This window comes from Cebus imitator, unplaced genomic scaffold, assembly GCF_001604975.1.
Source record: "Cebus imitator isolate Cc_AM_T3 unplaced genomic scaffold, Cebus_imitator-1.0 Scaffold31, whole genome shotgun sequence".
Lineage (NCBI taxonomy): Eukaryota > Metazoa > Chordata > Mammalia > Primates > Cebidae > Cebus > Cebus imitator.
This window is the reverse complement of record NW_016107346.1, coordinates 7810050-7867991: the sequence shown is the minus strand read 5'-3', so window position 1 is coordinate 7867991 and position 57942 is coordinate 7810050. Positions and strand designations below refer to the sequence as shown.

At 48.3% G+C, this 57942-nt stretch overlaps 1 protein-coding gene across 10 annotated transcripts; it reads right to left on the bottom strand.

The window, feature by feature from the left end:
• Window positions 1-920: 920 nt before the first annotated feature.
• On the bottom strand, window positions 921-43341 carry RASSF2 (Ras association domain family member 2). 10 transcript variants are annotated; one of them, XM_017524013.2, is made up of 13 exons: window positions 42293-42392; window positions 41041-41124; window positions 40377-40588; window positions 19461-19551; window positions 15715-15790; window positions 13580-13731; window positions 10207-10295; window positions 7976-8136; window positions 7108-7209; window positions 5744-5795; window positions 5180-5301; window positions 3479-3576; window positions 921-1639 (listed from the first exon to the last, which is right to left on the bottom strand). In XM_017524013.2, exons 4-13 carry the CDS (start codon window positions 19517-19519, stop codon window positions 1570-1572), a joined length of 981 nt encoding a protein of 326 aa, XP_017379502.1. In that variant the 5' UTR covers window positions 19520-19551; window positions 40377-40588; window positions 41041-41124; window positions 42293-42392; the 3' UTR covers window positions 921-1569. The 10 variants fall into 10 exon arrangements, with proteins under 10 accessions (XP_017379502.1, XP_037592846.1, XP_037592844.1 ...); XM_037736918.1 differs by having other exon boundaries at window positions 41052-41124; XM_037736916.1 differs by lacking the exons at window positions 40377-40588; window positions 42293-42392 and adding an exon at window positions 42575-42676.
• Between the last annotated feature and the right edge of the window lie 14601 nt (window positions 43342-57942).

The window sequence follows — 57942 nt, the reverse complement described above, 5'->3', positions numbered from 1 at the left end:
AAAAAGGTCCACCTTCCTTTGGAAGCGCCAACCAGGGTCTGTCCTTTCCTCAACTGCCCAGCCCTGCAAACCTTCCTTGGAGAGAAGGTGGAGAAGAGACAGACAGTATCTTACCCCAGCAGGGCTCAGAGATGTCAGAGACGCCCACTCTTAGAAGCTCCTGGTCTTGCTTGGTTGATCTCTACAGCCAGGCACCCAGGTCCAAGCATCTGTCTACCTCCTCAAACTGTATCAGCTGCACTGCTGCCCAGCTGCCTGGCAAGCGTCCTGATGGGAGTTGTTGCCCTTTCCCCGCACTGGGGTTGACTCTAAAGATCACCTAGGTGGCTGCTCAGAGAAGCTAAGAAAGAAGCCCCATCCTCCCCATGCACCTTCACCAGGTGGCCTAAAGAGCTTCTCTGAACCCCATGCTCAGTCAGTCATCACCAAGATGAGGCTTCATTCTTGGAATGCATTTCCACACGCAAGGTGAGGGCAACTGGCAAGAACCCAGAGGTTGGAAAGAATAAAGTCTTGACTGCAAACATGGCTTCAAATGCAGGAAGACCCTTGATGACGTGAAGATGGGCTGTGTTCAAGGCACCTGTCATTTCTGTGGGTAGGCTCGACAGTACCCTTCAGCCTGAAACTTCCTGGCCACCAGGCCCTGGCCACACTAGCTGGTCAGCCCCGTGTGCACACCAATGAGATCTTTGTTTCTTGAGATGTTTCCTTCCACTCAAAGAAGCACCAGAGAGATGGGTTGACAGCTGGGTACAGAGAAACACACAGGATCCTCTCTGTCTCCTACAGGTAGCCATGGAGGCGAGGACAGAGGCCGAATCCACTTTTTACAGGTTTCCACGTAGAACATCACATATGTCTTTGTCATTCAAAACGATCAAAGTTTCCAGTGTAAAAACATGGGGGCTTATTGCATCTACCCCACGGATGATTTATCTTTTTATTTCCATCAGACTTCCCTCAAGATAATGTGGCTATTATTTTGTTAATTTCCAAGGCTCTCACATTCACTGATCCAGCTAGGAACACAGGGAGAATTTCTACCAACATATAAACAACCCAAATGGTGAACCTGGAGAACCCTCTTCCCTTTCTAAACACAGGCAGACAGGTGGCTGCTCTGTGGCGCTTGAGAGGAGAAATCTTTCCTTCAACCTAAATACCCCTCAGATCATGGTTCCTCTGATTTTCTGGCCCATAAACAGCACATTTGCCAGGTTCACGGCTCTTGTGCTGGTTGCCTGGAATTTAATTACATGTGAAAGTATCAGGTAGGCACATGGACACGTACCATGTGTGCACACACATGCACACACACACATTTTGGGTCCTCCTTATAACCAAAATCAAAAGTCCTTGCGAGTGGAAGAAGGGAGAGCAGGTGTCCAGGGATGGGGAACTGTCTGCTGACTTCTACATCCAGCTCCTGGTAGCAAATGATGACTTGGCCGGAGCTGGGGAGGTTTGCGTCTAAATGTTTCCATGGAAAGAAAGTGCCCAGCTTCCTGGGGGGGTCTTATGGCAATGGCGGCTCCTGGGGTGCCCAGATCCCCTCGTTCTCGTGGCTCAGATTGTTGCTGGGGTCTCGGCTATCTCCTCTAGCCTCTGCCGAATCATCAGCCGGAGCACAGTGTACCTGGAGACAAGAAACAGGCTCAGGGGGAGAGCAGCCAGCAACACACACTTCCCTAGGACCTTCCCGGCCACCCAGGTAACACCAAGGTCACACCAGGTACCAGTGCAGTCAAGTGCCCTGCTCTTTTGCTTCCATTACTGACCCCTACCCCTCTTTAGCCACTTTGTTGCTTATGTTCATTCCTACAACACAGTGAGAGGAAATAAAGAGGCCAAATCCAAATTAGATTATTTACTATGGGTAGAACATCTGATCAAAAAAAAAAAAAGGTAAAAAAATAACAACAGAAATAATAAGCATTCTACGAATTCAGTGGGTTTGCTTACTATGTCCAAGACACTATGCATAGTACTTCATATGCACAGTAGCTCATGAATCCTCACCTAGGCTAGATGATATAAAATTGCTAACAGTTGACCCTCTTGGGGGGCCCCACAAAAATGGCAACTCCATGTGGTCCAACCCTATATTAGAACCTGCATTCTGCAGAGGAGGCCATAGCAGCTACCAGGCATGGAGGTCTGTGGCTTGGGGGCAGTTCAGTTTTCCCATGACTTCCCCGAGCTATGGCACTGCAGCTACAGGAGTGGGCACTGTCGTCCAGGGATAAATAGACATATTCTTTATGTTCAGGCCTTTTTGATGCACGGTAAAAGCTATTTTTAAAGTTTAGGACAGAGTTGGCCAGGCGCAGTGGCTCACGCCTGTAATCCCAGCACTTTGGGAGGCCGAGGCGAGTGGATCACTTGAGGTCAGGAGTTCAAGACCAGCCTGACCAACATGGCAAAACCCCATCTCTACTAAAAATACAAAAAAATTAGCTAGGTGTGGTGGCACATGCCTGTAATCACAGCTACTGGGGAGGCTGAGGTGGGAGAATCACTTGAGTCTGGGGGTGGGAATTGCAATGGGCAGAGATCGTGTTATTGCGCTCCAGCCTGGATGACAGAGCAAGACTCCATGTCAAAAAAAAAGTTTAGGACATAGTAAGTGTTCAGTAAATGTTACCAGACTAGTTCTGATCATTGATACAGCAAATCCAGCATTGGCTGTATTTTCCAGTGGCAAACATTAATCACTTATTCAACCACATCTATGAAAGGCAATCTCTTTTATGACTACACGTGGCAAATAAATCACAAAATCCTCCCCAGAAAGAAGCTTTGTTTTTCAATCAAAATGCAATTTCCAGAAGAGAAATGTTACAAAGGGAGGAAGCGGGAGAAGAAAGGATTTTTAGAGGTCAGTGGGGCAGGCTACTTCCACTGCTAAGACAGCCTTCCTAAAATCTCTGGAACCTCCGGGTCTTGGTTAGCACTCCTTGCCCTCACCCCTCAGGCAAGTGGCGATAACACTAGCCCCAGGGACTGCACTGCCCCTTGAAGTTACCCCAGACTCTGCCCAAGTCTTTGTAAATAGTCCCTCTATCAAACACCCCTCCAAGACCCTCATCGGAATGAGCATCTATCTCCTGCTGGGAGCCTGATCATATACTTAAGAAACCAGGGCACAGTCACCTCCCCTATTTCTGAATCTAGACCCCAAAGAAATTTTAAACCAACACCTTTGCAGAGTCTTTCCATAAGAGGGAGGACAAAAGACACCTTGATGTTCCACAACAAAATGAGAAGTTGACACAAGAAGTAGAGAGATGAACACATGACACTGTCATGTCCCCACTTGAAATCCAGATTTGTCAATGGGCAGCCCCCCCTCCGAAGAAAGCCCAGAGACCCAGGCCCATGCAGCAGCTCAGCACAGTCCCTGCGAGGACCTAACAGAGGCCCCTCTGTTGAGGCCCAGGAGAAGTGCACCCAGGGCCCCAGAGGCCACGCTTACTTGCGCATCAGCTTCTTTACTTCCCGATCTTCTTCCTCCTGGAGCTTCTGAATGAAGCTTTTAAGTACTGGCATCTCGAACTTTATATACTGGGCCACCTGGGGAGAAAGAAGCACGTCTGGGTGCATGCCCTTCCCAGCATCGCTCCAATTCCTTTCAGGGCCATCCTCATACAAGGCACAAAGCCTTGGGAAGTCTTTTTTTTTTTTTTTTTTTCCCAGAAACCCAGGATTTCCTTAAAGGCAGGAGCCAAGTATCATTCCTCTCCAGGTTGGGAAGGAGTCTGTGACAATCACTTCACTTATGTGACACCATCTCATAACTTCTCATTTTTCATGTAATGCATTCAGTTCATGATAAAGTGACACCAAACATAGAAAAGCACTTTCTCTTGATACAGTAATGCAGAGAAAGAACCAAGCCCATTATGTTTAATAAACCCGTTTGTTCTGCCCTAAGAGAATGGAAAGAACGAGGGTTCAGAATGACGAATTGGGTCTCAAGACTCAAATAAGCATCCAAATATGAACTTGCTTTTGGAGAGGCTGTGGGTGCCTCTGGGGTGAGTTAAAGTTTAAAAATGGCACCAGGCATGGCGGCTCACGCCTGTAATCCCAGCACTTTGGGAGGCTGAGGCCAGTGGATCACTTGAGGTCAAGAGTTTAAGACCAGCCTGGCCAACATGGTGAAACCCTGCCTCCACTAAAAATACAAAAATTAGCCAGGCATGGTAGCACACACCTGTAGTCCCAGCTACTTGGGAGTCTGAGGCAGGAAAAATCGCTTGAACCAGGGAGGTGCCACTGCACTCCAGCCTGGGCAACAGAGCAAGACTCCACCTTAAAAAAAATAAAAATAAAAAAATGGCTTTCCTTCCCCCACCAGAATCCCCACCCTGCTCTATCAACTCTCCTTCCTGGGAGAAGTATATTTCTCTACCCTATTAATGTTGAGCTCGTCCATGTGACTGGCTTTGGCCAATGGAATGTGTGTGGACATGACACACCAAATCTGAGTGGTGGCTTCAAATATGCTTACGTGATTTGGCCTGGTTTCTCGTGCTCCAAGATGGCTCACTTCTTGTATTTGTGTGTGTGTGTGTGTGTGTGTGTGTGTGTGTGTGTGTGACAGGGTCTTGCTGTATCTACCACCCAGACTGAAGTGCAGTGGTGTCATCACAGGTCACTCCAGCCTAGACCACTTGGGCTCAACTGATCCTCCCACTTCAGCCTCCCAAGTAGCTGGGACCACATGCACACACCACCATGCTCGATTACTTTAAAAAAGTTTTTTGTAGAGACAAGGTCTCGTTTTGTTGCCTGGACTAGTCTCAAATCCCTGGTCTCAAGCAGTCCTCCTGCAGTGACCTCCCAAACTGTTGGGATTACAGGAGTGAGCCACCACAACCAGCCAACTGCTAACATCCTAGCATTGCTAAAAGAGTGTTTGCAGACATTTCTCATCCCTCTCACAGTACCCTAGGAAGGTTCAAGCAATTTACTCCTTCTATGGAAATCACTTTCTGCCTGGGCATTCCTCCAGCAACTCCTACCTTCAGCCTGGCTTCAAGAGAACCTGGTACTGAAGAACGGCATAAAAGGGAGCATTGGTCAAAAAAGTCATTCCATACCCTAGTTGCAGGTGACCCAACCAAATCCCCAACCTCCTGAGGACAGAACACCTGACCCAAAGGGGACTCACATCATAGGTGACTTCCTCCACCTGGTCCTTCTCCATTAGAAACACTTTGGAGACCTGCTCACATGGGCCCTGGAGGATTCGGGCAATCAGCGGGTAATCGGTGGTCTTCAGCTTCTGTTTCTCTGTAATCACACACAACCAGCGGCAGCCCTGAGTTTGGCCTGAGGCCTTTCTCACATTAAGTAGTGGTCAACGCAGGGGTTCGAATGGACCAGGCACCTTAGGAGATGCCGCCATATAAGTCAGGAGACTGATTTATAAATGAACTATTCCATAGATGTAAAAAGCAACCTCCTCCCACTCCCCTCCCCCCTCAACAGCACCACCATGCCTCAAACCCCTTGGAGGATTTGGGTTTATGTGTCTCTTGAGAAAATCTAGTTCGTTTTTTAATAGGCAGTTAGGTTTAGGATTTGTTTACTGACAAGCCCATCAGCCTTGAAAGCAAACAACATTTGGAAGTCCAAAACCCAAACAACAAGAAAAGGAGGCAGAGGTATTTTTTTAACTTGCTATTTTGAGATAATTAGAAGTTTTAAAGTACACTGTAGCCTTCAGACTTACCACCACTCGTATGGACCACGTACAAGGCAAACTCCTCTGCTGAATTCTCAATCTGAAGCAGGAACAAAAGATACTTATTGAAAGTGTTTATTTAAACATCCCAGTTTCGAGCCTTTTTCTCTTCTTTAACAATGCAAAGCTAAGTATATTTTAGGCTGTTTTGAGGGGAGAGCTATTTATCTACAACTCTCAGAAATGATGAGAAGGCAGATGAGTTTATCAATAATACAGTCATGCGCTTAACCAAGAGGATGCATTCTGAGAAATGTGTCACTAGGCAATTTCATTGTGGAAACATCACAGAGAGTACCAACACAAACCTGGATGGCACAGCCTACGACACACCTAAGCCATATGGTACGGCTATTGCTCCTAGGCTACAAACTTGTACAGCATGTTACTATACTCAATGCTGTAGGCACTTGTAACACAATGGGAAGCATTTGTGTGTCTAAACATACATAAACACAGAAAAGGTACAGTAAAAAATGGATTATAATCTTACGGAACCGCCGTCGTATATGTGGTGCATCACTGACCAAATGGGTCGTTCCGTGGCACATGACTAGGATAGATAATAGCTGTTGTCTATTGCAATATGCCACGCATAGTTCTATAAGTGTTAAAGGTTTCAACCCATCTAATGCTCCCGACAATACCGCAGCGAGGTCCCATTATCCTCATTTCACGATGATGAAGCAGAGGCAGAGGTAGGTTAAGTCGCCCGCCCAATTCATCCAACTCACAGTTGCTCAATGGAGATCTGAACTCAGAGTGTTCTTAGGTTGCTAGGCTACACTGGCTTCCACTAAAAATAAGAATACCTGGTCTCCAAAAGATCACTGGTCTCCAAGAAATTGCGGAAAACACAGAGCAACAGGATTTTAAAAGCACTCCCACACTATAATTTACACATCTATTTAAGTATCATATTTTATATAAGTAGGTTTCCCAGCTGTGTCCCAGAAGTCAATCTTTGCACTGAGCCCAAAACTAGTCATCAGACCCCAGGGTCCTTCTAAAGTAGCCAGTAGCCCATAAAGGATTTGAGGGCTGATATTTCTCAAACTTTGGTAGGTATCCGAACCCCCTGTAGGCTTTTTAGACGGTGTCCCCGGCCTACCCCTCACAATTTCTGATTCAGCGGGTCTGGGGTGGGGACTGAGAATCTGAATTTCTAACAGGCACCCAGGTGATGCTGATGCTGTGGACCTTGTCTTGGATCATGAGGATCTAAAGCACCCAAGCCCTCTGCCCAGCATCCCGCAAACCATACAATTCCCATAGCTCCCCGCACAACCACTCTAGGGGTCCCAGGGCACACCTGCGACCCTATCCGTGGACAGCCAGCAAAGGGAACTTGCCTTAAATTTGTTGAGCAGAAGCTTCAGGACCTGTGGGGTGGTCATGGTGCTATTGATGCGGACGTTGGTGACAGAGCCATAGGCTGGCGTGAACACGGATGTCTGTCGACAGAAGGGGCCAGCTCAGGGTGGGAGTGGGAACAAGGACCCAGTGCTAAAATCCAGGTGCGGTACAGGGCACAGTGACGATACTCACAACGTACCCCCTGGGAGCCGTCGTCGGCAGCCTGGCAAGCAGCAGGCTTTACAGACAAAGCAGCCCTAGGGGTTTGCATAATTCAGTTCATGCTCCACACTCACAAAGACCCTTCCGCTGGGACTTCGGCACAAGGCTGTCTCTGACCATTCTCCCACCATGCACTTCCCTCCAGGGGCAGGATTTGAACAGAGCAGGAGGAAAGGCGGGGTCAGCTGGCTCAGGTGGGGTTGGTGGTGCACTGACACCCCCAGGACTGAGACCTGCAGCTCTGCTTCGGAAGCAGCGCTGAGCTCCAGGAAAAGCCAGACCATACACCAACTGGGGGCACAGTGCGCAGGAAGAGGGTGTAACATGGATTTTCTTGTGAGGGACTGAGGAGCTGTGTTTATGGGGTCTTCAAGGCTACAGCAGGGACTGCTTTGTATAGCCCCACTGAATTCACCCACCACCCTAGGGGGAACCCACAGGGGGGCTCTGAGCCTTCTGACCTGGGGTCCCTCCACCCTCAGGAGCCAGCAGGGCTTGCAGCCCACCCACAACCCAAAGACTAAACAGCAGCACACACTTGACTTCCCAGGGATCGCACCACCCACCACATGGCTGTAGCCCTGAGGTGACAGCTACCCAGGAAGGGGTCATCCCCCTCCCCTGTCCCCCCGTCCACTTTACCTTATGGTTGTAGAAATGGCCATTGATGGAGAAGCGATGGCGTCTGATTCGCCGCTGGTCACTAGGCGTCCTCACATTGCCACGGCGACGCACCCCAACATCACTGCGTGTGCGCATCAGCTGTGGGGTGTCCTCCTGCAGGGGCTTCAGGCCCCTGGAGTCTGAGAGAAGAGAGGCAAATGAGAATTCCTCTCCTTGTGGCCAGTGCTACAGCACCCACTGTCTCTAAAAACATGTATTTTATACAAATAGTATTTTCTGTTTATATATATATATATAATATATATATATATTCTGTTTATATATATATATAAAAATATATATAAAAACATATTTTATACAAATAGTATTTTCTGCTGGGGGAAGACATAATGCAGAATTTATAGAGAAGCTATACAGTGAAAAGTTCAGAAAACACTTCAGACCCGAGCTCCCTGGGTTCAAATCCCAGCTCCATGATTGCCATATATCACTAACCTCTCTGTGCCTCAGTATTTTAATATATAAAATGGGGATAATAATAATATCCATCTCAGAGGATTGCTAAGGGTTTAAATGAGTTGATACACATAAAACGCTTAGACTAGTGCCTGGCACAGGCAGGTAACAAGATACCGCAAACGAACCCTGACACATGCTACACACGGATGAACCTTGAGGACGTTATGCTCCATGCAACAAGTCAATTACAAAACAGCAAATACTGAATGATTCCAGCTATATGAGTTACTTAGGGTGTACCTCATATAAGTGTACATCATATAACTGAGGTACACTCTAAGTACGTTCTAGGTACATTCAAAATTACAGTGACAGAGAGTAGAATGGTGGTTGTCAGGGGCTAGAGGGAAAGGATCTGGGGAGCTATTGGGAGTTTAACGGGTGCAGAGTTTCAGTTTCACAAGATGGGAAGAGTTGTGGAGATGGATGGTGGTGATGGTTTACATTATGAGTGTATTTCACACCACCGAACTGTACACTCGAAATGGTTAAGATGGTAAATGTTATGTAGATCTTACCACAATAAAAAATTAGAAAAAATAATGCTTAATAGAGCATACATATAAAAATATATGGGGTTCCCATGGCATATTTCTATCTTGTATGTACATAAATATAAAATGTTGACATTAATCATAAGTAGATTAATCAGATCTTATTAAAATATACTTAATCCATGTTATCTAAAAAAGATTTTGCAAACTGACAATATCTATGAAAATTTAAACCCAGAAATTCCACTTGAGAATCGTACGTGCTGACAAATGTGTGATGTGACACATGTATAAGGCCACTGACTGCAAACTTGTCAGAGCAGAGACTGAAAATGACTTAACTGTCTATCAAAAAGGAGTGATGACATAAATTGTGCTTTTTCCATACAATGAAATAATGCAGAGCTGTAAAGAATGAGGAAGTTCTTTATAAATTTGTAAGGAAAAGTTCCCCAGATAAACTGATCAATGAAAACGAATGTGCAAAATGCTACCGCTTGCAGAAATAGGTAAAGAAAAGAGACTACATCTGACCAGGCGCAGTGGCTCATGCCTACAATCCCAGCACTTTGGGAGGCTGAGGTGGGCAGAGCACTTGAGGCCAGGAGTTCAAGACCAGCCTGGCCAACACAGCAAAACCCTGTCACCACTAAAAATATAAAACTTACCTGGGCTTGGTGCACATGCCTTTAATCCTAGCTACTCAGGAGGCTGGAGAGGGAAGATCACTTGAACCCGGGAGGCACTGAGCCAAGATTCACGAAGGAAGGAAGGAAGGAGGGAAGGAGGGAGGGAGGGAGGGAGGGAGGGAAGGAAGGAAGGAAGGAAGGAAGGAAGGAAGGAAGGAAGGAAGGAAGGAAGGAAGGAAGGTGGGAGGGAGGGATGGAGGGAGAGAAGGGAAGGACAGAAGGGGAGGGAGGGAGGGAGGGATGGAGGGAGGGAGGAAAGGAGAGGAGGGAGGAAATGGAAGGAGGGAGGGAGGGAGGGCGGAAAAACTACATCCACCCATAAAGGTATGTCGATGTGCTTTGCCTATATTTGGATAGACTATCTCAGGAAGGATGTTCTTGGGATGCTTCTAGGTGGGTGGATGAGGAGGGTGACTTCATTCTCTCCCTTTGAATCTTGAAGCATATACATTTCATATTCTCAAAAATAAATAAGTTTATACCATCTACCACAGCGGTCTTCACATGGTTGGTCCCTAGCTGGAAGCACCTTCCCCCACACATGTACCTGTGGGGTTTGGCATCTGGTCACCCTCCGGTGGTGCATCCACCTCTGAGATCTGAACGTTGGGCACAGTCAGGGGCTTCAGGGTGGTTCTGGGGGTGGACAAAGGGGAGAGGAGAGACGAGTTTAACCCCTGTGGAGAGATGCCCCACACCCGCCGGACCCCACTCCTGCAAGGGGAGAACTTTGCTAGTGCCAGGCTGGGTATTGGCACACATCAGGTGATGAAGGGTGCAGATGGGCTGCGCCGAGCATCCCATGAGGCTGGCCCAGCTCCCAGGCCAAGCAGTGGGTGGAGCAGGGGGAGTTCTGGAGGGAGAAGATGTTCTTTTCCAGCATCTGCAGCAACACACGCATCGGCTTCATCCAGCCTAGGATGGAGGACGCCAAAGAACAAAACCCATGTGCTGCCTGCACTGCTTCCAAGCATGTATGGGTTCTGTGGCTTATTTGGAAAACTCCAATAATAGCCATTTGTTTCGCAGGGTAAGATTCCAGTTCAGACTCATTGCTTCTGAAATAACTCATAACTGCTTCTGGCATTGAAAAGGAATGGGGAGTAACAGGTTGGCCACTACAAGGGCCGGGGCAGCTTTGGAAGGGCACTGACAGTGCTCTCAGGGTTGCACGGACGGAGTCCTCATCCAGGCTGAAGAAAGGGTTAGGAGGAGGCCGTCCAAGCTGAGACCCTGGTTTGCCATCATAACTGGCAAATAACTTCTCGAAGCCAAAAAGGACAAAGAGAGCAGCTCAGAAAAACATTCAAAATCAACAGAGGATTTGGCTGGAAAGGAGAATCATATTTGACCAATGAGGACCAACCCATGGTGAGAAGAGCATGGGCTCCCTGGGGCCCAGGAGAGATAAACTTCATGTTCTGGGTAGGATTGTTTTAAGGGAGGTCAATTAAAATGGAAAATCTAAGAGAACTTCCTATTGTAGTTTAACTCATACACTTCTGAGCCACAAAATGGACCTGGCCAGAGCCTCTGGGGAATGGTGAACCCTTGGCACCCAGGGCAGCCACTTCCCACTCCCTGATTTAAAGCCCTCTTTCTTGCTGAAGTAGCAACTGGTCTCAGTATCCTTCGCTTTTTTTTTTTTTTTTTTTTTTTGGGTCGGGGGGCAGAGTCTCTGTCACCCAAGCTGGAGTGCAGTGGTGTGATCTTGGCTCACGGCAATCTCCGCCTCCCAGTTCAAGTGATTCTCCTTGCCTCAGCCTCCTAAGTAGCTGAGATTACAGCCATGCACTGTGCCTGGCTTTCTTTCTTTCTTTCTTTCTTTCTTTCTTTATTTATAGAGTCAAGGGTTTCACCATGTTGCCCAGGTTGGTCTCAAAACCCCTGACCTCAAGTGATCAGCCCTCCTCGGCCTCTCAAAGTGCTAGGATTATAGGTGTGATCCACCAGGCCCAGCCTCAGGATCCTTCTACAGACAGTAGTCTAGGCATTCACTTTATTATAGCTGACATCTAAAGGACATCATCTACCATTCCTGAAAATTCTACCAAAGTATTTTTCAGGTTTCAAGAGTCAACCAAGACCAGCCTGATACCACAGAGAGGGGAGAAGAAGCAGGCGGAGTGAAGGAGCCCTTGGCAGCCCAAACCAAAGGCGACAGGGCCAAATGAAATCTTCAAAGTCATCTCACTTAGGGAATAGAATATAAATGTGGGGTCAGGGTCAGGCTGTGAAATGGCCTTGGTCATTGGAAATCAAACACAGCCATAACGCTGGGTGTGGTGGCTCACAGCTATAATCCCAGCACTTTGGGAGGTCACGATGGGAGGACTGTCCGAGGCCAGGAATTTGAGACCAACCTGGGCAACATAGTGAGACCCCATCTCCACAAAAAATACAAACATTAGCCAGGTAGGGCCAGGTGCAGTGGCTCATACCTGTGGTCCCAGAACTTTGGGAGGTTAAGGCGGGTGGACAGCTTGAGGTCAGGAGTTTGAGACCAACCTGGCCAACATGGCGAAACACCCTCTCTACCAAAAAATAGAAAAATTGGCTGGGTGTGGTGGTGGGCACCTGTAATCCCAGCTACTCAGAGAATCGCTTGAACCCGAGAGGCAGAGGTTGCAATGAGCCGAGATCGCACCATTGCAATCCAGCCTGAGCAACAGAAAAAAAAAAAGACGGGGGGTGTGCACCTGTAGTCCCAGTGGCTGGGGAGCCTGAAGTGGGGGAATCACTTGAGCCTGGGAGGTTGAGGCTGCAGTGAGCTGTGAATATGCCACCGCACTCCAGCCTGGGAAACAGAGTAAGACCTTGTCTCAAACAAAACAAAACAAAACAAAAACACAGTGATAGTGCTGAAAGCAAAGCAGAGCATGAAACCAGCAAAGTTAGATGAAACCAAAGAACCTGAACCAGACACCTAGCGCCTATGGGGTGGGCGACAATTTTCCTCCTTAAATCCCCTTGGAAAGAAACCAGACCAGCTTCAGAGTTTGGCCACATAGTAGCGTTCTCTCAGTTGTAGAGAAACGTAGATTTGGCTGTGGAGTTTAGCAAAGTGTTCAATGTGGTCAACAGACATGGTTTGGTTCTCATTTAAACCAGAAAAAAAAAAAAAGGTCACTGTGGTTTTGGCCGAGAGGGAAGCATACTCCACCCAGGCTGGGGCCGAAGGCAGTCAGCATCAGCAGGTTTCAGGATGGAGCCAGCCTAGTCACTTGATCCTAAAACTCAAGTCCCAGAAAGACAATAAAGAGGGCATTCAGTGGTGCATTCGGTGGCTTACTCAGCCATGGAGGATAACAACAGACAGCATAGGTCTTCCCAGCACTTCTGGTGGGGACTTGGACTACCCACCATCACACCACACCCTGGCTCCCCATGTGGTCTGCAGGGAGCACACCCCTGGCTGATCTCGCTTGGCTGACTCTGACAGAGCCTGACATTCCTTTTCCTCTTCCAGTTTCCCCAGGATTCAGAGAGCTTTGGTCAGAAGGTTCAAGTCGTAAACGCTTTGGAGCAGGGCCATTCTATGAGGAGTGGTCCCAGTGCGGAGGATGCTGGGGTATGGGGTGCCCTGTTAGAAATCTGCAAGCTGGGCCTCACTAGCCATCAGCAACTCCGCATAGAGCTCTCCCTGAGGGAGGACTCTGTGACTCAGCAGCTCCCTCCTGTGACTCAGCAGCTCCCCTCCTGTGACCTCATCAGTGATTGTGGTGACAGGAAGGGGGCCCAATCACAACCACATCTGCCCCTTGCTCCTCATTCCAAGCTCAAGGCAGGTGGAGAGTAAAGGTGGTGGGAGGAGGAGCCAGGATCAGGGCTGCAGGGAAGAGGGCAGCATTTACCTGCTTGAGACACATAGAACCCCCAGGCACCCTGGTCATCTCCCGGCCCCATCTCTCCTCACTCACCCCTGAGCCCCCAGGTTACAGCCAGAGTGCCAGGAGGAAGAGGACGGAGGGGGCCGAATGCGCTCGTTGTCATCCTGCATCTGCAGGCGGATGGGCCGGCGAAGGCCCCAGGAGATGTTCAGGAGCCCCTCCACGATGAACTCATCTTCTTCCTGCCCACAAAGCAATTGGAGTGGTAAGCCCAGAAAAGCCCCCATGGAAGCCAAGACAGTGCTGAAGGACAAATGACACATTCTTCATATGTCCTAGCTGGGTGCCCCCAGTTTGTATTCACAGGATGGGGGCAGCTGCCCAGTTCACACCCCAGCTCTGAGACACTTTCCCCCAGCCCTGAAGCTGACCTCACAGATCAGCACAAAAGTTGCCGTGAAATTCAAATACATATGTGCAAATTATAAAAGCATTTTTTTTCTTTTTATCCTAATGACTTTTAAAGAAAGCAGAATGCATGTCTTAAAAGAAGTGAGACTAGCCTTGCTAACAGAAGCAAGAACTGAATGCTTGAGTTAGCTACATCCCGTCCCCTACTACGGAAAAGGATGTCTCTTGAGCTAAAAGTGTTTAGCAATCCAACCCAGTGGTTTGAAGGAAACTTAAAGCAACACTTCCCAAAGTTTATTCTACAGAACACTGGCTCCTCTAGCAGATGAACTGTTGTCTTTAAAAGGGTGTCAAGTGATCGTGAGCTGGGAGAGGCTGTGCTAATCAGATTTCCTAACAGCAGACTGTCCCAGGTTCTGTAATAAACTAACGGGCTACATGACAACTCTCCAGCAGGTGAATAAATTTTGCAGGAGTCCCTAATTTATACCCAAAGGTTGCTGACTAATTAGATGTTAAATGTAAAACTATTGTAAGGCCATTTATATGTTCTATCCCAAAGAATTGGGACTCACTTACGAATATGAAATCCTTTAATCATGGAACACTTTTAATCCTTTATTCTACAGGACATACCCCAGGAAAGCTATTTGAGAACGAAAATCTTGCATAGCCATGCTACTGATTAGTAAAAGCTTGGAGGGAAATCCCTAAAAGAATCAGCTCTGCTCTCCCTAGTCTCACAAACACCTTTCTGAACCCATGTTTTATGGGCTGACCAAGTGTCAGATCTGGGTCATGGCCACATCTTCAGGACAAGCCCCATACATGAAAATGACATCAGCCCAATGAGCAACTCACTTGGGCCCCAAAATCATCCTCAAAGAGGGAGGAAGGAATAAAGAGGGCAGGAGAGACAGGAAACGATTTTAGGGCACTTCGGAGTCCTGGGGAGAAAGGCTGCATGTAAACATAGGCAATTTACACGGCCTTCCCCTGGTCAAGTTGGGCATCATTATTTTACACAATTGTAGGTCAGAGTTTAACCCCAAACAGGATTTTGTCTAAGTGGAGTGATTTGAAGGACACGGAATAGGCCACTACATCCTATGCACTGTCCCCACGCAACCTGCCCTAGCAGCTGAAATTCCACCATCTGTTACCTGTATCTATGGATTAAATCGACACAGCTTGATAACCTGAAAGTGTGTTTCAAAGGGCATTACACATATGGACGTTTTTATCAGTCCAGAGTGCTTGAGTATAAACTACTCTGTCAGACTCCTTTATAACTCATCATCTATCTGATAACAGCCTTTAGAGAAATGGATACAGGAAGAGCAAGCTCAGTTTCGGGATGGGGGCCAGATGAATAACAAAGGCAACCTAGGACGACCAGGTATGGGGACAGGGCGAGTGCCACCGTTCTGAGTGTTGTGTGCTTTGCCCAGGTCACTGCAGTGATAGGACTTGGGCCTAGATGTTTAAACACAGAGGACTGGGTGGGTTCCCGGATTGCCTGGAAAGGTCACTTCATGAAAGCTCTCTCTGGAGAATCTCCCCCATGAGACTGGGCTAGCCCAGCCACACATCTACAGGAATGTCTCTGGAACACATCTCTGAAATTTTATCCTTTTTAGAACAAAACTGGGCCTGGAGTCTTCTTCCAAAGAACCCCAAGGACTCTCACTAGCATCCTAAATGAGAAGCAGGAGAGGCAGGGATCTCTTGGGACCTCAGGGACCTTCAGACCCAGAACATATGGTGACAAGGCCTGGAATAGCCAGTCAGGGCCTTCCCTGAAGAATCCTTACCTCCCGGTGCCGGAGCTGTAAATTCTGGCCTTCATAGTATAAGTTGTAGGTCTTCAGATGCAAGAGAAGTTCATTTCTTAGGAGGAAAAATACAACAGATATAACATTATCAGCTGAAGCCACTTATTATGCAGTTGTTCCCTCTTTCTCTCACCTCTCACCTGGCCTTCGGTCACCCCACTTTGGGTGTTTGTCCACATGTACATACACACACATGTGCATGCACACAGGGTTCTGCCGCCACCGCCCCATAAGTGGAGTGGTTTGAAGGACACGGAATAGGCCACTACATCCTATGCATAACCATCTTCCCCCAGGATCAAAGTCAAGAGTGAGCACCACCCCAGAACAAGGCTGAATGTAAGGAGCAACTCCAGGGCACCGAGGCGGACATTGGTGGCAACACTCCCAAACCTAGCTGAATAAGCAGGTGTTAATAAGCCACCGATTAACTTAGACAAGCACTCCAGAGCCCACAGACAGCGAATCTCCTGCCTGGCTGTGGCCTCTTCTCCTTCAAGCACGCTGTGAATGAGGAAAGGACAATAAAGAAAAGCCTTCACAAGATTCAGAAGCTGGCCAGGCGTGGTGGCTCAACCCCGTAATCCCAACACTTTTGGAGGCCGGGGCCGGTGGACCACTTGGTTAGGAGTTCAAGAGCAGCCTGGCCAACATGGTGAAACCCCGTCTCTAATAAAAATACAAAAATTAGCCAGGCATGGTGGTGCACGCCTGTATTCCCAGCTACTCAGGAGGCTGAGGCAGGAGAATCACCTGAACCTGGGAGGCGGAGGTTGCAATCAGCTGAGATCACACCACTGTACTCCAGACTGGGTGACAGAGTGAGTCTCCGTCAAAAAAAAGAAAGAAAGAAAGAAAGAAAGGAAAAAAAAGATTCAGAAGCTTCCAGGCTGTTCAGAAGCTAAACAGGACAGGTTTGAGCTACACCAGCTTATGCTTCATAGAGATGACCTCATCATGTGTTTAAAAACTGGCAAACTCCCGTCAACAGCAGAATGGGTGAAAACACAGCAGAATACTACCAGCGAAGAGAATGTGAATGAACTACATGCCTGGGGGTGACTCTCATGGGAATTATAGGATATGTGCTTTTTCTTAAATCTAGCTTCTTTCACAGAAAAGCAAAAAAAAAAAAAAAAAAAAAAAAAAAAAAAAAAGACACAAGAAAAACATATCATATTCCATTGCTATATAGTTCAAAATAGGGCGTGAGAATTCAGGATAGTGGTTCACCTTGGGGAGTAGTAACAAGAAGTGGGCGTGAGGCGGCTTCCAGGCCCTGCAATACTTTTTCAGTTCATAAAATTAGGGCAGGGAGCGGTGGCTCATGCCTGTAATCCCAGGACTTCGGGAGGCTGAGGTGGGCGGATCATGAGGTCAGGAGATTGAGACCATCCTGGCTAACACAGTGAATCCCCATCTCCACTAAAAATACAAAAAATTAGCCAGGCATGGTGCCAGGCACCTGTAGTCCCAGCTACTCAGGAGGCTGAGGCAGGAGAATCGCTTGAACCCGGGAGGCAGAGGTTGCAGTGAACCGAGATCGAACCATTGCACTCCAGCCTGGGCGACAGAACCGGACTCCATCTCAAAGAAAAATAAAAAATAAAAATAAATAAACCCTTAGAAACTCCCCCTCTGAAGCCTAGTACTGGGCTTCCTTAGCCACCAGGTTTTCCAAGTGGCTGCCGTGGGAGTCCAGCTCTACTGCACATGGCCAGAGAGGAGGTTTCACCTGCTTTGTGATCAGGGAAATCCCTCATCAACCCTGAGAATGCACGAGTCAAGTTTCATCTAAAAGTGGGTGTTTTCTACTCCATGTGGGATGAGAGGGGAGAGAGGTGGAGGGGGTCAGGGTTGCTGTGTGCCTTGTTTAGTCTAAGGTAAGAGGTGACAGAGTTTAGCCCTTCTGAACCCAGCCATTCAGTGGAGAGATTTGGAACCATGCCAAGAGTCAAAACCCACTGGAAAGGCCAAGAAACTCCTGACAAGTTAAACCTAGATAGATCAGCGTGATTCTATGCAAGTTGAACTGAATTCGTGGAAAAGGCGATTCCAAATAACCTAAGACAAAAAGCCGTTTGGTACTTTTGAACACACAGATCTGAAACTGGGAGAGAAAATCACTGGTTGGTAGAAGTCCCTGGGGATATCTGCCCATAAAGAGATCAGAATGGTCAGATGTTAACATGCTCACGCCTGTAATCCCAGCACTTTGGGAGGCTGAGGCGAGTAGATGTTGAGGTCAGAAGATTAAGACCATCTGACTAACACGGTGAAACCTTGTCTCTATTAAAAATACAAAAAAATAGCTGGGTGTGGTGGCAGGTGCCTGTAGTCCCAGCTACTTGGGAGGCTGAGGCAGGAGAATCACTTGAACATGGGAGGCAGAGGTCGCAGTGAGCCGAGATTGTGCCACTGCACTCCAGCCTGGGCAACAGAGTGAGACTCCGTCTCAAAAAAAAAAAAGTGTCAAGTGTGTCTGAGGACTTAAAACAATTTAGTCTCAGATAAATTAAATATTTAATTAAGATAGAGAAATCCTGGCTGGGTGCAGTGGCTCACACCTGCAATCCTAACACTTTGGGAGGCCCAGGCAGGTGGATCACTTGAGGTCAGGAGTTCGAGACCGGCCGGGCCAACAAGGTGAAACCTTGTCTCTACTAGAAGTACAAAAATTAACTGGGTGTGGTGGCACATGCCTATACTCCCAGCTACTCAGGAGGCTGAAGCAGGAGAATCGCTTGAACCCAGAAGGCAGAGGTTACCATGAGCTGAGATGGCGCCACTGCACTCCAGCCTGGGTGACAGAGGGAGACTCCTTCTCAGAAAAAAAAAAAAGAAAGAAAAAGAAAAAGATGGGGAAATCCCTATGCTGGACATAAAAATATGTCCTTGAACTTCCAATTCAAGGGTCTATTGTGGCTCAAGCCCAGTCACATTAGCAAAAAGCCTGAGCTTAAGAGACTTTAGTGCATAGAAAGCAATTAAATTGTCCCCTTCTATTCGGAGGCACCTGTGCCAATTTTAGCCAGAACCAGAGCAGCCCAGGGACACACTACCCCAGCCAGGACTCCCCGGGAACACCACGGACAGGACAGAGAGCAATGTCTAAGTCCGTTCTGGCTACCGTACCACACCCTGGGTGGCTTCTAAACAACAGAAATTCACTTCTCACAGCTCTGTGGCCAGGAAGTCCAAGGTCAAGGTAGAGTCAGTGTCTGATGATAGCCCTCTCCGCACAGACAGTGCCTTCTCACTGCGTCCTCACACCATGGAAAGAAACACAAGCTCCCTTGGCCTATTCTATAAGGGTGCTTAGATCTAATCATAGCTCAGAGGTCCCAGCTCTTATACCATCACCTTGCAGTTAAATTTCCACATAGGAATTTGAGGGAGACACAAACATTCAGAAGACAGCGAACAGCCACCAGCCAACTCCTCCTTCTAGAAGCCTTCCAGGGCACCACACCTTTTGAGCCCCCAAAGGTCTTGACTTCCCGTTTACCACCCCCCTCCAGGCCAGGCTCCGGGGGCATGTTTTTATCTCTAGCAGCAGCCCTGATGTTCTCACAAGCCCGAGTTCAGCTTGACTCCTTCCCACACACACAAGCCCCGCCAGTCTGACACACAGGGGAGGCCCCTGCCAGCGGCTGCCATCTACCCCCAACACCCCAGCAGGGGACTGGCCACCGGGAACACAACACTCCAGCAAAATGTCTTACTTGGAAATGTATTTATCTTGTCCACATGGGACTAGGGACGTTTGGTGACTGTAATCCATTCTTCCTTTCTCTTTTCATCGGAAGGAGAGGCCTATATTTGGAAGGAGAAGACAGACGTTAAAGTCAGCTTGTGTCCTTGTGAACTGAGCAGATCTTGAGGTGGGGAAGGGGCACAACATTGGACACCACAGTTCTCCATTCCTCCCCACCCAGATCCCAGTTAACACTGACCCAAGGCTATGAGAGGCAACACTGCTGACTGCTTCCTCGGCTGGCCACAGCCTCTAAGAATAAACATCCAGAGGAAAGACAATCCTAGCCCAAATGCCCTAGCCACAGAGCACACTGACACCCTTGCCGGTTCCAAGGACGACTGATGAGTCCTCCTCTCTGAAGAGACTGACGCAACACAGAATAGACTTATCTCGGGGACAGCCTGATTGTACTGAAGTCTGCTGGGGACGGGTAAACCACCTAAAAACGCCCCAATGCAGCTGAGTGCGAGAAATCACAGCATGTGTCTACAGTTGCCACTAAAATATAACAATGTGAAAGACAATTTAATTATAACAATACATTATAAAAACACAGGTAACAAAACTACCAGTCCAATTGTTTAAAATCTATGTAAGTATAAAATATGCATATACATACACACATTTACATGTATAAATATTCAGATAGGTATAATATGTCAGGATTCTCAACCTTGGCACTATTACCATTTGTTTTGTTTTGTTTTTCTCAGATGGAGTCTCGCTCTCTTCGCCCAGGCTAGAGTGCAGTGACGCAATCTCAGATCACTGCAACCTCCATCTCCTGGGTTCAAGCGATTCTCCTGCCTCAGCCTCCTGAGTAGCTCAGATTACAGGTGCATGCCATCACGCCTGGCTAACTTGTTGTATTTTTAGTAGCGAGGGGGTTTCACCATGTTGGCCAGGCTAGTCTTGAACTCCTGACTTCAGGTGATCCGCCCGCCTCTGCCTCCCAAAGTGCTGGTGTGAGCCACCATGCCCAGCCACATTATTACCATTTGGAGCTGGCCCATTCTTTTTTTATTTCTATTTGTAGAGACAGGATATCATTTTGTCACCCAGGCTGGGCGTGCAGTGGCATGATCAGCTCACTGCAGCCTCAAACCCCTGGGCTCCATCGATTCCTCCCCCGCCCACCGTCTCAGCCTCCCGAGTAGCTAGGACTACAGGTGTGCCCCACCACCCCTGGCCTTGGACTGTTCTTGGTTGTGGGGCTGTCTTGTGCCTTGCAAATGTTTAGCAGTAAGCAGCACCACTCCAGTGATGACAACCAAAACTGTCGCCAGACACTACTAAGTGTCCCCAGGGCAAAATCACATTTTTCACAATAGCCAAAAGGTGGAAGCAACCCAAGTGCCCACTGGATGGATGAGCAGATAAGCAACACGGAGTATGCATCCAATGGAATATTATTCAGCCTTCAAAAGGAAGGAAATTCTGACACATGGCAGAATGTGGGTAAATCCTGAAGACATTATGACAGGCCACACCCAAAAAGAAAAATACTGTATGATTCCACTTTTATGAGACACCTAGAGTAGTCAGAATCAGAGACTGATTTTGTAGAATTGCGGTTCTTCAAAAAGTGGAATGGTGGTTGCCAGGGGCTGGGAGGAAGGGGGAATGGAGAGTAGCTTAACGGGTACAGAGTGTGCAAAGTGAAGAGAGTTCTGGAGGTAGAAGGCCGTGATGGTTACACAACACTGAAGGTACTTATTGCCACTAAACTGTACACTTAAAAATGGTTAAGGTGGTAAACTTGATGTGTATTTTACCATTATATAAGTGTGTGTGTGTGTGTGTGTGTGTATTTTCAAGACAGGGACTCACTCTGTCACCCAGGCTGGAGTGCAGTGGTGTAATTTCAGCTTACTGCAGACTCAACCTCCCCAGGCTCAGGTGATCCTCCCACCTCAGCCACCCAAGTAGCTAGAACTAAAGGCATGTGCCACTATGCCCAGCTAGTTTTTTCCATTTTTAGTAGAGATGGGGTTTCAATTAAAGGAAGACTCAAGCAATCTGCTTGCCTTGGCCTCCCAAAGTGCTGGTGTTACAGGTGTGAGCCACCGCACCCAGCCCACAACATTTTTTTTAAGTGGAAGAGGAAGACATAGATGCCAGTATTATAGTGACACAATGTGAGAAGGATTGGACCTCCTGGAAGAAGGGTCCATCACCCAATGGACATAAACAGCCTCTAGAAGCTGGAAAAGCAAGAAAACGGACTCGCCCTAGAGTCTCCAGAAAAGAACACATCCCTGTTGATACCGTGATGTTAGCCCAGTGAGATTCATGTCAGACCTTTGAACTACAAAACTGTGAGATAATCAATTAGTGTTGTCCAGGCATGTTGGCTCATGCCTCTAATTGCAATACTTTGTGAAGCTGAAGCAGGAGGATCACTCGAGGAGTTCAAGTGAGGAGTCAAGCCAGGAGTTCAAGACCAGCCTGGGCAACAGCAGGAGACTCCTGTCTCTACAAAAAAAATTTTTTTAAGTTAGCTGGATGTGATGGCAAGCATCTGTAGTCCTAGCTACTTGGCAGTCTAAGGTAGGAGCTCAGGGCTGCAGTGGGCTATGATCATACTGCTGCACTCCAGCCTGGGCAACAGAGTAAGACCTTGTCTTTAAAAAAATAATAATAAAATACCCAGGCGGGGTGGCTCACGCCTGTAATCCCAGCACTTTAGGAGGCTAACATGGGTGGATCACCTGAGGTCAGGAGTTTGAAACCACCCTGATCAACAAGGTGAAACCCCATCTCTTATTAAAAAAAAAAAAAAAGAAAGAAAGAAATAATAAAATAAGGCCAGGCAAGTGGCTCACACCTGTAATTTTAGTACTTTGGGAAGCTGAGGAGGAAGGATCACTTGAGCCCAGGAGTTCAAGACCAGCCTGTGCAACACAGGGAGATCTCATCGCTACAAAAAATAAAAGATTAGCCAGATGTGGTAGCATGTACCTCTGGTCCCAGCTACTAGGAAGGCTGAGGCAGGAGGATAAATTGGGCCCAGGAATTCAAGGCTGCAGTGAGCTACAATCATGCCACTGCACTCTATCCCGGTTGAAAGAGTGAGAGCATCTCTTAATTAATTAAATAAAGTAATAAAATAAAAATAAATTAGTGTTGTTTTCAGTCACTAAGTTTTGGTAACTTGTTACTGCAAGTGACCATGGGCTGACTCCATTCAGAAAGCTGAGACCCTACCAGTGTACCCAAAAGTGGTACCCTGAGAACACAATTGGTCTCTCTAAATTTTAAATTTTATTATTTTTTTTAACTTGTCCAAAAAGGAAGAATAATCTGATCATGAAGACTGGAGTACACATGTAATGCAGAAAAAGAAAAACAGGAAAGTCAGGCTAGTGAGAAAGCTTTTCTTTTTTAAGTGATAATTACCCATAACTAGGGAGTGCCCCTTTTTCTAAAAAGGTGCCCCTTCTACACGTGTGTAAATTGACACATTCAACAAGCATTTATTGTGTGTCTACAATGTATTAAGCATCGTGCCTCGTCATGGTGGCCCGGCAGCCAAGGAAACAAGGCATGTGGAGGAGGGGGGTGCGTGGGGGCAGAGGGCTCCGTCAAGGGAGGGTGAGTGCTATGGTGGCCAACAGGAAGGACGCCTATGGTTGAGGGCAGGGTCCTGGGGGACTTTCTGGAGGAGGAGACCTCTAAATGGAGACTTCAGTGTTGGCAAAGATGAAGGGTGAATGTGTCCAGGCAGAAAGCACAGGCATCTCGGAACTGTGCGAGATGGAGTGGCACCAGCAGAACCCAGGCCTGGTGAGGAGTCTGGACTTCAGCTGGTGGGCAATGCTGGGCCACGTGAATGTGGAGGATGAAGAATGGCCCCCAGAGATACCCAGGTGCGGACCCTGGAACCTGTGAATATCACCTTACATGGAAACAGGGAGTCTGTGGATGTGATTAAATGAAGGATCTTGACATGAAGAGACTATCCTGGATTATCTGGGGGCAGCCTAAATGGAACCACTGGTGTTCTTATAAGGGGGTGGCTCTGCCGCACACAGCAGAGAGGAGGCAACGGGACAGCTGCAGCAGAGGGAGAAACATGCAGATGTCACACTGTGGACGAAGGTGGAGGAGGGGGCCACAAACCCAGAAGGCAGCTCACAAGCTGGGAAAGGCAAGGACACAGATTTGCCCCAGAACCCCGGTGCAAGCAGAGCCCTACCAACACCTTAGTTCTGGCCCAGAGAAACTGGCCGTGAAACTTCTGGACTCCAGAATATGAGTATTAAATTTCTGTTGTTTTAAACCACCAAGACCAGCTGGGCAAGGTGGCTCACACCCGTAATCCCAGCACTTTGGGAGGCCCAGGCAGGTGAATCACAAGGTCAGGATATCAAGACCGTCCTGGCCAACTTGGTGAAACTCCATCTCTACTAAAAATACAAAAATCAGCTGGGCGTGGTGACGGGCGCCTGTAATCCCAGCTACTTGGGAGGCAGAGGCAGGAGAATTGCTTGAACCCAGGAAGTAAATGTTGCAGTGAGCCAAGATCGCGCCACTGCACTCCAGCCTGGGCAACAGAGTGAGACTCCATGTCAAAAAATAAATAAACCACCAAAACCATAGTCATTTTTTTCAGCAGCAAAAGGAAAACAAGGGGAATTCCAAGGGGAGGGATATGATCTGATACACATTTTTGAAAGGTCACCCACCCAACGCCTTGCTTTGTGGACAAATAATCTGGGAGAAGAGTGGCCAGGGAACCAGTTGAGAGGCCAGAGCCTGAGTTGGAGAGAGAGAGTCTAGAGAGTTCGAAGAGGTAGAGGAAAGTCGTGATGCGTTAATGAAATTTGGGGAAAGGGTGTGCTGCTGGATTAAACATGAGGCAACAGGCAGAGTCCTGGTGATGCACCGGCTGCTGGAAAGGACTGCAACATAGGCAGAGGTGCCACCTTCACAGTCACTGATGTGAGGACCAGGGCTGAGTTTCAGGCAGGCCTATGGAAACTTCCGGTGCCGATAACCAGAAGTACAGCAGGCCTGAGGCCTGGGAGAGCGATTCCTGGCACGAGAGGTCAAGGGAGGGGACGAGGGCATCGGGAAAGAAGAGAGGGGGCAGGGCCAAGGGCAGAGCTTTGATGAACCCAGTGGGTCAGCATGGGCAGAGGAAGGAGTCCCTGGAGAAGGAGGGAAAACAGGAGACACGGTACCAAGGAAGCCCAGGAAACAAGGGGCCTTGAGAAGGAAGCCAAGATGAGCAGAGCCGGGAGCTGGTGGCTGGAGCCCAAGGAAGGGGAATCTGAGCAGCTTCTGATTTAAGCCCCACAAAGGTCATGGGGGAACTCGGCCAGGGCTGATTGCGCAGCCTGGTTGGAGTGGGAGTCAGGGGAACGGTGCCTGCTGTCGGCAGCCCTTCTCACTCTCAACACTGGAGTCTTTCTTCAGCCAGAGGAAATGTTATTCTCTTTCTTTGATTACTTTCCTTTCTTCCTCCCATTCTTGGTTCCTTTCTATTTTTGAGACAGGGTTTTGCTCTGTCTCCCAGGCTGGGGTACAGTGGAGCTATCATAGTTCACTGCAGCCTCAAAATCCTGGCCTCAAGAGTTCCTCCTGCCTCAGCCACCAGAAGAAACTACAGGCACGGGCCACTATACCCAGCTAATTTTTTTCCTTAATTTTTCTTTTATAGAGACAGGATCTTGTGATGTTAACCAAGCTGGTCTTGAACTCCTGGCCTCAAGTGATTCTCCAACCTCAGCCTCCCAAAGCATTGGGATTACAGTGAGCCACCGCACCCGGCTCATTCTTGGTTCTTCTGCAATCTCTTCATCTCTTCTCTCTCTAGCACTAGCCATCCATCCATCCCGGCAGCTACCCTCCATCTCCTTATTTTTCTCAGAATTCTCCAACTAATCTTCTAATTCACCGATTGAATTTTCTCCAGGGCTGTCTCTGTTATTCTTTACCTCCAACATAATCCATGATTTGGTAACTGAGTTCTGCCTCTGTCCTGCTCTTACGACAATTCTTTTTGATACCATGTCTTCCTAAATCTACTGAGAATACCAGTCAGAGAATTTCATTCTTAAGACTATTTGGTTCTACAGAAAAAAATAGGCAAAGCAACAAAACAATAAACATATAGAAATAGATCCAAATACATCTGGGATCATAGAATGTAAGTAGCAGTTCTAAATAGCAGGGGAAAGGTAGCTTAATTTTTTAAAATATCACTAGAGAACTGGCTGGCCTTTGGAGGAGGGGAGACAGGGAAGCTAAATCGCTTCCTTACTCCTTCCCCCAAAAGAAAAAATTTAAACATTAAAAAATGAAATGCTGAAGACATTAATACCAACCCGTGAAAATTTTAAACTTCTGTTTAGAAAAAAAGTACACTACACAAGTCAAAAAAGCAAATTAAAAACTGGGGAAAAATATTTACAAAACATATGGCACACGGCTAATGTCCTTAATACATAAGGGCTTTAATAAATCAGTAAGAAGGCCGGGCGCGGTGGCTCACGTCTGTAATCCCAGAACTTTGGGAGGCTGAGGCGGGTAGATCACCTGAGGTTGGGAGTTCGAGACCAACCTGACCAACATGGAGAAACCCCATCTCCAAGGGTATGATGGTGCATGCCTGTAATCACAGCTACTCGGGAGGCTAAGGCAGGAGAATTGCTTGAACCTGGGAGGCGGAGTTTGCAGTGAGCCGCCTCTCCAGCCTGGGGAACAAGAGCAAAATTCCACCTCAAACATAAATAAATAAATAAAATCAGTAAGAAAAAGGTCCTATGCTTATTTATAAAATGGGCAAAGGACATGCACAATAGTTCATGGAAAAGTCAATACGAGTAATTAATAAATCTATGAAAAGGTGTTCAACTTCCCTCTTGACCCTATTTTTTACCTACTAGATGGATACAGATCAGACAGTATGATGGCCCCGAATGTGGGATTTTTTTTTTTTTTTTTTTGAGACGGAGTTTCACTCTTGTTACCCAGGCTGGAGTGCAATGGCGCGATCTCGGCTCACCGCAACCTCCGCCTCCTGGGTTCAGGCAATTCTCCTGCCCCAGCCTCCTGAGTAGCTGGGATTACAGGCACGCACCACCATGCCCAGCTAATTTTTTTGTATTTTTAGTAGAGACGGGGTTTCACCATGTTGACCAGGATGGTCTCGATCTCTTGACCTCGTGATCCACCCGCCTCGGCCTCCCAAAGTGCTGGGATTACAGGCTTGAGCCACCATGCCCGGCCAAATGTGGGATTTTCTAGGGCACAGCCACGCTCTTCCTGTTGGGTGATCTCACCAAGGCCACAGCTGTAATTTCAACCTATGGGCTCATGTTGTCCCATCTTTGTCTATGGCCTGACTTCTCCCCACCTTTTTTCTGAGACGAGTCTTGCCCTTGTTACCCAGGCTGGAGTGCAATGGCATGATCTTGACTCACTGCAACCTCCACCTTCCAGGTTCAAGCGATTCTCCTGCCTCAGCCACCCGAGTAGCTGGGATTACAGGCATGTGCCACCCCAGCTAAATGTTTGTATTTTTAGTAGAGATGGCATTTCACCATGTTGGCCAGGCTAGTCTCAAACTCCTGACTTCATGATCTGCCGCCTCAGCCTCCCAAAGTGCTGGGATTACAGGCATAAGCCACCGCACCTGGCCTCTTTTTGTTACATTTACATGTCTTGGGAAAAGAAAGTTAAGAACATATTTATATAGCCTTCCCCATAGTCCAACTGAAATTGCAGGTAGGTGATTCTAGGACCCAGTCCCTCTTCTGCCCCCTCAGGGCATCTACAGCTTTCTTCACAAGCTTTCCAGCCACCCTCACGAAGCACCGGCTCCCCGCAGCCAAACGAGGCTACATTCGCATCCACCTCAAGGCAAACAGCAGCAGCAGCAGCAGTACTTATGGAGGGCCGGAAATTCACAGTTAATTCTGATATTTCTTAAACAGAGCATTGTTCCTCACACAAGGAAGGTCAGAGGAAGATGGTCTGTGGAACAGGAATGTGGATTCAATTGGACACTTCCTTTGAGGGTGCCTGCCAGTATCTGCGGCCTTGGAGACAGGGACTCGCTCAGCTGGCTGGCCGCAACGCTTCTGCCTCCCCCGTTATTATCCAGACTTTATGGAGCTCTCCTGGGCCCCAAAATGCCTTGTAAGAACCATTTATGATCATCACTTCCCACAGTGCCTTGGGAATACAGACTGATGGTTGTCATGTCTTATTGGAGGGAAACTGAGGCAAGGAGGAACGAGGGGCTTCCCACATCAGCCAGTATCTAAGCACAGAACCAAAACACCTCGTAATCTACCACATACAGCAAGAAGAAGGGCAGAAAGGAGACAAGGAACACGGGGCAGATTTTACACACATCTTTTTCTTTTTCTTTTTTTGAGACAGGGTCTCATTCTGTCACCCAGGCTGGAGTGCAGTGGCACAATCACAGCTCACTGCAGCCTTGACCTCTTGGGCTCAAGTGATTCTCTCACCTCAGCCTCCTGAGTAGCTGGGACCACAGGTGCACACCATCATAGCTGGCTAATTTTTTATTTTTTGTAAAGATGGGGTCTCACTATGTTGCCCAGGCTGGTCTCAAACACCTGGCCTCAAGCAGTCCTCCTGACTTGGCTTCCTGCAGTGCTATGATTATAGGCGTGGGCCACCTCTCCTGGCCCAAACCCCATTTTTAATGTGGAACCGCTCTTTGGAAGTCTAAAACATATTTAAATCTACTGAACTTCCTCTATGAACATGGTTACTTACCCCCTCTAGAATTTTAAATAAGTACTTCTTTTTAGAAAAAACACTTTAGAAAATAAAGCATATATTGAATGTCTATTAACCAAAGAGCATGTCTGCTAAAATGGCTGGAGATGTGACTACAGCTGGGCTTGCCTAGTCGAGACAAGAGCCTCCCAGGTTCCAGTCATGCTGGAACTGTTGGGGCCACCAAACCAGTCAGTTTTCACCCTGGCATTGGCTTCATGCTCTGGCAGAATGTTCCGGATTCTCCTCAACTCCATTAAATGCCTGGGCCATGCCATTCTTCTTGTCAGTGGAATTCAGCTGGTTACGTGGAGACCCATTCATGACTTCCTGACTGCCTGAAAGACAACTTGGGGTATGACCTTCCCTAAGACCCAGGAGGACATCTTTACAAACGAAGGTCCTTCGGCTGTTCAGTATGATGATATCCCGGCCACAGAGAACTTTCTGGACCTACTTATCATGCCCTTTGAGTGTGCCCATGCTCCCTCTTAGCCCCAGATTCACATGTTCTAGCCTTGACCCTAATCAAAACTTACCGCCCCCTATAAATGACACCTGAGGCCCCAGGACAATGTGGGGACAGGCGCTCCCACTTTGTCCTGCCCTTCAGCACAGCACGTACCCCACACAGAAGTCATCTGCCGGTGTTTTGGTCCCTTCCTGGGCCTGGAGCTTCCTCTCTGAGCCACCAGTTACCAGCTCCCAGCTCCCAGCCTGTGCCTCTCTTGCACCTGTTCCAGTTATCATGATTACTGCTTCCAGGAAGGGAATGGGATCAACAGTCTGCCCAAGGACACCAACCTGCTCTCTCGGGCCAGGGGATTCCTAGAAGCAGAGCCTAAGAGATAGCTGACACGTGATTTATTGTGCAGGTGTTTTCAGGAGAAATCTGTAAGGGAAGGGGGGAGGCTGGGCAGGGGCAGGGGAAGGAGCTAGGAATGAGGTGGGTTCAGCTGAGTCCAGCCTCAGCTGCTCCCCTGGGGAGCTCTGGGGTGTGAGGGGCCACCAGAGTTGTCCTACCTGGAGGCCGGCAGGTGGGGCTTCTGGACCCCTGCATGTCAGTCATTGGCTGAGAGCCAGCCCTAGGCATTTCCCTGCAAGAGCAATTCTCAGGAAAAGTGTGCAGCTGAGACCCAGCACTGTCAACACCACAGCACACAATAGATTAAGCGGAGCTGGGTGGTCCAGCAGTATCCATTACACCTGCTCCATATCTGGGATTGAAGCAACTACTGGGTCTGTCACTGTCCTCCACCCACTCTCAAGTTGGGAGGAAACAGCTGCCCCCTCAGGACCAGCCTGGCGCTGGAGCCTAGGCTGCAGGAATGGGGTCAGAGTCAACAAGCTCTGGACCAGCTGAAGCCCAGCAGCGGTTGCACAAAGGATCCTTTCCCTTCCTTCCCACAGACCCCACTCACAGGTGTTTCCAGCCTCCCACACAGGCCTTCCCAAGAATAAACGCAGGGCTACCCGAGCCCTTGAAATTCACAGGCTCAGCTTCCTGAGAGGAGAGCAAACACCAAGTCCTCAAGACGCTCAAGGAGGTGGGAAAGGAATCTGCAGCTCTCACCAAAGACAGCAGAATCCCCTCTGCTCTTAGGTCTTGCTTCCTCTAAAGGCCCCGTGACCAGGGAGCCCGGAATGCATGCCACCGTTCCTCAGTCTCAGAGCATCCCCAGGATGCTCACCCTACATGGTTTCAGTTCCAGCTGGAGACCCAGCACCTCTCCTCTTATTTGTGAACTGCAAGGTCCTCCGAGGGCGGGGACAGCCCTAGTGGGAAAGTCCAGGGTCAGAGAGGTGAAGTGCTCCCTTTGGTGATCACTTTTGTTTTTTCTTTCCTGAATTGTCTTTCTGGTTGTAGAGCAGGGGCCCGCCCCCACCTCAGCCCCTGGTGGGGGTCGGGGAGGGAGAGCAACAGTTGATCTCAGGCAGCCCCAGTCTCTGAGACAGGCTGGGGAAGGACAGGGCTTTCCATGGAGAATTCCTGGGGTGGCAAACCCCACAGAGCCACCACCTGACCAGTGGGAGGGCTGGGCTTGACTGAAACCCAGGATGGAGGGCGGCGGGAAGTGGTGGCTTAGAGACACCTGACATCAAAGGGCTTCCGACTCCGGGTGCTCATGAGACTCTTCCAGAGCAGGGGCAGGGAGGGGATGGGCAGAGGGGTTGCTTTAAAAATCCTGATGTCAGCGAGGCATGGTGGCCCACGTTCATGGTGGCTCATGCAACACTTTGGGAGGCCATAGCACAAGGACGACTTGGGGCCAGGAGTTCAAGATCATCCTGGGCAACACGGTAAGACCCCGTCTCTACAAAAAATTAAAAAATAAAAAATTAGCCAAGCACGGTTAATGCCTGCAGACCTAGCTACTCAGGAGGCTGAGGTGGGAGGATCACTTGAGCACAGGAGTTGTAGGTTGTAGTGGGCTGTGATTGTACCACTGCACTCCAGTCTGGGTGACAGAGTGAACCCTCGTCTTCAAAAAATAAAATAAAATAAAATCCTGACCTGATTGCAGCCAGATCAATTACATCAGACTCTGGGGGAGGGGCCCAGGCAGAAGCATTTCCAAAGCCTCCCCAGGTCATGCCAGGGTACGTCCGGGGCTGAGTGCCACTGTGGAATCTGGCAGGAAAAGGGCTGTTTAGATTGAGGGCACCACCATAAGTATTTCAAAGCAGCCCTTCAAGAAAGGAAGGGGTAGAATTTTCTAAAAGCAGACTGAGTTGGGTATTTAGCCCCCTCTCCCTACTACTAATATTTCCAAGGAGAAGCGGGACAGTGTAGAGCATCCCGCAGGGTCCGTGTGTTCAGGCACTGAGCTGATGCAAAGGGCTCCTTCTTGCAAACCAGGGCACCATGTCACAGAAGCCAGGACCCCAGCCCCAGGCCCCAGGTCTCTTGCAAAGGAAAGGCTCACTGGAGGCCCGCAGCTTCCCCTTTTGGGGCCTGTGCATGCCTCTTCTCTGAGCCCTGCCCCCACCCCCAGGACACCCTGGATCTCCTGCGTTAGAGAAGAAAATTGCTGGACACAGAGCTCCACACTACAGTGTTAAAGACTGACTGGCCAGGTGTCCTGAGGGAATCTGCTCTGTAACCACGCAGTGGGAGAGGAGATAGTGCTGATCCCTCTGTGATTCGGCCCCCTCATAGCGGGGCAGGAAGCCGTGTGGATGGCAAACAGGAAACCCCAGCCCCATTGCACCACACGAGGAAGGAGACTTGAGCTGCAGGCTGGGGCCCTGCCAAGACCTAGGGCTGACAAGAGATGCCAGATCGTGCTTCCCAAACCCGAGCCTGTCCTGGGCACGGGCAAAATGTGGGCTGCCTCGGAAGGAAATGGAAACTGTGCCTTCTGCCTTCCTGCTTCATGCAACAGAAGGCCCCTCTCTGCTTGGGCTCCTTTAACCCCTACACCAACCTCATTAAGAAATAACTTTATTATCCTCATTTTGCAGTTGAGCAGCTAAGGCACAGAGAAGCTAAGCCACTTGCCCAAAGACGCACAGCTAGGAAAGGGGCGGAGCTGAGGCTCAAATCCAGGGCAGTGCAGCTGCAAAGCGGAACCCCTAGAGACTACAGCTTCTCTTGGGGTAATAAAGAAGAAAGTGCTTTCGGCCAAAAATCAGCCACCCAACTATATTCTGGAGGAGTGTGTATCGGAATCCCTTCAAGGGCTTGTTAAAATACAGATTGCAGGTCCCATTGCCCCAGCTTCTGATTGAGTAATTCTGGGGCGGGGTCTGAGAAGGTGCAGTTCTAATAAGCGCCCTGGGCTGCTGCTGCCGCTGCTGGTGATAGCAGGCTCTAGGCGCTTTATCTTAGTCCCTCCAAGAACCCCAGTGGGGAGGCTTTACTTTCACCATTTTACAGATGAGGAAACAGAAGGTCCAGAGGTTAGGTGGCTTGTCCCAGGTGACACAGCCGACATGAAGCCCTGTGCTCCTGTGGCTCCCTGGCTGAGCACAGGATCTGAGAGACTCACTATGTGAGCAGCAGGTACATGCTGGCTTCAGTTACCAGCCTACAGCAGGCTGGGGGGTCCTGGGGATGGGAGGAGAGTGAGTGACCAGACCAGAGGATAAGCTGTGGGAAAGGCAGGCCCTGTGGGGGCCGCGGGGAGAGGCCCAGAGCCACAGGTCCAGGACGTGGGCACTTGCAGTCACAGAGCCACTGCCTCTCAGTCCCGTATTACCCTCTGGGTGGGACACTGAGGGGACAATGAACTACCCCTCCCACTCACAGGCCCCACAGACCATCCCCACCCCATTCCCAGAAGAGACTTGATGCTTGGTAAATGGCAGGAACAGGCTGCCCCATTCCCATCCCTGGAGCAGCACCTGCCTGGCCCACGGACACAGAAGGAACTGAGATGCAGTAAGGGCCGTGCTGGAATTTCTCCTTCAAGCAGTTCAGTCCCCTCTTCTGCCACCCACTGGGGCCCCAGCCCAGCCCAGCCCTCCCTGGCAGGGCCTTCTGCACAGGTGGGGTTCCCAGGCGTGACTGCGGGAGATGGAATGAAGCGGCCCTTGGACTCCTGCTGGGAAGGCCTGCCTCCAGCTCAGCAGTGGGCCGGTAGCCAGGTGAGTGACCTGGAAGGCCACCAGTGGGCCCACCCAGACAATGGCCTTGAAGGCTGGAGGAGCAGCCACGTGTTTATAGGGAAGCCTCACTGGCGTCCACAAATGCCTGACCTTTAGGATGGATGTTTAGAAGGAAACTCAGAGCCCTTAGCCTCTAATCAGAGAACCAGGGCGCTGGAGCAAGACGGAGAAGGAAGCACAAAGGAAGCACAGACTCCAGAGAAGCAGTTGTGTGCGTGGGTGTGAGCACAGGTCTGGGTGGGAGTGGGAGTCCAGTGTGGGGTGTGTGTGTATGGAGGGCATGGTGGTGGGGGTGGTGTATGGCTGTGTAGGGCTGTGTATGTGTGTGTGTCCACATGTATTGAGTTTGTGCTTGGTATATGTAGAATTAGACTCTGGCTCAGAGAAACTAAAGACCTAGAATGCTAACCAGCCAAGACACAGCCCCTCATGGGCTCAATTCAGTCAACTGAGAAATTCCCTGTGACTGTGGGACCCAAGGGGAGAGCGAAAAGTTGGTGGAGACAACACTGGCCCCAATAAAGCAAATAAGACGAGACACTCCCTGGCCTGCATTTCTCAAAGCCGGGGGCCCGTTTATAGGGTAGTTTTCATGTCCCTGCTGGGGAAGAGCAAGGTAACTACAGGATTTAAGTGGAGCCCTCGTCCCACAGGGAGGCCACCCTTCAGGGAGGGCCCAAGGCCTGTGTCCCCAAGTGCTCCCCACTCGCCCATCTGAGGGCTCATCTCCTAGCTGTGCAGAGACAGAGACAGACTGATCCGGGCAGGTAAGGAGGGGCTGCCTCCGGGTCCCCTGTTTCCTACAAGCTCAGGTTTCTTTGGTAGCCACACTTCCTGTTTACTGAGTGGTTTCCAAGTCACAGGCCACTCTGAGACTCATTTCTGACTTCACATCCCCTTCCTCAAGGGAACCCCAGCATTCTTCCTTTTTTGGTGCTATCGGCTGAGACTCTGAGCTCTGTGTGCAGAGATCTTGGGGTTTCCTCTACTCACCACCTGGGGCCAGGACTAAAAACCCAAAAGCTAGGAACGCTGGCCTCCTCTACCTGCAGACCTCGACAGGTTCCTTGGACTTGAAAAGCAGTGAGTGGGAAGAGTAAAGGAAGCATTGGGTGTGTCCAGAGCCCTGGGGTGGGGAGCAGCCACTGCGGCCCATCTGACATCCACCCTCGTTTAGCCTCGAGTTAACGCACTCACAACGTGTGTGGGGAAAGTCCCTGCTCACAGCAGATCTCAGGCCCCTCCTAGTGCCAGGAGAGATGGCACATCGGGGGGTTTCCAGACAGACCATTTCCGGGGGAAGTCTGCCACTGTAGCACATTCACACCGTCCTGTCTGCCCTGCGTCCAGCTGACCAGGAAAGGAAAGTCAGCCCTGTGAAAAGCAGAACTGCTCCTCCACATGGCCCGCAGAGGCAGCTCTGTTAAATTTCTGTATACCCCCATGACTGCCTAAGATGAAGAGGGCAGCCGCCCACTGGGCAGGGCCAGGTGAAGAGACCCTGAGCGCCCTCCCAGACCCACGCGCTCACCAACTCACCGGAGGAGCCACGGGCGTTTCAGGGAACTCATCTAACAAGGAACTTACAGCATTTGCCTCAGAGCAAATGTCCCAGAGAAAAGTCACCTGACTCACTCCCATGACCCCTGAATAGAGTTATGTGACCTGGTTTCCCAGTTCCAGGTCCCACAGCTTCCAGAGCTGACCGGAGGGCATACTCTGCCTCATCAGCTCCCTAGCCTGTGGCACCATGGCCCCAACTGGCCGCATGAGAGCCATCCTTGCCCCAAATGTCTGTGTGATCAGCTGTAAGACCTGCGTGGCACTTTAAGAAGGGGCACGGATTATCCGAGGCTACTAACCCATCTCCCCAGAGTACCTGAGGCCTCGTGGACCCCACTAGCTAAAGTCCCTGCACCCCATGCCACACTACAGACAAAACATTCAACAGCCAGCGCCACAGCCACTGGGATGGGTATCAGTAAGGCAAGGGTTTGGCACACACAGGATGCTTGAAATAGAAAGGCAGAGACAGTAAGTAGTTACCAGGAGCTGGAAGGAGAAAGGAACGAGGGAGTTATTGTTTAGTGGGTACAGAGTTTCTGTTTGGAATGATGAAAAAGTTCTGAACACGGATAATGGTGATGGGTTATGCAACATTGTGAATGGAGTTAATGCCATTAATTTGTACACATGGAAATGGTTAAGAGGGTAAATATTACGGTATGCATATTTTACCACAATAAAAAATAAAAATAAATTATTGTGAAAAAAGATGAAGATCAAAATCTCCCCAAACTCCACCACCCAGAGTTAATCACTATTAATATTTTACCATACATCCTTCCGGATGCTAATATAAAATGGGTGATATATTTTGCAGAAATAGCACACAGTTTGGTAACCTGCTTCTTAAAAATATATCATATTCTGGTGGCTCACGCCTGTAAATCCCATCATTTTGTAAGGCTGAGGCGGGTGGATCACCTGAGATCAGGAGTTCGAAACCAGCCTGGCCAACATGGTGAAACCCCATCTCTACTAAAAATACAAAAAATTAGCCGGGCATCGTGGCGCATGCCTGTAACCTCAGATACTTAGGAGGCTGAGGCAGGAGAATTGCTTGAACCTGGGAGGCAAAGGTTGCAGTGAGCTGAGATCACACCATTGCACTCCAGCCCGGGAAACAAGAGTGAAACTCCATCTCAAAAAAAAAAAAAATCATATTCCATGTTAATAGCTACACATCTACCTCCTATATTTTTGTAGCCACATGGTATTTCAAAGTAGAGATATACCATGGTTAACTAATTTATGACTAGTTATAAATTAGTTATAACTAGTTGGCCATTTGGTCTCCATTTGTCACTATGGAGTGTTGTTATTATAAATAATGCCGCAAGGGACATCCCCACACACATATTTTTCTGCATTTATCCAATTACATCCCTAGGGGAAGAATTCCTATGGGTGGAGCTGCTGAGTCAGGGACTTATTTGGGAGGGTTGTCAACAGAGCATTAAGAGTCAAATTACACCAAAATGTTGAATTCTGTCATATAAAGGTCTCTTTCTCCACACGGACTTTCCTCCAAATCCCTGTCCAAGAGCCAGTGTTCAACATTTACCAGCACATCACTGGTCACAACTTAGGCATGCAAACCATGAGCAGACTCCACTTGGGTATCTATACCATTGAACAGTGATTCAGAAAGGAAGGATGGTCCCTTCCATAAGAAACCAGTCCTGGCAAGGCACGGTAGCTCACGCCTGTAATCCCAGCACTTTGGGAGGCCGAGGTGGGTGGATAACAAGGTCAAGAGATTGAGATCACCCTGGCCAACATGAGGAAACCCCATCTCTACTTAAAATACAAAAATTAGCTGTGTGTGGTGGTGCGCGCCTGTAATCCCAGCTACTCGGGAGGCTTAGGCAGGAGAATCACTTGAACCCAGGAGTCAGAGGTTGCAGTGAGCCAAGATCATGCCATTGCACACCAGCCTGGGTGATAGACAGAGACTCTGTCTCAAAAAAAAAAAGAAAAAAGAAAAAGAAACCAGTCCCTCCCTCCCCACCTCCCCAGGCATCGTCTGCCGACACACGATGCCTGAACCCTGAAACTGATATACAAGATAGGCAGAATTATACTGGGTTAATGTCCACTGAATTCTCAGCAGGAAAGGCTCTAGGATGGCCCCGTGCTGGGTGTCCCATGGTGGGCACCACAAGTGTAGTCTGCATGAAAGGCTTTTGACGTTATAAGTTTTGTTCTTGTATAGACAGAGGGACAAGGCAATGACTCTTCTGAAAGAGACCAAGGGTGAGAAGGGACATGTGGAATCATTTAATCCCTTGCCTTGGAGATGGGGAAACCAGAAAGACTCAAAGCATAAACATTTCAATAATCATTAGCCAGGTGCCGTGGCTCATGCCTGTAATCTCAGCATTTTGGGAGGCTGAGGTGGGTGGATCACTTGAGGTCAGGAGTTCAAGACCAGCCTGGCCAACATGGTGAAACCCCATCTCTACTAAATATACAGAAAATTAGCATGCCTACAATCCCAGCTACCTGGGAGGCTGAGGCAGGAGAATCGCTTCAACTTGGGAGGTGGAGGTTGTAGTGAGCCAAGATCGCACCATTGCACTCCAGCCTGGGAAACAGAGTGAGACTCTACCTCAAAAAAACAATCATAATAATAACCATTAAATGCACCCCAGAAGTGTCTCACATGCGATGATTCAACCGGTTCAGGGGAGCACTTTAACATATCCCATGTCTTGGACACCTAGTACAAGTCTTATCTTCCCCCAGCCATGTACAGAATTGGAAATTGAAGTCACTAGGGTCACATGCTGACTCAGTCATGGTCAGATGTGTGCTGGGGCAGCTCCCACTGGCTCTCAAGGGCCAATGATGCACCACTCTTCCCAACAGTGTTCACTGACACCATGTTGGCAGAGTGAAGTCGGATATAGTGGGAATATTTATTTTTATTTATATCGCATAAAATGGAAAACATCACAAACCCCCTTCCAGGAGCCAAGTGCTAAGCATTTACCAGCACATCACTGGTCACAACCCAGCAATGTAAAGCAGGTGACCTTAGTTCCCTCACCTAACCTAAGAGCAGCCTCTCTCTCCAAAGCACGGTGACCCTCGACATTCCACCAGAATACACAGTCTCAATCCGTCCTAGCCTGCTTCTAGCCAGCAAATGGTTTTCTATATGCTTGCTGTGTGCCAGGCCTGAGCACATATGATAGCTCATTTGACCCTCACAATATTGCTGTGAGATAGTTACTATAATTTCATCTTATGGTTATATTTTATTATAATATATATAGTTATAATAGTTATCATTTCATCTTACAGTTGGAGAAACTGAGACTTTTAATGACTTTTCACTGCAGGTTTAAGCCTGTCATAGGTTGGTTTCCCCCAAAAGTAGATCCTGAGATAAGAATTCAAGTTCCTGCCGGGCGCGGTGGCTCACGCCTGTAATCCCAGCACTTTGGGAGGCCGAGGCGGGTGGATCACGAGGTCAAGAGATCGAGACCATCCTGGTCAACATGGTGAAACCCCGTCTCTACTAAAAATACAAAACATTAGCTGGGCATGGTGGCGCATGCCTGTAATCCCAGCTACTCAGGAGGTTGAGGCAGGAGAATTGCCTGAACCCAGGAGGCGGAGGTTGCGGTGAGCCGAGATTGCGCCATTGCACTCCAGCCTGGGTAACAAGAGTGAAACTCCAACTCAAAAAAAAAAAAAAAGAATTCAAGTTCAAGTACAAAGCAGGGTGGGGGGAGTGTGAAGAGGAAGGGGGAAAGTTAACACTATGAGCCATCGGGATTCAGTCCTGCAAGGGAACTCTTAAGAGACAGCACAGAACGTGCCTTAAACTTATCCCAACAGAGAGGCTTCCTTTAGAGGAAGCTGGAGTATTTGCACACTTTCTCCCATCAGTCATTGGTTGAGCAGTGGAACATGGGCAGGAGGCTGACAGTATCTGTTACGTTGCCCTGTACCCCACAGCTAGGAAATGGTAAGATGCAATTCAAACTCCAAATCCAATACTCTTTTTATGACATGTATAAAAATGAGTAGTTAATCACACTTCGCTGAATGCCAACTACAGTTGAAGCACCACGCTGATCAAGGAAATCTAAATCACTTTCCCAAATCACTTTAGGTTGACATGTTCAAAGAAAGCACAAGTATCTCTCTGCCAGCTTTCACCAACTGAAGGAACAGGAAAAGCTCTTGGAAGTCACTGTGCCCGCTCCACAGGAATGGATGAGAGGACCCTCTCTGGTTCCGCCACAGCTGCCTTGGCAGCAGTTCCCCAGCCCCAAGTTGTCACCACAAACAGCTGCATCAACCTGTGATGACAGGCTTTAGAGTCTTCCATCCCAGAAATGATCAAAAGTGACCCTCTGGCTGCCCAGCCTGAGTCAGACGAAGTGCCACTCTCCTTCCCTGGTGCCTCCTGCCACATTCACCGATCCCCACTTCACATGGCCACATGGTCCACAGGAACGCACAAGCAGACCAATTCAATGAAACCAGCAGTGAGACCTGGGGGAGCTCACTCCAACTTGAAGACCTTTAAAAATTCTTCTGGGCCAGGCACAGTGGCTCACACCTGTAATCCTAGCACTTTGGGTGGCTGAGGTGTTTGAGACCAGCCTGGGCAACATAGCGAGACTTGATCTCTATTTAAAAAATAATAAATTAGCTGAGTATGGTGGCATACGCCTGTGGTCCCAGCTACTCAAGACGCTGAGGGGGGAGGATGGCTTGGGCCTGGGAGGTCGAGGCTGCAGTGAGCCATGATTGCACCACTGCACTCCAGCCTGGGTGACAGAGAGAGACTCTATGTCAAAAAATAATAATAAATACAAATAAAAAATAAAAATTCTTCTTGGAGTCAGGGAGGTGTTGAAATAGGACAGTGCGTCATTGGAATAAAAACTGGACCATATTGTGAAGAATGTTAGGGAGGTGGCAGCAGGGACTGCTACTCTCGCTTTGCAAATCCAGCTGGGGCAGCTCTCAGCCACTACCGATTGAATATAGAGGCTGAACATCTTGTTCTATTCCAAGCACACTACTGAGACCTGCCCTGTGTCTCACTCTGGCGGGGAGGAGGAGATGAGCCCCAGGACTGCTCTTGGAGGTCACCCAGTCCATCTCCCAGCCTCTCCGTGGGACTCTCTGGCAACTTGACCCTGCCTCTCTGCCCCCACCTCCCACTTAGTAAGGACACTTCCTGCCAAAATGTCCTAAAGACAGCTGAAAGCAATAATCAGGCCCAGGTTCTTTTGTGTTTTGATGACAGGTCCCCTTTCTGGCAAGCAGCGCCGTCCAGGCCTCTGAGGCAGCAGATGCACGCCCTGGGCACCTCTCCAGCTGACTCGCTCAGCCATTCCTAAGCAGCTCACACGTGGAATGCAGACATGGAGCCTGGCTCTGGGACACTAGGAAGTAGACCCAGAAGTAAAAGCAAACTCAGTGAGTAACTGGGATGTCTCAGGTGGGCCAGAGCATCCAAAGGACTGAAAACAACTGGGGTTGTCCGCCACACCAACTGACCCCTAAGATGGCACAAGCTGATGAGAAGACCTGACCCTCCAAACAGAAGTCATGTGGAGACACAGAGAGATGGGCTGTGGAGTGCCAGGGATAGAGTGGGCCACGCTCAGGAAAGTGGGGATGATGCTGGCTGGAGATACAGCAGGTGCAGGCGCAGGCCCACTTGGCCAGATGCAGAAGGCACTGGCCTGTTCCCCTTCCCCTAGAAGAAGGCATGAAAAGGGACCTCAGATCCCTGGTCTCCTCTCAGCCAGCCTCTTCAAAGGGGCCATGATCATTCTAACTCAATTTCAGCAGCACAGAAACAAGGGGAGTGGAGTACTTGGGATATGTCTAGGCTGTACCCCAAGGCTTATCATGTGTCTCCCAGATATTCCACCTCTGCTCTTCCATCTGCTGAAGGAGAAGCGGGATTCACCTTGCAGCTTCCCCAACACAGGGAATCCCAAGCTGTACCAGTCCACGCTCCAGGTACCCAGGCAGGCTGCATGCTATGCCTCCATCTTCCAAGGCAAGAACTCCTGCTCTTTTCAAAACTACCACCCTCTCCAAGCTTAGCCACCATTTAAGGCCCTCTTCTACCCCTGTGAGGCCTGCTGGACTTCCACAGCCCCGAGGCATTAGGCTCACCTGTCCAGAGGAGAAAACACAGCTACTGCCCACCCCCAATGCCTCAGGGTCTCTGATCCCAAATGGCCACCATCCAAGTAGATGCCACACTGTGTCCCTGGGACATTACATTTGAATGCAAGTGTTTTGGTTTTTAAAAAATTAACTCTCCTCAAACAACCCAATATATCTTCTCCATGCCAGGTTTCTTTAATTGTTCAGACCACCTGCAGAAAAACTGCCTAGTAAATAAATGTGGATTTGTTAGTAAAATAAGCCTAGCTACAGATTCCTCATCCAGATGTTCCAGAAAGAAGGCCCCTGGCTCTGTCTTCCCGGCTGTTTAAAAGAATGATTGTTTCTAATTCTTTCCTCCCATTGTACTAAAATCAGCTGTGGCAGTAACCGGGTCCCCCTCCAGGACAAATTGCTGTTTGTCAGCTGATTGGTTCACACATTCATTCATCACTTACAAGGCACTTACTGTAACCCCAGCCAGCGTAGACACCGCCTCTGCTCTTCCGAAAAACACTTTCTAGGCGCGGGATTCCAGACACCTGGGAAATAGAGTGCATGCAGCGTTGAGAGGCCTCGCACTCGGCTTCTCCTGTCACTGAGGCACAGAGGCGCTGTGGACAGCCCAGGACCCACGCAGCGCCACAGAGGTGAAACAGAACCCTCGGTCTCCCCGTGAGGCCACCGGCACTCTCTGCTGTCCCCAGAGTTCTCTGAGTTAGAGCTGAATGCAAAGTAAGCGCGCGAAATGCAGAAGTAGCCGGAGCCGCCCACAGCACCTGCCTCGCTCTTCGGGCGAGAGAGGACGCCAGGCGGAGGTCCCGGCGACCTGCGGCACTAGCTCCTAAGGAGGGCGGGGAGACCGCAAAGGGGAAGTGCCCGGAGGGCCAAGGGCCCCCAAGCACCTTGCGTCCTTCCGAAGCGCGCCGCCTCCCGGCGCCGGGGACTGGGACCCGCCTCTGGGGAATCCGCCTAGAAGACGGCAGCGGATTGGGGTTCGGCATTCTCCGGGGCTGTCAGGCCCTCCCCAGCCCTGCACCTGCCACGCCGCCCCACCTCACCAGGAAGTCTCAGAGGCCCCGAGGATGGGGTGGGAGCGCCTTCCCATCGCGTGCGCGAAAAGAAGGAAGGACGCCCCCAGGGGTCCGAGAAGGAGGACTAGCTCCAAGCCACAACTTTCTTAGGACGGACAGTAGGCCGGCTGGGGCTCCGCGCCTACCTGGCCCTGGGCGGGGAAGTCCGCGCGCCCCGGGAGCCCGGCGGCTGGGGGAGGAAAGAGGCAACAAGATGTAGGCGAGGACTAAGGCGCTGACCCGGCAGGGGTAGGGGCCATCGTGGGAAAACTTTCGGGAGGGTGAAAAGAGAACGGCCCGCGCCCTGCACCTTGAGCCAGGCATGCCGCGCCAGTGCCTGGCTCTCAGCGCCCCGCGCCCGCGCCGGCGCCCGCGCCCGGCTCCCCGCTCCTTGCCTGCACCCCCGGCCAGCTGCGTCGCGCGCGCCGCCGGAACCGTGGAGTTGGAAAGTGGGGGGCGCCGCGGCTGGGGGGGCTGCTCCAGCTGCGCCTCGGCCAGCGATCGGTGGGCTGGACTCAAATCCAGCCAGGCTGGGCAGGCGGTGGCAGCGCGATTGGGGACCGGGCGCCCCGCCCTCCTCGCTGCCCGATTCCCTCCTCTCCCTCCCTCCCGCGCCTTGGCCTTTTTCAGCCCCTACCGGGTCTGCTAGTCCGCTGTCCCTTCCTTTCTCTCGCTCTTCTTATCACTCCCCACCCCTCCGCCTGGCCTTCGCCTTTCTTGCTCCCCTTGTCTCCCGCCCCCTCCTCTTCTCCCCTCCCCTCTAGGGGCGGAGCGTCTCCCCTCCCTCCCAGACAATGCTGTGGCTGCGTCCCCTTCCCCGCCAGCTCGTCTAGGCTCCAGCAGCCAGCGATTCTTCCAGGCTGAAGGTGGGGAGGGGGTGGGAGTGCAGGGTTGGGGAGGATGAGCTGGCTCCCCTCACCTCCTTGCTGCTGCCCTCTCCGAGCGGGATGGAGACTTGCCCCAAGCTCCTTGGTTCACCCGGCGCTGTGACAGCCACTCCCAGGGAACAGTCACGCTGCCCCACCAAGCCCACCTCCTGCGGCCGGGATTCCTCAGGCAGAGGCTGTGGGATTTTTTTTTTTTCTAACACCCAGCTTATTCCCAAAAGGGTTTCAGCCGGGCAGGGGCTAAACAGGCCCCTTCGACTTAGTGGGCCAGCCAGACGTGACAGGAATGCCAAGGAGGCCAAGCTTCTTTGTCCATTTCTCACCTCCCCCTTTTCCATCCCTGGACCTCCTGGCGCCCTCAGCACACAGGAGGCCCTCGAACAGCCCGGCTAAGGGTTCCCTATCTGCTCAGAGCTCTCCCTCCACGTGCCTACCCCCAACCCTGCAGAGTTAGCCGGCCAAAGGGGAAAGGAGCCTCAGGCCAACCCCCAAGATACAGCCAGGCCAGCTCATCCAGCTTGGAAGCCAAGCATTCTTTACTAAATTCATTGTTTGGATCTTGGAATGTGTCTCCCTTAGAAACAATGTTATAAATGGTGATCTGCTTCCACGCTGGCCACAAAACTCTGTTGAACCCAAAATGCAGCTGTAGGGTGGTGCTGAGAACTGTGTCAGCTACCCTGAAAAAGGAGGCCACTGATAAGCTTTATTTATAGAAAAAATGTTTGAGAAAAATGTATATATCTTCTGGCTCTTTCTTCTTGATCTATAAACACTATAAATTAAATAAGTTACAGCTTTCCCATGAAGTTTCTCCATCTGGAACCACTACTCTGTTAGTTAAGCTTCTTTCCTTGGCGGGTAATAGAAATAACCTTAGGGAAACGTACTTATGGATGCAGTGATTTGTAGGTAATCTAATCTCAGTGTCAGAACTTCTTGGAGAGCTCAGTAAGAGGCAAATCTAGAGCCTAAAGGGCTTCCAGTAACCCAGAAAGTCTTCTCTGAGGGGTTCCTTCTTGTCTTTCATCACAGACTGGCCCTCCCTGCACCCCCCGACACATAATGAAGGGTGGCCATGGCTTCTATCACTGGGGCTTGGAGCTCTGCTGCTCAGGAAAGCAGCCAGATGCTGCTAGAATCCCTTAATCTCTCATCTAATCTCCCAAAAAAGCGGCTCACTGTTCTGTGACTGTATAGCTACTGATAAACTCAGGTTGTCCAAACTGGGCTGCCAGAAATCCTGAACCTAGGCTCTGTTTAAAACCAAACCCATTCCTTTTGTTTTTGTTTTGCTTTCTAATTTTGAGATGGGGGTCTCACTCTGTCACCCAGGCTGGAGTGCAGTGGCGTGATCATAGCTCACTGCAGCCTCAATCTCCTGGGCTCAGGAGATCCTCCTGCCTTAGCCTCCCGATTAGCTGGGACTACAGGCATGTGCCACCATGCCAGGCTAATTTTTGGTTTTTTTTTTTGTTTTTTTTTTTGAGATGGGGTCTCACTATGTTGCCCAGGCTAGTCTCAAACTCCTGGCCTCAAGCAATCCTCCCCATCGGCCTTCCAAAGTGCTGGAATTACAAGCATAAGCCATCTTGCCAAGCCCTGAACTCATTTCTCTCTACTTAGATTCTCCATCTTGGTGAATAAATTGATTCATTGATTGATGGATTCATTTATGCAAGATACCAGAAAATAATTTTCCATTCATCGATTTCCCCATACCAAAGCCACAGGAGAGAAAGGAATAGCCCTTCATCCTTCAAGGCAGAATAGGGCAACACATCAGAACAGGAATATTTTGCATATATTAAACTAGTAATTAAAGTCTACCCTTAAATCATGTTTTCTTATATTCTTCTACCACCAGAGGCCAGACCAGGAGGCTCATGGCCCAGGAAGCATCAGGTAAGTATTGTCTAGAATTGTCTAAAATTCTCCAATAGAAATTCAACTCATGGCTGGGCACGGTAGCTCACGCCTGTAATCCTAACACTTTGGGAGGCCAAGGCAGGCAGACCACCTGAGGCCAGGAGTTTGAGACCAGTTTGGCCAACATGGTGAAACCCCATCTCTACTAAAAATACAAAAGAAATGCAACTCACCAGGTGCAGTGGCTCATGCCTGTAATCCCAGCACTTTGGGAGGCCAAGGCGGGCAGATCACAAGGCCAGGAGTTTGAGACCAGCCTGAACAACATGGTAAAACCCTGTCTCCACTGAAAACAAAAATTAGCTGGGTGTGATAGCGTGTACCTGTAATCCTAACTACTCAGGAGGCTGAGGCAGGAGAATCGCTTGAACCTGGGAGGCAGAGGTTGCAATGAGCCGAGATCACGCCACGGCACTCCAGCCTGGGCGACAGAGTGAGACTTGGTCTCAAAGAAAAAAAAAAAAGAAATATAACTCAAGCCACAGGTGCAATTTTAAACTTTCTAGCAGCCACACTAAAAATGGTAAAAAGAAACAGGTGAGATTAATTTTCATGATATATTTTATTTAACTTGATATATTACAAATACCATCATTTCAACATGTAATTAATATACAGAAACTATCTGTGAGATATTTGACATTCTGTTTTCATACTAAGGCTGAAATCCAGTGTGTTTTTTTTGCTTCAGGACATCTCAATCTGGACATTAAATTTTCATCAAAAATATTGATCTGAATTCAGATTTTGTAACACTTGCAGTTGAAAAAGTAGATTCACACACCCAGCTGGTTCCAAACATACTTAAATGTTACCAATAACTGAACGGAGGATCGTTGTATACATTTTCATTTTAATTAATGATGAATAAATAAACTTAAAATTCAGTTCCTCAGGGGCATTTGCCATATTGCAAGTGTTCAATAGCCACATGTGACCAGTGGCTACTGGATTGGGACAGCACAGGTTTACAGGACAAGGAGGCCACTGATGAGCTTGGAGTCTCACAGCTAAGTTTTTTTTTTACTTAGCAAAACAGTGGTGGGAATGACAAACATGGCCAGAGAGAGTAAAGGAGCGTCTACATTTCTTTGTCTCCCCCTGTGACATCTGGAGAGGCAGACCTTGCTACTAGATCAGAGTTCTGTGTGGCTTGGGAGAAGGAGGCCGTACAGAGAACTGGGAAGCCCAAAGCCCTCTCCTCAGTTCCCAGTGGATTCTGGGAAAGTCCAGGATGCTGCAGCTCCCTGATTTGTGACCTTTGACCTTAGAGCAGGGGTATGTTGGTGAGTTAAGTGGAGTTCTGGGGATAGAATCAAAGATTACAGACCGGGCGGGGGTGGCTCACACCTGTAATCCCAGCACTTTGGAAGGTGGAGGCAGGTGGATCACCAGAGATCAGGCGTCAGAGACCAGCCTGGCCAACATGGAGAAACCCTATCTCTACTAAAACTACGAAAATTAGCCGGGCATGGTGGTGTGCCTGTAATTCCAATTACTTGAGAGGTCTGAGGCAGGAGAACTGCTTGAACCTGGGAGGTGGAGGTTGCTGTGGCAGCCACTGCACTCCAGCCTGGGTAACAGAAAAAGCCTCCATCTGAAAAAAAAAGAAGGGAAGGGAGGGGAGGGGAAGGGAGGGGAAGGGAGGAGAGGGGAGAAAGACAGGAACCTAGAAAGACAGGAGCAAAGGGAGGAAGGAAGGAGGGAGGGAGGCAGGGAGGGAGGGAGGGAGGGAGAGAAGGAAGGAAGGAAGGAAGGAAGGAAGGAAGGAAGGAAGGAAGGAAGGAAGGAAGGAAGGAAGGAAGGAAGGAAAGAGAAGAAGAAAGAAAGGAGCCCATTGTTCCTTAAGGTGGAATGAGGCCCTGTTCCTGGAGCTGTCCGCCACTGCTATGCTGGGATGAGGCGTGGCCTGAGGGGATGCGACACAGAACACACAAATCATCTGCTCTAAGCTCCAGGATGAAGAGGGGCACGTAGACCCTGGCTAAATCAGGGGCTGGCAGGAGGACATGTTGGAGACCCAGAGGGAGCATCAGCAAAGCCCAAGTGAAGATCAGGGTGCAGAGATCTGAAGGAGCCTGGAGCACCCAGACCTTGAACTGCACATGCTGCAGGTATCATCAGTAGATGTCAGCCAAGCACTCAGGAATGGGACCAGCACGCCCAGCATCTGCTTTCAAGGGAGGGTCCAGAGCAGGCCCTCTGTAGCGGGGCCCACGCAGGACCTTGAGGCCTCCCTGTGATCCTGAGCACCAGCCTCACTAGTCACCACGAGAGTAAGACATAACCTCTCCCAACGATGCGTCTTAAAAAGAACTGGGCAGGAAGGAAGAACTCTGAGAGACTATTTACATAAGAAGACAGGAGGGACCATTTAGATTATTGCATACGACTTCATTTATCAGACTAATATTTAGGAATTTTTTCCCCTGCTATCCAGGAGGTAAGAATTTACAGAGGAAGATCCAGCGAGATCTAGAGGGATAAGGAAGCCTAAGTGAGGTCTCCCCTGGCTGCAGCCACCTCGTCACACATCTGCTGCACCAGCATGGCAGGCTGGCCAGACATCTGCTTGAGAGGTGGAAAAAAGACCCTCTTGGGAGAGAATTTGCATTCTAAAGAAAGAAAACTCAAAGCTTGAGTTGACAGAAGGCTAATGAGATTGTCACTCAACTCTGTCCCCAGTCCGGTCCCCTGGACACACAGGAGGGTCCTCCTGGGAAGAAGGGACTCTAGGTTACAGCGGAAACGGCTGTTTTGTACACTTCCAGGTACTCTGGGGCCCAAGCAATTATGTTTTGGGAACCCTCCTGCTGAGTAATACTTAAGGGGCCAACACTCCACTGCTCAGCTTCTCTATTTCAAGAGCTTGTTATGTTGACAAAACTACCCAGAAAGAGATAGCTTGATTGCCAAAATGGTCACAACTACTGGCACCCCACACACATGCTGTTTACAATGTGACTCTGCAGCTCCTCCAATAAGGAAGTGGGGTCTACTTCTCCACCTTAAATCTGGGCTGACAGTGAGGTTTGCTTTGACCAATAGGAGGCAGGAGGCAGGTGGCAGGTTGTGCCTTTTCAGAGCCTGGGCCTCAATAAGCCTTGCATTCTCCCACTCTCTCTATTAGAACATTGCCTCTACCATTGAACAAGCCAGAGCTAGGTGGCTGGAGGATAAGACCACATGGCCCGGAGCCAAGTGAGCCCAGTTGTCCCAGTCAAAGCCCTAGGCATGTGAGAGAGCCCAACCAAGATCTGTCTAGTCCCATGCCCAAACCCAGAGCTGACCACCAGTGCATGAGGGAGTCCAGCTGAGTGTAGCCCAAAAGAGCCAGCTGATAAAAAGCATCAGCAAAACGATGGTTATCACTTTAAGCCAATAAGGTTTGGGGTGGTTTGTTTTACAGCAATAGTGAACTGTTAAAAAACTTAACAGGATCCTGCGGTCAAGGCTGACATGACCAGGATATTGAGCAGAAACGAGTCTGAAGTCCCCTGGATTTGCTTATGAGCTTGTGCGTGAGACACCTCTAGGAATTCATCCCCACTACCAGCCCTGCGCCCCTGCCCTTATCCCCCACCACCAAAAAAGCATGAGAGGTATTTTCGAATGGCTCAAGTTTGAGTGAGTTGATGACATTTAGATTTATGGCTATTAATGCGACTCCATTTGTTCTCACAAACTTGAAAGACATAGGGAAACCTGAGAAAGATTTTGTCACTGAACTTTACAAGTTTATCTTTCGTGGGGAAGGAGTATCTTAATTAAAAGAGTCCATTTTATCCACCACTGAAAACTTTCCATAGCATTTAAAGTATTTTTGTGACACAGTGTCTGGACCCATGCTTGCAGATGGGAGAGCAGATTGAAGCTCTTACGCAGCTGATATCTAAGGAGGCTCATATGCACAGGAGACCTAGCATACTAGCCTCCCCAGTTAAAACAAACAGGGGCTGCTAAGAGAAAAAAAAGAAAAGAGAAGGACCCAAAGTACATAACCTAAACTTATTCATTTCCACCTTTTGTCTCTTTTCACAAAAAGCATTTGATAAGCCTCCAGGCTAGATTCCCCCTTGGCCATCTTCCTGATGAACAAAGTGCTTATAACTAATTTGAACCATGTTTCAAATTGGGTGGGATATGTCATATAATTTTCCTAGGAATCCATTCAAGTTTTTTTTACCCCAGGATTACATTCCACCAAAGCTCTCCTTCCATTTTTGGAAGGAAATTCCGATTACTTGGTGGGAAAAATGTTATTCCATCAATACAAATTGAATACACATCCAAAATTATAGATATCGATGTGATACTATATGTGTTACCATGGTGAAACTATGCAGTCTGTGTTTGGCATAGGAAAGGCCAAACTACCACCACACACAAACACACACACACGTGCACGCACACACTCACATTCGCACATACACACACATGCACACATACACACGAAAGTCTATTGTTCAGAGCCTTCCAATGAGCCAGGAAGAGACTTCTTGCTAACAATTGAGAAAGACTTTGTCTTGGATAGAAGATAATTGGGACCAAGAATTTTCTCATGAATTCAGTAACTTAATGAAAAAAAAAATCACCTATAAACAATTACTCAAAGAAAAGTTACAGGACAGGCGTAGTGGCTTGCACCTGTCATCCCAGCACTTTCAGAGGCCAAGGCATGCAGATCATTTGAGTCCAGGAGTTCATGACCAGGCTGGGCAACATGGCAGAAACCTGTCTCTACAAAAAATATCTAAAACTTAGCTGGCATGGTGGTGTGTGCCTGTACTACTTGGGAGGCTGAGCTGGGAAAATTACTTGAGGCTAGGAGATCAAGGCTGCAGTGAGCCAGATGATGCCACTGCACTGCAGCCTGGACACCAGAGTGAGAGCCTGTCTCAAAAAAAAAAAAAANAAAAAAAGAAGAAGAAGAAGAAGAAGAAAAAAGAAAGTAAAGAAAAGAAAAAAAAAAAGAAGTTATAAGTACATGTACACCAGAAAAGAATTACAAGACAAGGGAAAGAGGAGAAATATAAGCTACCAGGACTCAGGAAAAAAGTGAAAGAGAAGAATAACACTATCATAGAAATGAAAGCCCCAACGAAGGGGCAAAACACTATGAAAATTCAGCTAGCAACTGGAAGGTACATTTCAGAAAAAGGAATGCAGTAACATGGAAAATAATGAATTTTAAAAAGAGAAGAAATAATAGATATGGAACAAATACAGAAGAAATTCAACATATGTATAATTGGCATTCAAATATATAAATGAAGAAACCTTTCCTAAACTGAAAAATGTGAATTCATAGATTGAAAGACTATACTATGTTCTGGGAAAATGGATATAGTTTTTTTTTTTAAGCTATATCCAATGTATGTTTACACCCAAATGTATGTTCCATGAGATATGAGGATGGGGATTTTTGTCCTTTTTTGTTTATTGCTGTTTTCCCAAAGCTTAAAATAATGCCTGGCACCTAGGAGCCCCCAGTGAACATTCACTAGCTGAATTGCTAAAGGAATAGATTAACCAATACCAGCATATCCTATTAACATTACCATACTTCAAAGATAAAGAGTTTTTGTTTACTCAGCAAAAAGATCAGATCATTCACTACAAAATAACATCATGTGTTTACTCTTGTGAATAGTCCTACAAGGGCCAAGTGTAAGGCTCACACCTGTAATCTCAGCATTCTGAGAGGCCAAGACTGGAGGATCATCTGAGCCCAGGAGTTTGAGACCAGCCTGAGCAATGTAGTAAGACCCTGAATATACAAAAAAATTTAAAAGTTTTAGAAAATAGTGCAATGATAAACATATATACCATGGAATACCATGCAGTCACAAAAAAGAACCAGATCATGTCTTTTGTGGCAACATGGATGGGGCTGTAGGCCATTATCCTAAGTGAACTAACACAGTAACACAAAATCAAATACACATGTTCTCATTTAAGTAGGAGCTAAACATTGAGTACTAGGACCTACTTGAAGAAGGAGACTGAAAGGGAAGGGAGGATTGAAAAACCTTCCTATCAGGTATATGCTTATTATCTGGGTAACAAAATCATCTGTATACCAAACCCCTGTGACACTCAATTTACCCATATAACAAACCTACACATGTACCCCTGAACTTAAACTAAAATTTTAAAAAATCAGATTGGCGGCCGGGTGCGGTGGCTCACACCTGTAATTCCAGCACTTTGGAAGGCGGGGGTGGACAGATCACCTGACGTCAGGAGTTTGAGACCAGCCTGGCCAACACGGCAAAACCCCATTTCTACTAAAAATACAAAAAAAATAGCCGAGTGTGGTGCCAGTTGCCTGTAATCCCAGCTACTCGGGAGGCTGAGGCAAGAGAATCACTTGAACCCAGGAGTCAGAGATTGGGGTGAGCGGAGATCGCGCCATTGCACTCCAGCCTGGGCGACAGAATGAGACTCTGTCTCAAAAATTAAAAAAGATAAGATTGGCTACAAACATCAGCACAACAACGTTCAAAGCTAGAATACAATGAGACAATCTTGCACCACACATGCTGCTATGGTGTCTCAGAGAAAGAAAACATGACCCAAGAACCTCATATCAATCCAAACTGTAGTCCAAATATAGAACATGCACATATTTTCAAAATTACAAAAATGCAGCCACCTTGAAGAAAATACAAAAAGACCATTTTTGGTAAACAAATGAAAAACAGAAGCAAAAACACTAATAGTGAGCACTGAATACATTTATGTTTGGGATTACAATTAAAACAACTATTGGAATGATGGTTGTGAAACAAAACGAATGTGATACACCATTATCAAGCAGAAACTGTAAAAACCAATGAGGGTAACATTGTGTTAAGTATCTTGAGTTTCTCATGTTTTTGTAGTTAAAGGACATGAAAAGATACGTTTCAAGTCTATAGCCCAGCTATTAGAGATTCAAACAAGTGTGAAGTTATGCAAGAATCCTCTAGAGAGAGGCTGCTGGCTGGGGGTAGCATCTGCTTCTTTGGTGGTCTTGGAGCTTGAGCAGTTTGATGTCATTTAGTGTGAGGGGACCAAAGATAATGAGCAAACTGCAAAATGCTTGACTGTCTTGGACGAAGACAATTTTTCTCATACCAACATTCACAGTGTCCCTACGGAGCACTAAAGCACTAGAGCTCATAATAGCAATAACCAGCCCAAATTGAATGGAGGAGAGAACAGAGAGGATTTGGGAGAAAGTGGAAGCAGCCAGCTGGTTTTTTCATTACGCATGGTGAAGAGTCAATTGGTTGTATCCTAAGAAATGGAGGATTAAATAAATTATACACAAATATGAGTGTTCCTTTGTACTATTTGACTTCCTTTTGTTCCATGTGCATATATTAACTAGTCAAAAAAAGTAGTTAAGTCAAGGCGGGAGGAGGTTCAAAATAGAGATGAAATGGCTTGAGGCCAGGACTTTGAGATCAGCCTGGGCAGCATAGTGAGACCCCATCTCTACAAAAAATTAAAAAATAAAAAATTTTCTGGAGATAGCATCAGATGAAATTTTATTTTTTTTTTTTTATTTTTTTTAAAGTTGGGGTTTCACCATGATGGCCAGGCTGGTCTTGAACTTCTGACCTCAGGTGATCCACCCACCTCGGCCTCCCAAAGTGCTAGGATTACAGGAGTGAGCCACCATGCCTGGCCCAGATAAAATTTTTTAAAAAAAGAAAAAATTTTCAAAACATGGTGGCTCGCACATGTAGTCCCAGCTACTCAGGAGGCCGAGGTGGGAGTTTCACTTGAGCCTGAAAGGTGGAGGCTTCAGTGAGCCAAAATTGCACCATGCTCTCCAGCCTGGATGACAGAGCAAGATCCCAACTGGGAAAAAAAAAACTAAATTAAAATAAAAAAAAAAAAAAAAGATAAAAAGTAAATATCCTAGTGGCAGGGAAGAGGGTCAGGGAGAAGGCACGTAGGGAGAGGTGAGCTGGGGAAGCAAGTCATTTAGATGCTGGAGGTGATGGATCCTGATAAGGTATCTGGCATGCTGTCCTGTCTCTAGGGTTGTATCTGGAAGGATGGGAGTGGACAATAAGACACTCAAATTTCAGACCAGTTTGGGATCTGAAGGTAGAGGCCTGCCCCACTTCCCATCAATCATCTGGAGCAACATGGTATCCATGGCATAGGGCTACCCAGGCATCTTTGGCAGCGGAAGGACCTGTGTAGACCCAGAGAGCTTCTAGGGGTTGCAGGAAGTTATAGGAGAGCAGCTAACATTTCCCATAACCCTGAGAAGGGCATGGAAGCCACATGGGAGAAAGCTGGGGAGCTGAGAGCATCGCATGGTTGGAACAGGGGGACCCACAAGTCTTGCCAGGGACCACATGGAAGCTCAAACATCTTGGGAGTAGCCAGGGAGGAAGGATGCTATGGATGCCCAGAACCATGATGACACCCATGTTCCATCAGCCCACCACCACCAAAACAGAGATGAGACCCGGCAAGAAGCTGGGAATGGGACCGCAGAAAGGAACATTTCAGAATTAAGTGAATTTTAACCTAAAATGACCACATTTCTCAAAAATTCACCAGCAGGATTTTTGCTGCCAGCCAAATGGAGGTTCAAATAGAGATTAAATTATATGTTTTAAAAAGTTTCAGGTGCTCTGTGTGCAGGTTAAAGGTAGAGGCCGGGGCTGTAACACAGTCACTACACGGAAGCGCCTAGGAAGACAGGACTCAGGGTAGAAGGGGAGGCCTCGCAGAGGGAGTGACATCTGGGTCAGGTCTTAAGGGTGAGATGGGAAAGGACATCCTAGGCAGAGGCAGCAGCAAGTTCAAAGCGATGAGGAGCCTGGCTCAACCAGAGAACAGCGTGTGGTCCAGTGTGGCTGGAACAGAAGGTGGGAGGTGAGAGGCGTTTCATGTTCCACTTATGCAGCCAAGAAACAAAATTCAAGACAAGTCAAGTTCCCTGCTTCCTGGGGCGTTTCAGGGACACAGCTCACCTTCCGCTCTGTGTGTACTTGGTCCAAACTGGAGGGCCAGACGGGGAGCCAATGCCACCTCTCATGGCGATACAGAGCCAGCTGAGAGGAGCCAGCTGGGAGAAGTTTCTTGGAGAACAGTTATGCTTCCTGGGCCAAGAAATCTCAGGGAGAAGCCAAGGAGGGAAGGGCTGGACAGCACAGCCAGCAGGACTGGTCCATTGACCCGTTCCAGCCTGTCATGAGATGCCTGAGACACTGACCCTTCGCCCAGCGCTGGCCAGATCTCTGCAGAGGCAAAGCCAACTTCCAGGACTTTACCACTTTGAGACCTTGACCATCCTTCCTGCCCCTGGCCCAGCTCACCCTCCTCCATGCACAGAGATGAACGTTCAGCATGTTCTCTCCCACACTTGACCTAATCGCTTTGCTATGGAGACTTCCCCGACCCAGCAAGCAGCCCCACGCCTTCTTGCTGTTCTCTGATTGAGAACAGGCCCAAGCTATCGAGGCCTTCCAACAATCTTAACCTCTTCCTCCCCAGACCCTGCCAACCAGGGAAAGTGGGGAGGAGAGCCTTGAAGCAGCTAAGTGACAACAGAAAATGCAATTACAACATCCAGTCAATTGACTCTTGTTCTGAAGGAATGGTGACTCCGTACCCAGGCAAGCAGGGAGGAGATGGGTACAAGATGAGATGGGAGAGGCCATGTCATGCCTTGTATTGCAGGCCATGATGAAGAGCTGGGGGTTTCGCTCATATTGCAGTGGGATGCCCTTGAATCATGGATTTATTATAGGAGTTAGACCTTATGTCCTTGTGGGAAAAGCTGGTGAGATAATACCTATAAGAATCACTGGGGCCGGGCACAGTGGCACACACCTTAATCCCAGCACTTTGGGAGGCTGAGTCAGGTGGATCATGACCTCAGGAGTTCAAGACCACCCTGGCCAACATGGTGAAACCTCATCTCTACTGAAAATACAAAAATTAGCCGGGCGTGATGGTGGGTGCCTGTAATCCCAGTTATTCGGGAGGCTGAGGAAGAGGATTGCTTGAACCCGGGAGGCGGAGGCTGGAGTGAGCCAAGATCTCGCCACTGCACTCCAGCCTGGGTGACAGAGTGAGACTCCATCTCAAAGCAAAAAAAAAAAAAAGAATCACTGGAAGATCAGAAAGATGTCACAGGGGAAATGAATATCTATGGAAGGCTGTTCTTTGTGTGTAGTGGTAAGCCTGGGTCAGCCAAGGCAGGCTACAAAGAAAAGCCTGACACGAAGTGGGAAAAGCCGGCATAAATGGAGACCCAGGAAGCCGCAGCAAAACCCACGAGGGCAAATTGGAACCTGTCTGTCTTTCATACATCTGGGGTGACCTGCAGAAGACGCCTGTGGGCCAGGTGCGGTGGCTGACACCTATAATCCCAACACTTTGGGAGACCAAGGCAGGAAGATTGCTTAAGCCCAGATGTTCAAGACCAGCCCGGTCAACATGGAGAAACCCCATCTCTACAAAAGCAATAAAAATTAGCTAGGCATGGTGGTGTGTGCCTCTAGTCCCAGCTACTGTGGAGGCTGAGAAGTGAGAGAATTATTTGAGCCCAAGAGGTCGAGGCTGCAGTAAGCTGTGATTGTGCCACTGCACTCCAGCCTGGGCATCAGAGTGAGACCCTGTATCAAAAAAATTAAAACATTTAAAAAAAAACCTCAGAGCTGCACATGTAGGAGATCTAGTGTGAGGAGCAGGAGCTGTTGGTCTGACTGTCCTCAGGCAGATCAAGCCATGGGGATGGGGACAGATGCAGCTATAGTGGCATCCAGAGGCTGCACTCATTTTCCAAATGTAACTGCCGCTGATGCTGCCCTCTGTCTCTTTCTAAATCTTGTACAAGTCACTCCTGTAGCCACTAGTAACCTGGACACACAAAGGGGAGGGAATTCTGGGAAATAAGACTCCAGCTTAGCTTGGTTGACATAGTACAAGCTACTGCAGAGTCCAAAACAGAGATGGGGTGTACGATAAATTGAGAGCTTTCTGTAATTCTGGTTTTGTTTAGTGTTACAATCGCTCTTATATGAACTTAGCGTTGTTTCTGAATGTGGTTTGAAAAGCTGTGTTTGTAAAAGTGATGGCATAGGATTTCTTTGCCCCCGATTTTTTTGTTGTTGCATTTCTTTCTTTACTTGATAAGTGCATTTGCCTTCTGGTTTTCTTTTTGAGATCTGCATATTTAAAAAAAAAAAAAAAACAAAAAAAAAATAGAAAAAATAAGAAAAAAAAGAAAGATAAAGAGAAAAACAAAAATAAAAAAAGACCAAAAGAATAATTAAAAAAATTTTAAAAAGTAAACAAAAAAATGAAAAAAAAAAAAGAGATCTGCATATTTAAACCTTTTAATGGCTGTACTGTTAGAAGTTTTTGATCTTCAAGAAAATTACAATGGGATACCATTGAAGTCCTTTAAACTAGGAAAAGATTAATCAAATTTACAATAAAAATATCACGGTGGCTACTGTTTAGACAAGGGAGTGGCAAGGGACAAATTAAAACATGTAAACTAGTTAAGGGATTATTATGGAAGTTAAGAAACTGTGGCCAAAAAGGCAACCCATTAGCCAGACCGTGCGGATGGCTCCATTTCGTTACTTACTTCTCTCTGGTTCACACTGTATCCACCAGCAAGGCTGGAGTGCTTGCTGCTCCCTGCACTCACTCTGCTGTTTTTCGCTTCCCTGACTTTGCTCAGTCAGCTGTCAGACCCCAGCATGAGCAAAAAACGAGAAGAGTTCCTAGACACAGTTGAGAACGGCACCAAAAAAAATTTCTGGAACTAAAAAATTGAGTTTTATCATGAATATTTGCGTCCACACATACAATGTATCGTAGACCTCCATATGCCATCAGACAGATTTATCAGCCATAAATATTTTGCCACACATGCTTCACCAACTTCTTGTCTTCTCTAAGTACTTTTCCCATTAATCTTTAAAACTGTGATAAAATGCACATAACATAAATTTTCCATCTTAACCATTTTTAGTTTACAGTTCAGTGGTATGAAATGCATTCATAATGTTGTCACCACTGTCCGTCTCTGGACAGCTCTGTCCCATTAAACAGTAACTGTCCATCTCCCCCCGTCGCTACCATTCCCTAGCAACAGTCCTTCTACTTTCCGTCTATGATTTTGACTACTCTAAGCACCTAATTGGAATTACATAATATTTGTCTTTTTGCAACTGGCTTATTTCACTTAGCATTATGTCCTCAAGGTACATCACAGATTAATGTACCATCGGTCAGAATTTCCTCTCTTTTTAAGGTTGAGTGGTATTCCATTGTATATTTGTACAATTTGCTTATCCATCCATCCATAGGGTGAATGGATTTGCTTATCCATTCAACCCATGAACATTTGGGTTGCTTCCACTTTTTATCTTGTGAATAATGCAATAATGCTGTTGTAAACATCAGTGCACAAATATCTCTGGGACCCTGCTTTCAGTTCTTTTGGGTGTGTACCCAGAAACGGGATTGCTGAATCATACGGTAATTCTTTTTTTTTTTTTTTTTTGAGGCAGAGTCTTGCTCTGTCACCCAGGCTTTAGTGCAGTGTCGCCATCTGGGCTCACTACAACCTCCGCCTCCCAGGTTCAAGTGATTCTCCTGCCTCAGCCTCCTGAGTAGCTGGGATTACAGGCACCTGCCATCACACCAGCCTAATTTTTGTATTTTTGGTAGAGATGGGGTTTCACCATGTTGGTCAGGCTGGTCTCAAACTCCTGACCCTGTGATCCTCCTGCCTCAGCCTCCCAAATCGTATAGTAATTACGTTACCAGTTTTCTGAGGAGTCACCGTACTGTTTTTCATAGTGATATACCATTTTGCATTCTCACCAACAAAGCACAAGGATTCCAAAGTCTCCATGTCCTCACCAACATTTATGATTAATATTTTCCATTTTGTTGATAGTAGCCATCCTAATGGCCATAAGGTGATATCTCATTGTTGTTATGATTTGTAGCTCCCCAAACATGACTGGGGCTCTGTCTAAAAACAAATGACTCAGGCTGGACACAGTGGCTCATGCCTGTAATCCCAGCACTTTGGGATGTAAAGGCAGGTGGATTGCCTAAGACCAGGAGTTCAAGACCAGCCTGGGCAGTATGACAAAACCTCATCTCTACAAAGCATATTAATAGAAAAATTAACTGGGTGTGGTGGCATATGCCTGTAGTCCCAGCCATTTGGGAGGCTAAGGTAGGAGGATCCCTTGAACCTGGGAGGTCAAGGCTGCAGTGAGCTGTGATCATGCCACTGCACTTCAGCCTGGGTGACAGAGCAAGACCCTGTCTCAAGAAAGGAAGGAAGGAAGGCAGGAAGGAAGGAAGGAAGGAAGGAAGGAGGGAAGGAGGGAAGGAGGGAAGGAGGGAGGGAGGGAGGGAGGGAAGGAGGGAAGGAAGGAAGGAAGGGAGGGAGGGAGGGAGGAAGGAAGGAAGGGTG

Excerpts from the sequence above, each read along its gene's own strand:
- RASSF2 (XM_037736916.1), bottom strand. The coding sequence starts at position 19,519 with ATGGATTACAGTCACCAAACGTCCCTAGTCCCATGTGGACAAGATAAA. Across the intron at positions 13,732-15,714 it reads TACAGCTCCGGCACCGGGAG|GAAGAAGATGAGTTCATCGT; the intron begins GTAAGGATTCTT and ends CTTTGTGGGCAG. Across the intron at positions 5,796-7,107 it reads TTCTGCTCAACAAATTTAAG|ATTGAGAATTCAGCAGAGGA; the intron begins GCAAGTTCCCTT and ends TTCCTGCTTCAG.